The sequence below is a fragment of the Triturus cristatus genome, chromosome 6 (assembly GCF_964204655.1).
Source record: "Triturus cristatus chromosome 6, aTriCri1.1, whole genome shotgun sequence".
Taxonomy (NCBI): Eukaryota; Metazoa; Chordata; class Amphibia; order Caudata; family Salamandridae; genus Triturus; species Triturus cristatus.
In genome coordinates, this window is record NC_140589.1 from 830,604,237 (window position 1) to 830,676,325 (window position 72,089).

Consider the following 72,089-nt stretch of genomic DNA (forward strand, 5'->3'; position numbering starts at 1 on the left):
TGATCCCACGACAACTAAGACAAGGGGTCATAAACCTAGGACATGAAGGACACCGGGGCATAGTAGCAACGAAAAGAGCACTCCGCGAAAGAGTCTGGTTTCCAACACTGGACCAAATGGTGGAAACAACACTGAAGGACTGCCCACAATGTCAACTGGTGAGCCGTCCAGATATCCCTGCACCGCTACAAATGTCTCCACTACCGAAGGGCGTCTGGCAACACGTTGCCATTGATTTCTTTTGGCCATTCAAGTCAGGCCAATATGTGTTGGTTATCATGGACGAATATTCCATATTCCCCATTGCACAACTATGCACATCCACGAAAGCCTCAAGCGCCATATCAATACTAGAGGAAGTCTTTGCTGCGTGGGGCATTCCTCAAGTGGTGAAATCCGACAACGGGCCCCCATTCAACAGCCACGACTTTGCCGACTTTGCCCAACACCTCAACTTTAAATACCGGAAGATCACACTACTATGGCCTCAGGCGAACGGAATGATTGGACGTTTCATATCCACGATCAAGAAAGCAATACAACAGGCGGAACTCACTCAAAAGAGCATCCAGACAGCACTGAACGAGGTACTAAGAGCCTATCGAAACACACCCCACTCCACCACGGGCAAGTGTCCGGCCACCCTCATGCTAGGACGGCCCGCGCGCACTTGACTACCAATGATAGGTGTCCCTGTGAGTGAACAATACCCCGACTCTGACCATGAGGAGATTGCAGCCACAGACAGGCTGAAGAAAGAGAAAATGAAGGACTACGCGGATGAACGGCGACATGCCTCTTCCTCTGAGATGCGAGAAGGAGATTGGGTGTTAGCGCGACAAGAGCAACACCGAAAGACTGACTGCAGATATCACGAAACTCCACTGAAAGTGCTGCAACAGAAAGGAACTATGATCACTGCGGAAGACGAGTTACCAGGGATGTGACATACTTCAAGAAGTGCAGCCCGAATGTCAAGGAACTACTGACTGAACTGCGAGTTGAGAAAAGAGAACCAGAGACACCGCCCGCTGCAGTCAGGCACTGATGGAAATCACTGGCGAACATGAGCGAGGCAGTACTGATCATCAATCACGCCCCAAGCGGACCATTAAGAAACCATCTCGCCTGATTGAAGAACTGTAAAGTTGAAACTGTCTTTTCTTTTGTTGTTTCTATTTTGTTTGTTTACAGGGGGGGAGATGTAATGATGCACCCCACATGAGGGGCACTAGGACCTGCCCGAGGGAGGACGAGGGCGGGCGGAAAGGGAGGAGCCGGGGGCCAGGAACGGCAGTTAGCCGATACCCGAGATATAGCGAGGTCACAAATAAAGAACCTTCACAAGAACCACGAGTGTCCGTGTTCCTTTTGTCCACGCAGGACACTACAGCACCAAGAGTTGTTCTGGGAAGTCAATGACGTTTCGACCTGTAGTAGGTGCAAGTAATCTTCAGGACCAGGTTACAATTTTATCTGTGCTATACATGAGGGAGTAAGAAAGGAAAGGGTAAGGAAAGTATCGGATGAGCGGCAAGGTCAAATTAGTATAAGGAGAAGGTAGGTACCTGACCAGAACGGAGTTCCGAGGTAGGGAACATTGATGTATCCAAGAATAGGTGTGGCAATGCCAAGGGCGAGCAGGACGAAGGGGCACCGCCAGCCAGGCATTACAATCCGCTATTAGAGGTGGTTGTGAAGGCTAATAGCCAGTCCACAGGCACGGAACGAACAGCACCCATAAATCACTGTCAGTCAGTGCTTTTACTCATAAAAAGGAATGTACTTTATTAAATACACACAACTCATACTAAGCAATAATTTGCAGACACACTTTTTTTCACAGCTGTGCTGGATGTTTGCAGAACAGTACAATAGAAATGTAATGTTGGAAAAATTAGGGGAAATAAAAATATTTCTCCTTTTTAATGCTTGCTTGGATGAATCATTATTCTTAGCACAAAGTCCTGTCTAGCATTTTTAGTAGATAAGGCTTTGCTTCAAAGCCGGTGGATAGTTGCATGGGTACACTGATATACCACCTATGGGGCCCCCCTTGAGGCATAGCCAAGCAAAGCAGCACTACTGACGTTGTGTTACTTTAGGATTACTTTCCAGCACAAATGTTTTTTTGTACTGGAAAGTAACCCCCAAATTAATAGTTTGCACCAGTTTAGTCTCTTTTGTGACAAATTCCCAGCGCAAGTTGTTAGTAAACCTTCCCCAGAATTTATGTTGCTTTCAAGTCCCTTACCATAACTTAGAGACACTCAAAAAGGAAGAATACAAATCAGGTCAAAACAAGTACTGTTTTGCTCAAATTATTGAATTCATACCATATCAAAATGAGTTTGGAGGAATATGTGTTCCCAGTGGGCACTTATGTCTGGTGCATTCTCCTTCTATCAATTTGCATTTAATTCAGTTCTACAGTGATTCGAGGAGGTAATGGCATGGAATACTTATGGGAGGGGCTGTTAAATCAAGTCCTCAAAAATAAATATAATAAATGAATGATCTCCAGGGAACCTCTGACATTTCTACAAAACTTGAAGTAGTCTCACAAGCACCAGCAAAGAAATGTGCAGGCACATTAGCAGCAATCAAATGTTTTTAAGCTTCGTGATCAATTGCTGTGAACCGTTTGGAGATCACACCTGAACATCTTAATATTACTAAGAACAGAAACATTGCTACGTTTCTGATGCTCTACAAACATGGAAGATAGAGGTTCTACTTGCATTCAAAGTTTCCTTTCATGAACAAGTGCATTTTAGTTTGAGCCTTTATCATCAATACAGAGCGGTAATAGATGTCCTACACTTAGCCCTTGGTTGTTTGTAGTGTCATTTACATGTTGATAAGGCCACATTAGAATAACTGGTTGTTTTAACTGACAGCAATAATGCACTACCCATTGCCTTTGTGCTGGCATACCCCCATATCCATCTAAAAAGAATAGGATGACTCCATTGCAACACAAGTAAACAACACAACAATGAACTTTGGAAAAATCAAGGCCTTAAAACCGTTAAAAGGGACTAAGTGAATAGTAGATATACATTTTTGAAAGAAACGTAAAAAAAATGCCAACAGAAACATTAAAGGTATAAAAATCAGGGCCAGCCTATGTGTAATGCCCCAAAATAGCCACTGTTCTTCCTCATAGCGGCTGGTAGGTTTGGAGAAGAGTCAGTTACCTTTGCAGCTGTAACCCCCAAATGTTTTTAATATTCTGGAGGATTTTCTGGGTGGCCACCAGTCATAGCTTCAAGGGCGAGACAATCCTGCCCTACCTTCTGCGTACAACCAAGAGCCCCAGTTCTTGTTCATGCTGGACGATGTATTCCTGGTCTCTTTTATGGTATAGGTGTCTATCCAGCCAGGGCTTTCACTGGGTTGAGTGAAGCCCACTTTCAACCAGTCAGCATGTCCACACAGGATGCAACCATTGTTCAGCCTTTGTGTCCCTGAGTCAGTCGACAGGAGGCCAGCCAGGAGTTTCAGTCCTCTGGTGTGAGTGGAGATTAGGAGTCATTTTGGCTTCTTCTCCAGAGGGTCAGTCAGGACCTTTCTTCCATCATCTTTTTTCTTCATGGTCCAGAAATATTCTGAAGAGTTTTTGGTGAAGTGCCATTTTTATCCACTGAACAACTCAGTGAATGGGTATTTCTCGGTCTGGTCCTCTTAGGATTCTAACTAAAAGGCATCCCTCTTTTCCAGAACTTCTTGTTTCACTTAACTGTAAACCTTGGTCAGACTACCCTATGAGGAGCTCTGAGTCCACTCTCAGATGCGTGGATGAAAATGAGAAACCATGACATCTTCCTGATCTTTAAATAGCTTTTCCTCCTGCTGTGGGCAGACATGTATTTGTGAGAGACTTCTGTGGATGAAAAGCTTCTGTCACTTCAGCCTTCTTATGGCTGGCATTTTTGTGTGAACAGGAAGTTTGGTGCTCTGGCCCTTTGCTCTCTCTTCATGCCCCCTCCCAAATAGCCTATCCCATTGAAGTGATCAGTGTTTACGCTATGTCGGTACTTCTAGTTTCAGAAGTTGGAGTATTGTTTCCTGGAATCACACCACCCTTCTGATTAATTGGAATGTCAGATGGCGCCAGTGGACAAAAGGCAAAGCAGCAGAACTGGTTTCATTCGGCTTGGCTATTAGGCCGAACTAAATATACTTTTTATGTTAATAGTTTTTCCACTACAAATATTAAACATATACTTTCACCAATGTACTAGATTTTTGATCTTAGTAAAGCTAGCTTTTAAGCAAGTTTTTATAATAGGTTTTTATTTCACAGTTAGACTAGCTTGTAACCTCTGCATGCTAAATCAACATGACGGTGCAGTAACACTGTGCAAGAACTAAGCAATTGCTAGTTAAAACCAATGGAAAGGAGAACAACTGTGAGGACAGGATTTACTTGGTCATAAAACCTCACCCAATTCCCAATTCCACTGGGATTAACACATGAATTTACCATCTGCTCTGAGCAGGTGGTAAATGATTGCCAGGGTCTCCACATTGGGTTTGCGTGGAGGGAGACATTTGGGAAGTAGGTGAAGGAAGGTGAAACTAAGTCCTGGCAGGTAGGAGCATTGTGTAGTTGACAAAAATGATAACTTTCTCCCAAAAATTGTAGAGACTGACCATCCAATGTCGAGACAGGTGGTAACAATCCGGGCAAAGTGCCCTGCGATAAAAAGCAACACTAGTTGTTAGTTTAAGCATTCTACGACAACCCAACACACTCCTATCAAATCTCATAGAGCGGAGTTTATTTATTTATTTATGTATGTTCAAATAAAAACTATTGCGCTCATGTATTTATTAAATAAAAACGATTACATCTAAGTTGATGTTTTTCTCTATATTCGCAATAGAAATGTCATTGACGATCCTTCTGTAAAACAGATTTCAGCACCATAATGAAGTTGATCAACAAAAAAAATGTTGTCTACTTCTGAGGACCCCCAAAGTGATATAAATCACTTCTGGCAGAAAATGAAAATGTCTGCGCTCTGAGTGTGTGGGTGGGGTGAAATGTATGGTGTGGGTTGGTGGCGGGGTGTAACAGGTGACATCGCTAATCATTTCTAAATCCATTTTACTTGGGGGTGTTTGAAACAGACATGAGATAATGCAGGGTTAAAGTGATTGAAAGCAGGCGCCTGTGTTACGTGGGCGACTATGCTGCTTAAAAAAACACAAGCGGTTTGAGCTGGAGCAGCGCATGTCCGGCTTGCAGTAAGAGAAACTCAATAAAGTAAATAGTGCTTACAGACTAAATACGGAGGCATTTGGGGCACGCAAGAAATATCAGTAGGCTGCCAAAGACAGAACACAAAAAAATATTTCGCTGATGTAATGGAAATTTCTGCTGGAGGTTAAGGTATATGCAGCGCACCCTTTTTATTAAATCAAACGTAATTGACAAGAATGATAACTTTCCCCCCCAAAAAGTAGGGACTGACCATCGAATGTCGAGACAGGTGGTAACAATCTGAGCAAAGTGCCCTGCGAAAAAAAGCATCACTAGTTGTTAGTTTAAGCATGCTACGACAACCCAACACACTCCTATCATATCTCATAGAGCGGAGTTTATTTATTTATGTATGTTCAAATAAAAATATTACGCTCATTTATTTATTAAATAAAACCAATTACATCTCTGTTGATGTTTCCTATATTCACAATAGAAATGACATTGATGATCCTTCTGTAAAACAGATTTCAGCACCACAATGAAGCTGATCAACATCAAAAATGTTGTCTACTTCTGAGGACCCCCATGGTGATATAAATCACTTCTGGCAGAAAATGAAAATGTCTGCGTTCTGAGTGTGTGGGTGGGGTGAAATATGTGGTGTGGGTTCTGGCGGGGGTGTCACAGGTGAATTTAAATTTTGTCATACCACGGGCATTAAAATTAAAATCCTAAAACGCGAATGGGGCAGAAGTCTTCATGCAACGAAAGCGGGGGCACCTTTGCTCAGAGACGGGCTGTGCCGTGTGAAGGGGCACCCACCGGCTCCCAGAACAGCTCTCATTTCAGAGAGGTTTTTGTTTGCACACCTCAGATTCCTGCCTAAAGCTTTGTGTCAAGCTTTGCTCTGCCATTTGGGAAGCTGTGCCCGAAGATGATGCTCTGTCCTCTCCGCACACCCTTCCTACCCTTGAAATGATGTAGTGTCCACAAATTACACCTTTTCGCCATGTTGCGTCTTCCCCGGCACTCTGAGGAGCGGAGAGAAGGAACACCTTGCTCTGAGCCTCCTGCCTTCACATTCCTTTCCTTTCTGTTTTAAAGACGTTTAAACAAATAAATATTTGCAATGACATAGGTCTTGCATTTAAATGCGAGATCAATGGCATTGCAAACAAACGGCCGCCATGGGTCCCTGTTTTGAAAGATGCGAGCAGGCATGCCGCGCTGAATGTAAGCGAAGCACGTCATCATACCTAATGTAGGAGAAGCTCAATAAAGAAAAAAGCACACGTACCATGTAACAACCAAGTAAAGGGGCCAGTAACCATGGAAGGATACAATGACGACATGGCCGTACTAAGGAGGAATCGAACGCCACCATTTACAAAGGACAAAAGCACAAGCCAATGAATAATATGGGCGAGGCTTCTCCTCCATATTCTACCTACAACAGATCGTCAGATGCGCCCTGGCTCTGGCTCAGCATAATAATGACCCCCACATCATGGGAGAAGACTCCCATTGTGTGCAGGCTATTAGCTTCACTTCTTAAAAACAAACTCCTGCTTTTGGAGTTTATTTTAAAAAAAAAGGAAAACTGTAAAAGTTTGTTGGCCGGCTATCTTGATTGATAGAGACATCTGCCAAACTTGTTTAACATTGACAGGAACCACCGTAACGTCAGTTCCTACCAATGTTAAGAGATGTCTGTGGGTCACTGACATCTATAGATTTGGGGGATGGAATGACCGGAAGGGCGATTGAGTGATTTCATTACTCCGTTGCTCTGACAGACATACAACAGCCCTCCAAACTTTAAATTAAGCTCTTTGTATGGCTCCAGCTCTTGGTTGTGGCTCCAGCTCTTGGTAATGACTCAGTATAAAAGCCATGCCCAGTCTGCACCTTTATGCTTATATTTGAGACCAACTGATCCCAGGCCTTCGCCCATGTTCCTATAGTGCTTCATTTTGCTCTCCAGTGTCATGATGGTAGGACACATCAGCTCTGGCGTTTTAGTTCCAGTGCTTTTTTCATAGTCCTCTCACCTTCTGGAAGATCAGGGTCCAAGACATTTTACCTATTTTTACAGTGCTGTGAACTTGGCCTTGTGATGCTACACTCAAGACACACCACATTACCAGGTGTCTAAGCACTATAGACACTTCTTTTGCAGTGGTGGAGGAGCATCACCCCACTGCTTTGAAGCAGTGCAACGTAAAGGAAACATAAAATGATAATAACTTTGAGTTATTATAATTTTATGTTTCTGTGCTGCCTTGCTGGCGGGCGGGTGGTCAGGGCTGCTCTGCTCCTGGAGCAGGGGAGGAGTGGTTTGCCCAATCCTAAGTGCACATGACTTGAGTCAAGACGTGCTATCCTGACGCCGTGGCATACGTGGGGGACTCCCTGACACTCACCTGCTATTTCTCGCTGGCGATTTGGGTGTTGCTGGCTCCTGGCTCCTCTCCCTCCCGCCGCCGCTCTGCTGGTCCGACGCGGTCGGCGTGAGGAGGAAACTACATTCCCCAGACTCCCCTGCTTTGGAGGCGGACACAGGCGACGCTACCCACGCGCCCGGAGGCGCTTCAAAATCGAGCACATCTCCCGCGTTGTGGGACAGCGCGCGGGCAGCGCCGGGCTAAGGGCGGGCCCTCTGTGGCCTCAGAGGCCTGAGGAGCCTGGCCTGGGCCAGAGACCTTGGCTGTGCACAGTTCGTCCATCTGAGGCTGCCAGCGAGCTCATGTACGTACAACTACTGGGGTAAATAGTGTCGATCACCTGGGGTCAGTACATGTGCCATCACCTTGTACACATCCTTTATTTGTCTCTGTTGCCAGTAACAACTTTGTTCTGATGGCCAAAGGTAAAAGTGACAATATTCTGCACGGGATGGGCACAATGGACAACTACCTGATTAAGAAGGTGAACCAGATCAGCAATGTCAGAAGGGCTTCTTTGGGCAAGGAGACCCCTATAATGTTACTTGAAGAGGCGCCTCTCTCACTGGTGGATACACATGCGCCTAGTAATCCTATCACTAGTGTAAAGAAAGTTGTATTGGCTTCAGCCCAGGTGCATGACGAGAGGCATGTAGGTCAGCCAGTTAATTCTAGGGCTGAACTAGAGCATGCCTCGTCACCCGTAAGATTGGTAAGGAAATATAAAAAAGCACAACGGAGGCATAGGGGGAAGCACGACCAAAAAAGAGTAACAACATCTAATCATAAAAGGGGCTCCTTAACGCAGCTATCATTGGGAATAAGCTCCGCTTTGGGGGAATCTGGGACTGTGCCATCATCAATGACTAATCTAACAAACTTCTTAACAGAACCTACTGGCTTATCTAATATTGGAGTTAAGAAGGACACAGGGGAAGTCCCGGCTAGCCCTCGCACTGATGATTCCCCCTTAAGTACGCCTGATAACACTTGTGAGTCCTTGTTGAGTTTCTGTATTAGCAGTGACGATGAAGGGTCATCATATCTCCCTAGATTTTCCCCCATATCTCCCTCAAACTTAAAAGATGAGTTATCACCTGAGTTTGAACGTAAGAAAAGTGGGGGAGGCTTATCATTAAAGTGGCAAACTGAAATTCCGCAGAGGAAGACAACCTCCATTTTGAGGGATGCGATGGATCAACCGACCCCCCTCACGATGCCCTTACAGGCTACTCACTGCTCTATTAGTGAGGGTGGTCTTTTGGAGAAAATTGAGTACCTGGTAAAATCTTTAATGCAGCCCCTTCTGGAAAATATCATGATGATTAACACGCACCTGGATTAAATTGAGAAAAAGGTAGCAGATAATACACTTTCACTGTCTGGTTTGGCGATAGGATTAAATAACATAAACCCCAGTAAATTACCTGCAAAAGTGATGATAGCTTTAATACCTGCTCCACCATGTCCCTCCATCACCCTACCACCTAACCAGATTAGACAAATGCCATCCTGTCCTTCCCCAATTGAAGAAAAAGCCTGCCCATAGGACGCAACCACAAAGTAAAGCAGGTGATCATATGGTAGATAATCTGACCTCAGAAGTAAAATCAGTACCACTACAAAATAAGGCCAATAAGGCCAATAAGGATAGTGAGTCTAGGAACATTACTAATAAAAACTGGCAATCTCACAGTATAGTAGATTTACCGCCAGAAGCTGCCCCCTATGCGATCGTTATGGCGGGCGTCCCTGAGCTCCCCTCTGAGAATAGGGAAGATTATCAAGCCCTAAGGAATAAAGTCATTCACTGGCTGTGTAATAACAGACCTTTGCCTGCCTACATAAATGGGGAAAACCTGCATGTCAGGCGCTGCAATTGGGTGGGGTCTCGTCCTAAAGACAAAAAAGGGGATGTGATTATCGTAAATTTTAAAGATCAAAGAGCAGTTAGACATATTGGGGACTGGTATGATCTAAGCAGTAGTGACTCCATCTCTACACACTACCTTAATTATTTCTACCCATACTCTCCAGCCCAACATCGTATGAATCAGGAGGAAAGAAGGCACACTGATAATAGGTCTGCTTTCAACCATCATGGTTACAGCCGGATCCCTTTTGCGCAACCATATAGCTCATTTAATCCCCATCCTAGGCAGCCCTATCCTTCCACCCGAGGCCTGAATTATGGAAATAATTATCTGTGGGATAACAGAGGCATTGCTCTGCCTGTTCATAACATATCAACCCACAATCGGTTTGATGTTTTCTCAGGCCTTGAATGTGTGGATTGACACAAGAAGGACATCTGCAATAGTCAACTACCAGGCTTAGGGGGGCACATTGACAAAATTAACGAGAAAATTAATGAACAGAGGCCAAGGGATTGTATTGAGGACAATACGCAAGTACAATCCGCTTATAGTGTGACTCATGCTGATATCAGGAAGGCCAGCTGTAAGGTTTCAAACATACTGGATTTAAATGATGGGGGATATAACGGAGGACCCTGCTACAAACAATCTGAGAAGGCAAGGGATAAAGGATTTTTATGTGACCTTGGAACTAATGAAATAAGGAAAACCTGTACATTCCTATTTTGGAATGTGGCAGGATTAAGGGCGAGAATTAATAACCCATCCTGGGGAACTGTTATAGATGGACATGACATTTTGGCTCTCCAAGAAACCTGGTCTTTAGATCCAGTGCATATTAACGGTTACAGAAGTTTCTTTACCCCGGCCGTGGGGAGCAATCATGGAAGAGCAAAGGGTGGTTTACTTACTTTTGTCTCAAACCAGCTTAAATGTGATAAGATTTGGTTTACGCCAAAATCTAGTTTTTATCAACTAATAACCCTAAGAAATAAGAAGGGATTTAATGTTGTTGTCATAAACTTTTATAATAATATTCCGAGGAAAGAATTCCCTAGCATCCTAATAACGCTGAGGGAGGATATACAACATGAAATAGATAAAACCGACAGGGAATTCATGATTTTATGGGGGGGGGATTTTAAGTGCAAACTCTGTATAAAAGGTAAACAGGGTATGTGTGGTCTAACGATAGAGCGGGAGATAAACTTAACTCATTTCGATCATTCTCTGATCGGGGACCTATTAAACGATATATTGTTTATGTATGATTTGGGATTTGTAAATGAAATCGCCCAAAAACCTACCACCTTTGTGCCCACATTTATCGGCAGAGGAGCACTGTCTACCATTGATTTTATCATTGCTTCAAATAGTTGCAGCCATAAGATTATCAAGTCAAACATCATGGAGCTGCCAGTAAGTGACCATCTGCCCCAAATAATGGAGGCTGAAAACCCTTTTTTTGATTGGCATGAGGTCATGCCCTCTATGTGTACAGTTCCTGATGTGGCCCTTGGTAGACAAAACGGGTACAACTTAAAGTGGGGTAAGGTTCTCCCGGAAAAGTTTTTAGGTAAGTTGTTGAATGCTTGCCCAAACAGCTTTGATATCTGTTTGGATGAAAAGTCTAACAGCGAGCTGATAATTGAGCATTTCAATATAATAGCTTCCACAATTAAGAAAAATCTGTGGGTGGAGGTTAAGAATACGGCAAAGGGTAAGAAAAGCTTGTTTGATAACGCCTGCACCAGGTCTTTAACCGACCTGAAAAGCGCCATTCATAGGATACCCCGAAATCCTATTGAAATAAGAAGCTGCAGGAAAAAATATAATGAAGCCCTAAAAAATAGAAAAAATGCCATAAAAAAGGAGGCCCTGGAAGTGTTATGTGAAGCATCACAGCTGAAGGATGCGTCTGCATTCTGGAGTGCCGTTAATACCCCGTTCCTCTACGATAATTCCAAAGCGCGAATAGAGATCTCTATCGCTGAGGAGGACTGGGTGGTGCATTTCTCAAATCTTTATAGGTCTCAAGATGAATGCCATACCATAGATCCTGCTATATGGGACAATACAGGTGTCGGGGTTGAAAAACTGGTAATAACTCTGGAGGAAGTCAATATGGGCTTGAAAGCAATGAAGGGTGGCAAGGCCGCAGGGCCTGATGGGATCCCTGTTGACTTGTATAAAGCAAATATTGAAATCTGGGGTCCCATGCTGGTACAACTTTTTAATGCAGCACTGGCAAGGGGCTTAAACCCGTCTTGGTTCACCTCGGTCATTTTACCTATATATAAGAAGGGAGATAGACAATGTTGTGCTTGTTATAGACCAATCTCCCTTCTGGACTCATCTGTAAAAATCCTTGGGAGAATCATCTTGGCAAGATTACAAAGCTGGGCCGAGGAGAATGAAATAATGAGCGACCTACAATATGGATTTCAAAAGGGCATTGGCACTGTCGAACAATGCCTACATCTAATGATCTTACAATCTAAGTATTCGAGGATAAAGGGTGAACGCTTGTATCTCACGTTCGTCGACCTTTCATCGGCGTTCGACTGTGTATCACATGTCAAATTATGGGCAATTTTGAGAGAGATAGGTGTGGAAGATTCTATTGTTTGCTTTCTGAAAGATTTATACTCAGGGGCCACAGCTTCGGTACGCTATGGTAGTGGGGGCCAATGCACTAGAAGGTTTGAGGTGGGCCGGGGTGTGCGCTAAGGGTGCGTTTTGGCCCCTTTCCTATTTCTGGTATACATTAATGGACTTGAGCGTTGCCTACTTCAGGAATGCAGGGATATGCCTAAAGTTGGGAGGAGGTCTATCCCTGCACTCCTGTATGCGGACGACGCAGATCTAATGGCCTGTACCTCTGTGGCACTACAAAATTTGATACAATCTTTTGAGATCTTTATGTCTAGCTTAGATTTAAAAGTCAATTGTAGTAAAACCTTTTCAATGAACTGTGGTAATAGACCTGGAAAGCAGACAAAAAGAATGTTTTTGAATAATGTTCCTTTGGAAATTACTTCTACTTTCCCCTATCTTGGTGTCTTGTTCCATGAAACTGGGGCGTGGACTTGTGCGGTAAAGGCCAGAACTCTTTTGTTCCAAAAAACTATAATGGTCTTAAATAATTTTATTAAAAAATTGGGTAAGAAACCGATAAAAGAAATCTTGACAATTTATAAAGCTACGTGTACATCGGTTGCCATGTATGGCTCGGGTCTTTGGGGGTACTCCAATATTGACTCAATCCAAAAAGCCGAGAATAGGTTTTGAGGTATGTCCTGACAGTACCTCAAAGTGTTGCGACTTACATCTGCCACATGGACTAACCTATATATCTGACATAATCAGATTACAACCTATCTTTCTGTGGCATAGGGTATGGACAACTAATGAGTGTGCTATGAATCGGGCCATTTTTCAGGATGTTTTAAAATTGGAAAATGTGGGTAGATTAGACTGGCTAAACTATGTTAAATCTTTTTTTGTTAAAATTGGCTGCCAACAATATTTTGAAGACCCACTCTCAATGGGCAACATATCCAGGAACCTTTTGTCTAGACTACGTATGGAATATCTCATGGAAAAAAGAAGGCAAGAGGAAATGAAGAAAAAGACAGTAACCTCGCATCTTCCTTTGTTAACTAGTAACAAAGTACAGCCATATTTAACCCTGCTGATGTCAAATTATGATCAATTTCTTTTGACCCGTTTTAGATTAAATATTGTTTTTAGACTTCTGTCCTTCCCAGTAATGAATTCATGGTTGCCTAATTTGCCCTTGTGTCCGTGTGATGATTCTTCGGCCCAATCTGACATCCATATTTTATTCTTTTTCAAATGTTATACTTTACCACGTAGGAAATACATTATTCCACTCCTTAAAGAACTGAAAATAAATAAATGTCGCCCAGCTTTTTTAGAATTTCAGAGAATGGACACTGTTCTAACTGTTACTGTAGTTTTAAGCTTTTTTAAAAATGTTTTTAAATTTCGGAAAACAATGGGTCTTGATGAAATATAATTAGACCCTTTTCTCTCTTATATTCTCCCTGTGTAAATTGTTATTGTAATTTGATGTTGTTGCTTTCATGGTTTTTGTCTTTTAAACCGAATAAAGTATTTTTGAATCTTTGAATCTTTGAGTCAAGACGTGGAGAGCAGGGGCAGAGACGCGGAACCCAGTGGCAAGTTAAGTGTTTTTTAGTTTTTTACAATTTGAGCACAAACACACACTGGCCATCCCCTTCCGCAGTGCCATTGAGTACTTAAAAAAACCTTTAAAGTTGCTGACCAAATTTGGGTTACAAAGAAAAATACTTTGTGCTCGATTTAGAGCCTGGCAGACAGGTTACTCTGTCATAAACATGACAAATATGCCATCCTCCATATCACAAGTTCATTATACTCTATGGCAGTTGTAATAAGGCAGATGCGATATCCGTCATGTTGGCAATGGATTACCTTGTCCGCCAAACTATAAATTAGGCCCTTAATTTTTATTATCAATGTAACTAAACCCTCATCTCCCTGGTCATGGAAGATGGAGCATTTGGTGAAATAATCTTTAACCCCTTTTCTGTGAGACTGACCACTAATTACATAGAATGGAGTAAACTTCAACTATTAGTGATTTTGTGAACTAAGCAGTAAACATCACAGTTCTGCAGAGTTTCCTCTATTTTATCTGGACCATTCTCAGATCTCTACCTACTAGTTTCTTCAAATTGCTCAGTTTGTTAGGGAACCATTGGAATTCACCAGACCAGAAACTGGTTATGCCTCCTGCAGGTTGGACCATGATGGCTAGAAAACATGATGGTGGTTCCTGTAAATGTGAAGAGTTGTCCACGGGGCTGGGGGACAACTCTAAACTTGTCGGACGAAGGTCACTCAATATGGTTTTTGTATTCTGCCACCATTCTGAATTTATAAACTCTATCCGCCAAACTCTGAATCAGACCCTTTAGGTGCTCATTTATATGTATAGCAACAACTCTTTATTAAGCTTTTAATATGATACAATATGGGAGGCCATATTGAAACTCCCAAACAACAAGTCTGCAGAAAATGGTCTAGAGCACCCATTATGTTCCAAATATAATCTTTTCATGTCATTAATTGATCGTTTTCATTATTTTCAAAGCCTTACCTGTATCAAGTGTTCTTGCTCAAATGCCTCCTGAACCTAAAAATAGTGAACCGCAGAGCATTGTATGTAGCAACAGATACATATGTAGCAAATACATTCCTATAAATAAATGCGAGATCCGAAACATGATGTCACAATGGGTGTGGTGGGAAGTAGGAAAAGAAAGAGATACCATCTAGTATTTCAGTTTAAAGAGTTGGATTTTGAGACCTTTTCTGAATGTCAGCAATGATGAAACAGGTCTGTGGTACAAGACAAGGATATTACAATGTTTTGTTCATATGCAGAGAAAGCCTGTTGATGTGTGCATTTTTGTGAGTCTTTTGGACATCCCGTCTGGCATGCAGGTGTGCCTCCAGCAGTGTATGTGCCAGTTGGCGCATTTATTTTAGTGGCAAGAGAGTCATACTTAGTGACGTTGAGTGCCTTATAGATCACCTAACACAATATTTTCAGACGTTCCAACAAGATCAGCAGCAGTAGCCACTGTGTGTAGAAACAGTGGAAGCTCCAGAACAACATCTTCAAGAGCAGGTGAATAGTATTGTATAGAGTTTTTGTCACAATCATCTTGTATATTTCTCTACAGACCTAGGTCTTTTAGAAGGAATCTGGGTCAAACACAATGTGGTTCAAAACCCTATCAATTAGGTTATTCTATGCTCCCCATATTATCAAAGCATGTGCCATGATAATGGTATGCATGATTAGCTACCTGTTTTAAGCTTTGGATTGGGTGCACTTCAAAGGAAGAATAAAGTTGGAACCTATAGAGGGTGCATTTTTTTCATTTTTTCATTTGCACTACTTAGTCGCACCACTTACCTGCAACAGTTTCTTTTGGATTTAAAGTGTGGACACTTTATATTTATTTTTATTTTGGAGCGTGATGGCTACCAATGATGAGAAGAGTGGGCAAAGCTGATGAGTACCAGTCAGCAGGCTCAATTGGTGTTGCGCACGTGAGGTGCCATCTCGTCTCTCTTCACATTTTTTCTTTATATATTTTCTTTATGTTTCTTGCATTAACCAAATGATTAGAGAAACTTTTGGTGTACTTTACACAAGCTTTTACACCACGAGGCTCATTGGGGGGACTGCTTTAAGTAAAGTTTGTTCAAATTGAAATTGAAGGTGGCGAACCTTTTGGTGACTACCCCAAGCTTTGATATTATGGGGAGCATAGAATAACCTAATTGATAGGGTTTTGAACCACATTGTGTTTGACCAAGATTCCTTCTAAAAGACCTAGGTCTGTAGAGAAATATATTGATTGAGAGGAGGGCGACCTAGGTTTTGTACCCTCTACAGCTCCTGATTGTTGTACACAATCATCTTGTACCCAAACAATAAAGCAAAGCCGTCCAGTACAATGTGAAACACTTTTAATAATTAGATAAAAAAATGTGGCAGTACAATGTGGAAGTTGTACTATTGGAAAATTGTATTTTCAGTTTCATGTTAATTTTAATGGTATTTCATTGTATTTTCAATTTCAATTTAAAAATATAATTGAAAATTGTACAATGTGAAAACTGTACAATGTGGCAGTACACCCTGCCATTCCAACATGTGGATTGCAAAGTTCTATACTTGGAGACACTGCCTTTCGAGTTATGCTGCGGAAGAGTGATTATATTAGTCTTAACCAACACACAGCTTCTTCGTCCCCAGTGGCATGAGAAGAATTTACTGTTAATGTTAGAGGTCACTGCATACATTCATTGGAGTCCGCCTGAAAAACGGTGCTTAAGAAGTTGCAAGCAATTGAAAACTCACTGCTCTAGCTAGAAAACAAAGTTATAATTGACAAAAGCCCATATAAACGCTCTCAAAACGGCCCAAGTTGAACAGGCTGCTCTACTCAAAAATCTTCGACATATCAATTGCGCTACTCACCTGGCCAGAACCACACCGAAGGAGATAACATGAGCACCTTGCTGGCATGTCTTGTTGCAAAAAGAACAATTGTGGACAGAATGTTGAACAATGTCAAACTTTCTCCCTGAACAGAGATCTGGGCCTAAATACATTTATTTTTTTGCTCCCTATGCCATTCCAGTTTAAACCAAGCCATATGCAAATCAGTCTTGACCCAGCTCCCCATGAGAACAGTCCAGCCAAAACTGCCAGGCCCTTCCTGAACCGGAAACTAGCATACTGGGACCGGTTTTGGGGTATTACCCCTCATCAGCCAGGCTAGCTTGACTCCTGTGGCATGGAGAGGACGGGACCCACGTCTGGGCATACCCGTCTTACTCTTCGTGACAAATGCAAGATGAACAATTGATGGGCAGAATGTTGAACAATGTCAAACATTCACCAGAGTGCAGAGATCTGGGCCTAAATCCACTGTTATTTCAAAACGTTTCAACACTTCCTCCATCTCCTTTTTAGGTCTCGCCTGACCCAGCGCATGCGCTGGTCTGGCGAGACTTATTGAGAGGGCTCCAAAAAGTGCTACCAGGCCAGCCTAGAGCTACAGTGCATGTGCGCGGGCGCGCGCGCCGCGCTTTACATCGATGCATCTTTGTTCTTGCTCGTGTTAGCCTGGGCAAGCCCCTCGTCTTTCTCCATGCTTCACGAATTATGTGAAACCTTCGCCTCTGTGGTAAAGCAGTGTACCAAAGTGAGCAGCGTTATAGTCCGTCACTCCCGGACCTGGACATACAAGTTGAGGTGACGGCCCTTAATGAGGCAGAATATTGCTTTAATTTAACGAGCTCCTTTTCATTACCAGGGCATAAGTTGTAAGCCTGTCATGCGTTTGCTAGGGATGGGCTTATCTTTATTTATTCGCTGTCATCGGTGGCTGTCTTGTCTTGGGCAGTGTGCAAACGCCCCCAAAAAATTAACATGATGAAATAATAGCAAAGCACGTCAGTGTTTCATGAATAACGTTGCATAAAAAAACTTATGCTGTAATGTTCAGTGAAATATATGCTTAGTGTAAAATGACACACTCACACACACACACTCATTCACCCACTCTACATTTTGCACCTATATCCCAGCACAAGCCAAACTGCTATTGTGCGCATTTTCACAGAGAAGTGTTCTGGGCTATCCTTTATGAGCTGTTAAAGGTTTATTTTAAGAGTATGGTGTATATTAGATTTTTGTTTAGTACTACCCTTCAGTTTCCAAAATCCATGTATTGTGTGTTTCTGTCTTTAAACAGCTGTTAGAGCATCTATCATTTCAGCAATTCAACTGGATTCCGAATGGTGGTTACAGTGCTTTAATTGGGATAAGTTGTGTATTTGTGTAGGGGTAGCCTGTCTCTATAAGGGACGTAGACAAAGAAGCATAAAAAGGAATTCTTTCTAAAAGGCGAGGCCTGTGTAATTAAAGGCATGGCTTCAACATGTAAACTATAATCCGGTGCTTAACACTGCTACTAGTATTAGTGTCTGTCTCCGAGTTTTGTATTACTGTGTCCAGAAACGTCACACAACAACTAACGGATATATCTATCTAAACCAGACCTATTGGCGTTGCCCATACTTGTTATGTGTATCTGGTAAATGAATAGCGATAATTTTGTTGTGTATAATTAGAAATTTAAAAAATTCAATTCTGAAAATGACTCTTTAGGAAGATACGTCAGAATGCACCATCCTAAATTAAACCTTTTTCCCCTGCTCTGCAAGACGTGTTTGGAACTGTGGTCTTTGATAAAAAACGCAGCCTTGTCCTGCTGCTGGGTGCAGAGATGTACATTGGGTTGGTTGTGCTTGTTTTGGTGCTGGATCTGGATTTATATGATACGTGTTTTTTACAGTGTTTCATTGGCAGTAGTGAAACGTCTTTTGCATTGGACTTCAATCTAAAGTGACACAACTCATTATGCAATGAAGTAAGCTGGGCAGATCAATTGTATGTGTTTGTATGATATTTGACAACAAGCATTCACAAAGCCACAGGTGAGACCTATTGTATTTGCCAGTGGTTGAACAGCATCCCCAATGCTGTGCAGGATGGTTAAAGAATTTAAAAAAAAGCGCATTGGCATAGCAAATAGGTCTCGCCTTTGGGACCTTATAAGTGTTTATCTATGCAACAGTTGATGTTGCTGCACCAAGGATATTGTGATGGATAACTAAACACTTATAAGGTCCCAAAGGCGAGACCTATTGGCTATGCCAATGCTTGTTGTGTTTTCTTGGCATGGCTTCTTAGGCAAGAACATGCACACTCCCCCATCTCTTCTGTCCAGGTAACAACAGATGTTTGTTTGTTTACTCAATCTGAAATTCATGCTGCATTCTCCATATATCATCAAACACTGTACAGTGCTACATGTCGCAGCTCTGTCAATGACATAAACACTTTTATAGATTATCTATTTTTGCCTTCTCCTGAGCAGCCACAAGAACTGGAATTTCCCATTACCCCATCTGAGATAGATGAGGTAGTATTTTGGGGGGTGATTTGTAAACACTCTGTGAGTGTTGGATTGCTATTAGAGTTCTATTTGGCTTACTCTATTTATTCATCCCGAAGTTGGTGGCGCTAATCCAGAATACTGCTGTGTAGAACAGATTTCCTCCCTCTGTCTGAGAAACTTTAATTGTCTCTATACCCAAGCCAGGCAGCGATCCAGTTGATCTTTCCTCTTACAGACCATTAGTGATACTTAACACTGATTTCAAAGATGTATTTAAAAGCAATATAGAATTGTGGGCCCCACTGCCAAATAACATTTTCACCAATTTATGCTATTTCCAGGTAAGTGAATCTTGGTCACCATCAAATATAGTTTCTATTTATGAAAAAGAAAACAGATTGGCACCTAGATACTACAGACCAATCTAATTTATTGACTCCACAATCAAAATTATTAGGAAGAGTTGATTTAATTGATTTTGAGATTGGTCTAAAGAAAACAACATGATTTTAAGCCGCTTGTACCTAGCTTTCATGGATTTGTCTTGTGTATTTGACAGGGATGCAAAATGATGGTCCTTCCTGTTAGAACAAGGCCTTGGTCCTGGTGGAGAGAAATCTGAATCTTTCAACTTAGAGCAAGGAGTTCGCCAGGGCTGAGTTTTTGCTCCACTTTATTTTATATGTAAATATATAAATAAACTAAATGCACATTTGGTTAACTGCTGTCCAGACTTGCTCACGGTCAGGTCTAGACCTACATCCATGTTAACATAGGTGGACAAAGCAATTTTACTGGCCCACTCTCTCAGGGCTGTAGGAACCTTGGTGGCAGATTTAAGCGAGTTTGAGGGCGATTTTGGTTCTTGATCCAAATTTTCGAGTCTCACATTATGTCCTGTGGTCCAAACAGTTCAAATGTGCACACATTCCCCATTGGCATCGATAGGTTAGCGAAAGTAGCAATCTTTCCTTACCTAGGGGAGCCCATTTAATACAAAATCGTCTGAGGGAAAATGCAAACCTTCAAACCATTGCAGGTATTGAGCCCCATTTTCCGATTGTACCAAAGGGAAAGGGATTTGCTAGATAGATTCAGCTCTGATACCATCCAAGACCTGTTACGTTTTTCCTTAGGTCAATAGGGCTGTTCTACTATTCGCACTCGGAGCAGTCACTTTCATACTTGTCATTTTTCATAAACGTTCTGAAGCATATACCCTCCTGTATGATTTTACCACTTGCAGATCTGCATTGTGTTTTCCGCAAATGCTAAAAGATGAAGCTGTTTGTTTTACAGTTGGATCATTTTAAAAATCCATCATACTCTGTTGTAACTCAATGCGTTGTAACGAGTTTTTATATTTTATTCTATTGCACTTTTTCATGATTATCTTCTAATATTCGAAATAAAGTTTTCGATTGAGTGATTCATAATTGTCCATACGTGTATGCATTAAAAATGTGGACATTAGTTGTCAGGATTAAAGAACACGAAACACAAACTGATCAAGTATGCAAATGGAACCAAATGGATTTAGTTGAGATATGCCTTTCAATTCTATTGAACTTTACATTTTTCATTATTCTTCAAGTTTTCATTTAATGTTCATGGTCTGTCAACAGCCTGATAAAGCTTATTTGTTTCACCCAAGGCCACAGCTGAATCACTGCGCAATTGAAATGTTCATGTTGTACTTTGTTTACGTTTCTCAAGGCTGTTAGGAGGGTTTGCTTATCATAATACAGAGTAAAAAAAAACATCCGCTGGAATTTGTGCTTTTTGGTATTTATCTGATTTTATTTTAACCCAAGAGAATCTGTCATGGTGTCCTTGAATGGAATGGTCTGTTAGTCGTTGCCAAATTAATTATGTATTTTAATGGGGCAGGTTTTACAGCTTGTTTTCTGTGAAATGACACAGAAAACTGAGTAAGGGATCATATAGTCGCATTCTAGAGCCTTTTAGAACCATTTCCTTTACCTTGCCCTCGAGAGTTGTGAAAATTACCATGAGGAGCTTAGTACATCCTCACAAGGTCCATCGCCTTGGAACAAACATGCCGCATGCTTTTGTGCTCCCAATGTAGGGGCATATTATCAAGAGCATAATCTTTTTTACAACTCACAATTTACAAGGACTCGCAATCACGCGTTAGCGCGCGTTTTCTTGAGTCAGGTGCCTTTTTAACCCTACTTTGCATGTCAGCGATATACATTGCTAATTACATGCAAAGTAGGCATTCCCAACCTAATCAGCATGGATTCCGTCAAAAGCACATCGCCCTTTAATCGAGGCGGGTCAGGCGATCACAAAAGCCACGCTAACCACATTTTGTGCCGGATTTTAACCCCTGAAGAAAACCTGACTTAGCCATCCTGCCAATGGAAGGTGGATTGTCAGGCTGAGTCCACCAGGGCGTATCAACAAGGATTTCGCCATTGGTGAGTTTATATCTCTAGATTTCCAGCAATATTCAAGCATTTTGCCGCTAACGCTGGAATTTAAATCGCCAATGCGCAAAGCTTTGTTAATACAGCTCTATCATGGCAATAAAATCCAGCAATAGCCGGCGATAGCAAAAAACACGGTAAGCGCTTTTAGCGATAATTATTGCTACGTGTTGATAATATGCCCTTTAGTTGTTTCTATCACCGTGCAAAATTTGTTAAAAAATGTTTTACTAACATTTTATGGTTGTTTTTGACCGGTGGGCAACCAATCCGTGACGCAGATTTAATGATGGCAAGATTCAGCTGGTATGATTGAAATGATCGGTGAAACAATGCTGAAGTATCTTTAGTAGTAAAGTAAACTGATAGCAACATATACTACACTTGATCTTACCAAAAGGCCAAGATGTGATCTTTAGCACTACAGTATTTGTAAGGATGTGGAGATGTAGGTAGGAAGCTAAATTAGGAAGTGATATGAGTGTTGAGCTGGTGGAAATTGTGTTTCTTTGCACCTCTTCCAGATCATGGAAGGAAAATGAATTACGTATGGCTGTCTGTGCTATGTGGTAGCAAAGGTGGCCAGTGAGCTAGCAGAATTCCTGCTTAAAATTGTCAATTTTGGTAGTGTAGCACAGTCAAGTGGCAACTCCTCTAACAGATTTCCTGAAATTGCCGCAGCATTTCCTTCAGTATGGTCATGCATCGTTAATCTATTTTGAATGCGGGGGATGTACTGTGTGCCAATATTCTGTAGCTCATGTGCTTGCTGTAGGCATGGACATCGATTTACAAAAATGCCAAGGGTAGTAGAAGTGACATCACTCACTCTTTGACATTAATTAAATCACAGGAAGTCACATCATATGGTCTGTGATCCCAACTCTTTCCAGAAAGTGATGTCACATGAAATGAATCCTGATGACATTGTAGAAGTTTCGCAATAACTTAGTAATTAATAACACAACACAGACAAATGCCTGTTTTAGATGGCACCTATATAAGGGTTCTGACATGATCTATGAAAGTGGTGGAGACAAATACTTAGCGGTACAAAAGGGGGTGGTGATGGACGGAGCATCAGAACCAATCAAACACTCACACCCAGTCAACAAATCTGGGTTTGATCCATCACCGTTCTTTAGCCCACTCTGCCACCCCAGTTCAGACATGGCCATATGCAAATCAGTCTGACCATGTGCCTCATGGGAACAGTCCAGCCCGAACTGCCAAGCAATGCCTTCCCTGGACCGGAAACAAGCTTCCTGGGACCGGTTTCTGGCATTTCAGCCGTCTTCAGCCAGGCTTGCTTGAATCCAGTGGCAAAGTGAGCAAGGGACTCACGTCTGAGCATACCCTGCCAACTTATGGCAAACAAAGCGGTACAAAAGGGGGTGGTGATGGACGGAGCATCAGAACCAATCAAACACTCACACCCAGTCAACAAATCTGGGTTTGATCCATCACCGTTCTTTAGCCCACTCTGCCACCCCAGTTCAGACATGGCCATATGCAAATCAGTCTGACCCTGTGCCTCATGGGAACAGTCCAGCCCGAACTGCCAAGCAATGCCTTTCTTGGACCGGAAACAAGCTTCCTAGGACCGGTTTCTGGCATTTCAGCCGTCTTCAGCCAGGCTTGCTTGAATCCAGTGGCAAAGTGAGCAAGGGACTCACGTCTGAGCATACCCTGTCAACTTATGGCGAACAAAGCGGTACAAAAGGGGGTGGTGATGGACGCAGCATCAGAACCAATCAAACACTCACACCCAGTCAACAAATCTGGGTTTGATCCATCACCGTTCTGTAGCCCACTCTGCCACCCCAGTTCAGACATGGCCATATGCAAATCAGTCTGACCCTGTGCCTCATGGGAACAGTCCAGCCCGAACTGCCAAGCAATGCCTTCCCTGGACCTGAAACAAGCTTCCTAGGACCGGTTTCTGGCATTTCAGCCGTCTTCAGCCAGGCTTGCTTGAATCCAGTGGCAAAGTGAGCAAGGGACTCACTTCTGAGCATACCCTGCCAACTTATGGCGAACAAAGCGGTACAAAAGGGGGTGGTGATGGACGGAGAATCAGAACCAATCAAACACTCACACCCAGTCAACACATCTGGGTTTGATCCATCACTGTTCTTTAGCCCACTCTGCCACCCCAGTTCAGACATGGCCATATGCAAATCAGTCTGACCCTGTGCCTCATGGGAACAGTCCAGCCCGAACTGCCAAGCCATGCCTTTCTTGGACCGGAAACAAGCTTCCTAGGACCGGTTTCTGGCATTTCAGCCGCCTTCAGCCAGGCTTGCTTGAATCCAGTGGCAAAGTGAGCAAGGGACTCACGTCTGAGCATACCCTGCCAACTTATGGCGAACAAAGCGGTACAAAAGGGGGTGGTGATGGACGGAGCATCAGAACCAATCAAACACTCACACCCAGTCAACAAATCTGGGTTTGATCCATCACCGTTCTGTAGCCCACTCTGCCACCCCAGTTCAGACATGGCCATATGCAAATCAGTCTGACCCTGTGCCTCATGGGAACAGTCCAGCCCGAACTGCCAAGCAATGCCTTCCCTGGACCTGAAACAAGCTTCCTAGGACCGGTTTCTGGCATTTCAGCCGTCTTCAGCCAGGCTTGCTTGAATCCAGTGGCAAAGTGAGCAAGGGACTCACGTCTGAGCATACCCTGTCAAATACTTGCCATGATATGTAGCAAATGAGTGAAGCAAGTGAGCCAAATCTCTTCTGGAACGGCTCAAAAGTCTTCTTCCCACAGAACATTTAGGGAAAATAATAGGGTCATACGGTGCATTTAAAGAACAAATTTCGCATAGATTTGTCAAAAAGCCACAGCCTCTTAAAGGGCTCTCATTAAAATATTCAAGTCCTTTCCTGGTGTGCTGAACCAATGAAACCTGAAGCCCCTTAGGATTTGCCATTAAAAAAAAAATTATGCTGGGTTCCCCAATATGTCAAAAGCTATCTCATTTTTTTAAAATTATTTTTATTAATACTTGGTGCAATCAGCAATCAATACAATACATAAATATTACTTTTAGAAACACATTATACACAAATTGATTATAACAATAAAAATCGTTCGATATGTCAATATGTAAACATTAATCAGGCTAACGCTACTAGGAGGCTTCAAAATATATACACAGAGTTACTACACAGGTATCAAAGTCAGGGAGCAAATAGTTAAACAAAAAAAAACTAACATGTTAGCAAAGGGCCAATTTATAAACGGGAATCCCTCCAACCCTTGAGGGGGGCCCAGATGTTCTGCCCCATCTCCCTCATTCTCCTACCTCTCTGGGTATAGAGGGAGGTTTCGATGTTATGAATCCCCAAGAGTCTAGAAAGCCACATCTGAAAGGAGGGGACCGTAGTATCCTTCCAGCCTGCAGCCAACAGTATCCGGAGAACTGCCACACAAATAAAATCAAAAGCTTCCTCCTCCTTATTCAAACTCAGGTTACAATTGGTTCCTATTATCATTAGGGTAGGGGATAGGTTGATCCTAACACCTAGCAGCCCCTCACAAATTTTTTCGATCTGAGCACAAATCTCGCTTAACTTATTACAGTGGTAAAACATATGTACCAAATTAGCAGGCCCCTCTTGACACCTTGGGCATTTATCGTCGTCCCTCTTACCCCAATCAAATAGCTTAGCTGGTGAAAAGTATAAGTTAAACAACGTTTTGTAGTGTTGAGCTCTCAGATTCGTAGAACGGAACAATTTCCCAGCCAGTTGTAGCGCCTTATCCACATCCAAATGCCCTAATTTCAACATCCAAGAGGCCTCGACCTTATCTAAGTCATCTTGCATTGTTTAAATTAGTGCTTTATAAATCATATTGATTTTAATACCCCCTCCCAACACATACTCAAGCACATTGATTTTACCTCCTGGGGTAATCCGTGGCCTAATACTCGATAACGTTTGATAGATTTGTAAGAACCTAAAGCCTTGATTGGCTGGGATTTCAAATTTCCGATGAATATCATCAAAACTCATCAAATTATTCCCTTCAAATAGATCCCCTAATCTTCTAATTCCTTGATACTCCCACGATCTCCACAACATATCGTTTCTAAGGTGTGGAAAGATACTGGAGTTCCAGAGGGGAGTATAATAATTAAGTTTTGAGATTACCAACGATTTCTGAATAACTTTACAGACCCTCCAGACACTTTCCAATACTTTATACCGCTTTTTATTATAATAGCGTCTGTCAGTCTTGCGCAGTAAGAACCCCACGGCTTCCCTACCTAAAAGCAATTCGAAGATGGATGGGGGATTTACATTCCCAAACGGACAGACAGACAAATTTGTGGCACAATCTAATAGTATTGCCATCTGGCTAAAAAGACAAGCCACAAGACAAAATCTAATATTGGGGACAGCCAGCCCTCCCTTATCCTGCGGCAGAGACAGATATTTCAGAGAGCGTCTAGTTTTCCCATACTGCCAGATAAAATTCATAAAAACTGCCTCAATAGAATTTAACAGGCCCTCCCCCACCATAAGCGGGATAGAGCGAAAAAGATACAGTAATTTGGGGAGCATGGTCATCTTGAGCACATTGGCTCTCCCTATTATAGACAGATGTATAGAGTCTATTCCTTTTAACTCTGCCGCCATTGAGTTAACAAGTGGGAGAAAATTCTCTTTAATAATTGTATCCATTACGGGACTAATCTTAACCCCAAGATAAACTGCTGAATACGTGTATCTTCCATCCTGCTTTATAATATTATTTGAACAGACTATCTGGGTCTTGCTTTCATTAAGAAGATACCCTGAACAACGACCAAAGTCCGTAGTTATCCCTGTAAGGGCAGTCATAGCCGTCTCTGGTTCTATAGTTGTTATTGCCAAATCATCAGCATAAGCCAGCAGCTTGGTTTCAAACCCATTACAAACCACTGGCTTAATACCCTCACACCCTAATATCCTTCGTACCAGTGGATCGATATAAAGGGCAAATAGGATTGGCGAGCAGGGGCACCCTTGTCGAGTCCCCGTGAAATATATATTTCATCTGAGCTGCCTCCCATTACTTGAATTCTGGCTATAGGATCAACATACATAGCTTTTATAGCACTCATTATATTAGGGCCAAAGCCCCTCCATTCCAATATCCCCCACAAATATTTCCACGTGACGCGATCAGGCCTTTTCCACGTCCAGAAGGATCATGGCGATCCGTCCCCCCGTGACAGCCTGCACATCAAACAACGTGATGGCCCGCCTGATATGATCCGTTGTCCCTCGACCCGGGATAAACCCATGCTGCCACGGGGAGACCAGACCGCCAATGACCCTTCCCAGCCTTTTAGCCAAAACCTTAGCATAAATGTTCGTGTCCGTATTTATGAGGGATATTGGACGATACGAATCCGGATCTTCCTTAGGCTTGCCCTTTTTGTGGAAGACAATAATATTAATTTCTTTCCAGGAGTCTGGAATTTGCCCAGAGCAGATTATGCCATTAAATAAATCCAATAACAGGGGAGCTATCACAGCCTGTAAGCAATTGTATAATTCAAGTGGGATACTGTCTGGCCCTGTAGCCTTCCCTCCTGATAACTACTGCAATGCTTCCACCACTTCACTTAGTGCCAGATCGTTATCCAATGCCACTCTATCCTGCTCGGCCAAATTGTGACCGAAATCTTCAAACGCCAAACTAGTAAACTCTGTCCTGGCCTCTTCCTTATAAAGTTTTTGATAGAAATTCTTAAAAACCTTACGGATATCTACTGATTCCACATACTCCTGGTTACCTTCATGAATTTTCGTTATTATATTTCTACTACAGCCCTGCCTGATCCTTAATGCAAGAAGTTTACCCGCCTGCTCTCCCGTCTCGTACATCCTACCTCTGTGTGTCTGGTAGTCATCTGCGTTTTTCTGAGCTATCCACTTATGTACTTCCGCCTTGATAGCCAGTATCTTCTGCTGACTACCATCGGCCTCATTTCCACATGTAATATCCCTCAGATGTTGCTCTTCTGCCTCTGCCAGCTGACCCATCAATTTCTCTTGCTCCTCTCGAATCTCTTTCCTCAGCCTAGCAGAGAAGCTGATCGTCTCCCCTCTCAACGCCGCCTTAAAAGAGTCCCACACAATATTTCGGGATGCGCTATACCTATTTATATAAAAAAAAAATTGAGCCCAATTCTTTAAATGTTTTACGAATTTGGGATCCACTAGCAAGCTCCTCTCAAAAGTCCATCTGGAACGAGAGGTATCTGCCAAGGTTTCTGCCAGGCAGCGTCTAGCATCACCCAAACTGGATTTAGCCAGTATTGCCACCCCTCTAACAGTAGACGTCTGTGTGGAGCATACCAACAGATCAAACCCTTTAATAGTTAACAAATGCTTTTTAGCCAAGGGTAAATGAGTCTCCTGTAAACAAATCATGTCTAACTGATTTGACATAACAAAATGCCCCAGTCTTTGTCTTTTACTCCAATCATTCAAGCCCCCTATATTAATTGAACAGATCTTAAGCTTCCCCATTATTCTCTAGTAAGATAGCACCTGACCATTGTCTCAGCCGGCCCGAAACCAACGATTTACAAACAATACAATAAACCAAAAAAAAACAGCGTAGCACCAGGTAATTTCCTCCCCCCCTTTTTATCCCTCCCTTCCAAGTGAAGCACAACCCAACACCCCCCTTCCCCTCCAGCTCCCCCCGTGTGAACCCCCCACCCCACCCTCCCCCAGCTGAATTCACCCCTCCACCCCATAGGGACGCTCAGATCATAGTCTGTGCATATGATGCGCGCAGTACTAGTGGACAGTGGCTCCTTTCAAACATTACATTGACTAGGTTATAATAGACCCTTATAACTGCCGTAAAAAGAAAAATTCTCAAACCACTCCAATTCTGCAATACCAACTCTTTTCTCCCCATCTCATATCCCATAACCTCCCCAACGCATTTCTTTATATACACCAGTGAGCAAAGTCCATCCCTTCTTCCACCCCCCCACAGTGAGAAACAACAAAGGCAGCTTTATTTGTCCAGGGAGTCCAGGTACTCTTTTTCTTTTATCTCTGATAAAAAGTATCGCATAATGCCCTGATTAATCACTTTTAGTTGTGCTTGATTAACAAGATAGACCTGGATTTTTTTGTCCTGGAAAGGTTTTATAAGCTGCCTCAGCCTCCAGCGCCTTTCTACCGTTACATGGCAGAAATCGGGCCGTAAAAAAAATGAGACCCCTCCACTCAATCTTTGAGCATCAGGTCTTGCTTTGTCAGAGATAGTTTGCCGCAGGAGAAAGTTCCCGAAAAAAACTGATATAGCCCGTGGTCTGTCACCCTCCTTTGCTGGAGCTCGACGTTTAAGAGGAATGCGATGCGCTCTTTGGATTTCTGCCGCCCAATTCCACTCCGATAGTTCGGGAAAAGCCACCTTAAAAAGGTCAATTATATAACTCCTAGTGTCCGACCCTTCTAAGCCCTCCTGAACCCCCAGCACTCTGAGATTGTTTCTCCTTTGTCTTTTCAAACTCTTCAAGTTTCCATTGTATGTCTTTAATTTGAGTACCTTGGGCCTCCACCAGGGTTATAGCTAGCAATTGTCGCATCAGCTTCCGTAGCCATGATTCTCTCTTCCAGGTTCGCCACTCTTTCTCCCATATTTGAGAAGGCCTTAGAGAGCTTCCTAACAACCCCCTGCATTTTCCTCATCCCCGCCTGAGCTTTCCGGCTATCTTGATGCATTTCCTCTCTGTGTGCCAGGATAGCTTGATGTATTATATCCAGCGTGGGGGGGTACCGTCCGCTACCACAGGTACTTTACTTGCAGGAGAGCCTGAAAGCGGAGTGGCTGACGAGTAGTCCCATGTCAAATCTTTCCTCCCTCTATTCTGCGAGTCATTTTGCCCCAAGTTTTTTTTGGCTGTTAAGGGGTGGTCCTCCTCGCTATCCTCCGGTTCTGACTCTAAGCTACTAGCCCCCTGCAACCTGCTCATAATGTCATCTAACCAGTTTGCTCCCTCCGAGACAGAAAAGAAACAATCGATGGGCACTTTCTCCACTTCACCCTTTTTTTATCTGATAGCAGCTCTGCTGCTACAATCAGTTTATTACTTTCTGGCACGGCGACCAAGGGCTGCCTTCTATTCTGATTCTCCTCTTCCTCTTCCTGAGCCCGGGCTGTCATTCACCTTACCGCCAAAACTACCCTTATCGCCAGTACCAGAATCCTCTGTTACCACTACTGTATCCGTTTGCTCGGGGGGGTGTAATGAAGCAATGTCTATTAGAGCGGGAGTGCTTTCATCCGATAATACTACACTGTCCTTTTCATTACCCTTATCTCCAACGTTGTGGATCAGATTGCTGTCCTCTGAGCTCACTCCATCTGGGACAACCTGAATCTCCATCCGGGTAATTGCCGGACTCACCTCCTTGTCGTGGGACCGGCCCCCAGCTTTCCCGGTACTACTCTCGCTGCTTACAGCCACTGCAGCTGCCTCCACACCAATGGACAATTCCTTCGTTCGCTGTAGCAGCTCCACTACTGAGGGACCAGCCGGGCGGTTCTTGGCAGATACTCCGCCTCTTTCTCTCCTGAGTGCCGGCGGGTCCGGCGAGAGCAGCAGGTGTGGGCATCAGGGGGAACTTCCCGAAGCTGCCGGGTCCAACGCAGTCTCACCGCGACCCTTACGAGCGGCTGCTGCCGCTGCTGCCTTAGACGCCGCTGCACTCGTCACCACTTTCGGGCCCATCCCCAGACCTCCTCTCGCACGCCGATAATGCAGCAGCGGCAGGTAATCTTCGATGTACCGCCTAATTATTTGCGGCGCCGCTCCGGCTCGATATGTCCACAAGGATTTACGGGAATACAGCAACAGAGATAGGGGGGGTCCTGAGAGACTTAATGGAGCAGTTTCTTCACCTTTATTCGGGTCTCATACTCAATAAAACCACCACTGTCAGCTAGCACCGCTATCGACCTCCTAAGTGTCCGCCATCTTGCCCCTGCCGTCAAAGGTTATCTCCATTGTGCTACAGCCAGCATTTTGTCATGGTGCCCCTCATATGCCATGGCTGCCTCTAATGTAAAAAATAACATGCAATATGCTTATGCCAAAATGCTGTCCAAATGTTTTGTCTTCTCCCTCCTGTTTTCTAAACACGTTTTTATTGGTGTTTAGGCCTTTGTTCACGTTACCACTGCTAACTAGTACGAAAGTGCTTATGTTCGCTCCTTTAAACACGGTAATATTGGCTAACACCTAATTGGCACATTTAATTTACTTGAAAATCTCTAGTAAACTGGTACTACCTGTACCCAAGATCTGTAAATTAAATGCTACTATTGGGCATGCAGCACTCATTGTGCCACCCACTTAATTAGCCCTTTTTAAACATGCCTCAGGCCTGCCATTGCAGCTTGTGTGTGCAGTTTTCAACAGCCATTACGTCATGGCAAAAGGAAAATGTTACCATGTCCAAATCTTCCTTTTTAATACATATAAATAATTTCTAGGCTAGACCCCAAACAACTTAGAAGGCAGGGTCCAGTTTACTTAAAATGTTGGACATGTACTTTTGACCTTTATATGTGCTGGTAGTGAAAAAACTCCTAAATTCGTTTTTGACTACTTCAAGGCCTACTTCTCTCATAGGATAACATTGAGTTACCTTACTATATTTAATAAGTGATAAGTTTCAAATGACAGCAAGTGCAGCAGGTAGGAAAGTCAAGTTTGGTCTCTAAAGAATTGCAATTTAAAACCCTCCTTCATGGTAAAGTGGGATTTTAGGTCATAATTCTGAAAATGCAACTCTTAGAACGTTGCTATTTCTTCTCCTAACCATTTTGTGCCTGAAGCCTGTATCCTAGGCCACATGGCTATGCAGTTGGCCAATGTGTATTACTCCCATAAGGTGATACAAGGGGGAGATAGGTGTTGGCAGGATGGGTCATCTCTGACTTGATAGGGCAGCAGAGCTGTCACATACCACACTTACATATCACAAAGACTCTACCTCAGCACACTAACTTTTATATGCTACAGAGACAATACAAATTAGTCAGTGGCACTTTATGCAAAAGGTGGAGGGGAAGATTCTTCACACTATTTGCATTTTAAATATCATGGTGTCAATCAGATTGGAATTAGGATTAGTGAGCACTTTCATAAAAGGATTGGCAGATACATGAAGGTGTTCCATTGCCTTTTGCATATTAGAGAAAAGTCATTGAGAAGTATTATGGCTTCGGAATGCCTTGCCTCAACTACTGAGACAGGATCATTTTTTAACTGATATTTTAGCTGCACTTCAGCATTTTTCTTTGGCTAGATCAGATAATCAGAACATGAGTTATGATCATCTTAAAAAATATCTAAAATATGGTGTGAACATTTTTCAATGGAAAATTATATAGAGATATATAGAACAAAACATTGTTTCCAGTATATAACTCAATCTTGTCAAGCAGCCATTCCTCAAGTGTATTTGAACTGGAATTCGGAACATAGAGTGTCAAGTTGCATAATGCTATGTAGACTGAACTATCTACTATTACAAACTGTGATGGATGCAAGGCAGAATGTACTATGAGAGGAGAGATTATGCACCTTATTTAAAAATGATGTACAGAGCATGCTGTATTTGCTTGTCCAGCCTTTAAAAAATTATCAACAGAGATTTTTAAAAACACTTTAAAAAAAATAAGTTATTACACTGGCAATACCTGCTACGGATATGATAAAATGACCAGATAATGAATTAATGCCTTTTAAGATTGTAACTTTGTTTAGCTCCTTTTTACAGTTGTATTAATAGATGTAATTTTGATTATTTTATTTTAAATTTCATTGCGCCCGATTACGAGCTTGGTGGTGGGGAATATATTTTCATGTGTGTTGATGCAGGTGTGTTTATTTTGACTGCTGTGTACACATACGAGTACTTACCCACTGCTGGAATCTGGATCATATGTGCCCAGTCCGATCAATGGGTAAATACTGCAAAATAAAGTTATGTGGATTTCGGCACCAAAAGGGTTGTTTTCTTTGGAGTGAAGATGCTGCTGTGAAGGGACCACCTGAAAGAAGGGTTCCATGTGGGAGATTGAAGGTTGAGTATACACTCCAATTCCATTGATTCCGCCAACTAGAAGCATGCGTTCTTCCCGCCATGGACGGCTCATCGGAAAGTCGACTCTTAATTTGTACTGCGGTGAACTTCTCTGTACTTCCCTCTAGCAGCTGCTTTTCCCCTACCGGCATCTAGGCAGTCTGCAAATGGCTGGGGGTGGCAGTGATGCTCCAGTAGGGGTGGGCGGAATTTGCGAAATCCACTTTCGCAAATTATCGTGAAAATGTTAAAAATTATCGCAAACACGCGGAAATATCGCGAAGATGCAGAAGTTTTTTTCCCGCATGTTCGCGAGATTTTCTGCATGGTTGCGGCTCGCCAACTTACCCATGTGGTTGCTCGCGGGCGCGGCCATCTTGTTTTCAGTTGTTTCGAGGTGCATGATCGCGAGAAGAAAGACGTGATCGCGCGACGCATGACGTCACTGCAGGCGCAAACTGTCGCGAGACAGCGCAAATGGCTAAAAACAATACAACATCTCATGGAGAACGCGACCGGATCAAGAAAACTTGTCGGCGAACGCAGGGATTCAGGTAAGGCGATCGCGTGCGCGAGAATGTATTATTTTACAACGCGAGCAAGAACGAAATTATGGCTAAGCTGCGGAATGCGGAAATTTTGACATTTTCGCACTTTCCGCGGAACGCGAAAATGTCAAATTATCGCAATTTCCGCGAACGGCACGAAATTTTCGCCCAGGCCTATGCTCCAGCAGACTTTTGTTCAGCAAACAGCCAACATTGTAATATGGCAGGCGGACCGCCAACTCTGCAGTGGAGATTCCAACGTGTTGGAAGTCTCAAGGCTGCCAAACTCATAATCAGGCCCTAAATCTGTAATAAAAACTTGAGCTTGGTTTCACACCAGTCTTTTTTCCCCCCCAAACAAGCTGGGCCAAGGCAGGGAGGCAAGAAATGCCAGGCAACTCTGTAGGGGGAGGACTCTATAACCTTTACCCACTTTAAAGTGGGCAACGGGTAGTAATATTGTACCCTCAGACCCAACTCTTCAGATCACTTCTGGCCTAAGAAAAACACCTGCTCTGCTGCTATGCTGTCCTGCTGTTCTGCTGCCTTACTACTCTGCTGCAAGAAGGACTGCACAGCTGCTCTGCTTCTCTGTTGCCCTCCTTCTCTGCTACAAGAAAGGCTGCCCTACTTCCCTGCTGCCTGAGTAGGAAGGACTGGACTTGCATCTTCAACCCAGGACCACCAGAGTTACTTCAAGGGCTAGTTGGCTGGCCTCCTGATCAGAACCCCAGGGACACAAAAGGCTCTAGCCCTATTGAACCCTGCACCTGGGCTCTGCCTGCTGTGAGTCCTGAGTCCCCAAGTGGTGGCTACCCAGGCCTGGACTCTTAGAAGTGGGACTAAAGGTGCTCTGCCAGCCCATCTGTGGTTCCCATCAGAACCGAGGCAGCACAATGCAATCCGACCCAAGACCTCACATCACAGCCCTTGCAGTTCCTGATTGGAACCAATTCAACTCAATGCGGTCCTCGGTTCACATCCTACATGGCTCCTCATTGAAACTGATGCAGCACGATGCAAACCAACGCAGGACCTCGCATCACACCTTAGAACTGCCAGTGCATGACGCAATGCCCCACATCAAGGACATAAGGTACAATTCTCCGTGGGCCTAACCTTGTCCCTGTATACAGTCTATGCACAATCATGGTCGGCCTGAACTTGTGGCAGATAACCACAGTTGGCGCTTTGTACTTTTATGCACCATTTTCACCTAAATGTTTAAAATTGCATATCTTCCGTTGTACTAATTGGATTTTTGTCATTATGAGGGTCAAATAATTTATTAAAATGTACTGTTTTTCTAAGTTGGTGAGGGATTTTTCTGGCGTTGTGTTTTTACTTTATTACTGTTTGTATGCTGCATACATACTTTACACATTTCCTCCAAATTAAGCCTGGCGGCTTTTGTGCCAAGCTACCAAAGGGTTAAGCATATGTTAATTTAGTGACTTTTGTGGTTCACCCTGATGGGTATTGCGGCTGTTGTCTAAGAAGGGCTCGCACCCTCCTCAACCAACAACCCGATTTCTCACACAATCTATATGCCATGGGTGACATTTATGTCAAAACTTATGTCTAGTTTGTGAGGCCCAGTATTTTGTCATGATTGCCTCCCTTCCATGTGCCTCAAGTGTCCTCTCTAATTACATGGATTATCTCCAATGTGTTTGCACCAGCATTTTTTCACTAGTCGCCCATTTTCCAGGAATCACCTTTAGTATGGCAATATTAGTATAATCCTGGCCTGCAGCACCTACCTCAATCTCCAGCGGTTGTATAGTGTTAAGTATAATTATACAGTACAGGCTAGCCCAAGGGCCATGATCATGTCAGTGGACCTCGGGAAAGCCTTTGATACGGTCCAGTAAGACTTTCTTGAAAAGATCATGCTTGGAATGAGGCTAGGATTGGACTGGACTAAATGGGTTGGTCTTCTGTACTCAAGACCGACCACCAGTCAAGACGGGCAGCATGATCTTAGGCCCATACGATGTATTGAGGGGCAGAAGGCAGGGGTGCCCTCTGATCCCTCTTCTGTTTGCCATAACCATTGAACCACTGGTGGAACTGTTCTGAGTAGAGGGGAGGGGCAGGGGCATTACTGTGGAGGGTTAAGAAAACATTATATCGCTCTACGCGGATGACCTACTACTATTCATGACAGATAGAGTTTCCGACACCGCCTACATGCTACAGCTCCTTGATGAGTTTGCTAAATGTTCGGCCCTTAGAGTGCATCTATCCAATTCTTGCCAGTTCCCACTGGTTCGAGATCTTCCCCCACCACCGAACCTGCTGCATGCCATCATCTGGGCCCCAATAATGTTTAAATATCTAGGCATCCAAATCTATCATAAAATATATATAGAGGGTAACTATGGGGTAGTGATGCATGTCCTCAGGTTTTGTGTCTCCTTTTGGCGATCACTCCAATTGCCTCCCATGGCCTGCACTGTGATCTCTAAGATGGTGATGCTTCCGGGTTTACAGTACTACTTCCTGCAAGAAGCGCTGCTCCTGTGTTGTTGCTGTCTGGCCACTTCGCCACGCCTCGCGGCCCCCGCTTCGCGGGGGGCGCTCGTAGGCTTAGACTCTCTCTGGGGAACATCCTTTTTGCCTCCCTTCACGTGCTTTGAGCACCAACGCGCCCCTTGCAAAGCTGTCATCTGGTCAACAGGGGTAGAGGCGGGACTGCGAGGACCAGCATTCCTAGCGGCGTGGATCGGCCGCAGCTGGTCCTCTTCCCGCCCCTTCCTCTTGTTTGTTTTTCCTTCATAGCTTGTGTAGACAACGCGCACGCGGGACGCGCGCGGGGCAACGGCCGGGGCGAAGACCGGGCTAAGAGCGGGCCGTTTGAGGCCGTTTGAGGCCGTTCGAGGACGGCAGAGGACGGCCCAGGCCCACCCCCCTTATTGCTCCTAACCTGCTTGTTATTGTATCATCGTGCTGAGACAGGTAAGCTTAAACTGAAGCTCCCTAGTTAGTAAGTCGAATGACGACCCTGATCTCATCGTAAGCACCATGAGTACTAGGATGACACGTAGCAAAGCCTCCAAAGGTGGTTCACAAATCTGTGGCCCTATGGACGACTTCATCACCCGCACAAATATAGCCATCGATGAAGAAATATCTAAACTTCAAACCAGGGTATCCCTAGAATTGGTAGCTGCACGTAGGCTGTCCGAGGTAATTGCCCTCTCGAAAAAATCATCCCTAGGACATATAGCCTCTGCTGTTACTCCAGCACGCCCTGCCCGCCCAAATAGTATTACCGCCCAGGTTGATTTACACCAGCCTCCGATTGCTTCCACCCTCACTCCGCCCTTAGAACAATCACGCATTACAGAAGAGCTAAGTTTCGCTGCACCTTCTCACGCCCAGACCCCCACCCTTAATCCCCTTTCCCAAGCATTCCCAACTACTTCCCGTGTTAGTGGTGCACAACCCAAAAGAAAACGCCAATTACGCTCAGCCTACTCTCGTAAAAAGGCAAAGGTCGCAGTCTCCCACCAGCTCACAATGACCAACACTCAGGCATGTAATGCTTCACCTGAGGGTTCCTTGAGCACACAGTCAGCATGCCAAAGTATGGGAGAGGGTCCAGCCAACACCACCCCAGTAGACGAGGGGGCGCAGGTACAAGACCAGGGAAGGAATGATAAGGAATTTATAGATCAAGTCTGGGAAACATTAAAAAAACTTCTCTCACCACTCAACTTAAGATTGTCTAGGATAGAAAACAATCTACTCGAGATGGAGAAGAGCATTATTGCTCTGGCCACTCTCGGCCTAAGAAGTCTCGAAAACCAGGGCGTGTCCTTATCTGACCCACTTTCGCCAGCCTCTGTTTTGCAAGCTGAGCAGCACCCCCCACCAGTACCTGTTGCTGTAAGGCCTGTTCCTAAGTCGGGGACTGTGGCTGTGGATCAAGTTTCCATAACCGCTAAACCTCAGGCTACCAAACCGCAGATTCCCACACGGAACTTTAAGCCTGGAAAAGTAAATCCAAACCTGGTAGCATCCGCCAGACCCCAGCCTGCCGAAACCCAGGGTCCTCGTCCAAAAGAAAATTTTAGAGGAGGCTATATTGACCTTCCACCAGAGGCCAATGACTATGTGGTCGTGTTGACAGGCGTCCCTGTGATTGGCACTGACCAACACGAAAACCACTGGTCATTGAAAAATAAAACTATGCACTGGCTTAACGTCAATAGACCGATTCCCAATGGCAAAAGAAGCCGAGTAATGATGGTCCGTAGAATACCCTGGGTGGGCCCAACCAAGAAATCTAAGCAAGGGGACTGTGTAGTTGTAACTTTTGAAGACCCACATACGGCGCACCATATCTGTTCCTGGCCAACTAGTGAAGATTCTTTAGTCATACCAAGGCCGCTATCCTATTTTTACCCCCCACGCCAATTGCGTACCCAAGCGGATAACTGGTCCTTGGTGCAGCACCACCCATGGAACACCCATCCCATGAGGCAAAAGAATACTCTCTTACACTGGAATGGCCTTTCAACCTACAATAGATTTGGAGGCCTGGAGGAGGTCGATTGACTTTCTATGTTCCCAGCATGCCCACAACTAGAAAAAGCATTGTCTCCACATGTTATAGACATAATTGGAAATCCAACCAACGGCCCTCCAACTAGCCAAGCCGGGCTTCTGACTCTCTTGCCCCGGGCCATGGAACCGATCAAAATGGCCATTTTAGATTGCAAAAGAGTGGAAACGAGGCCAGACAGCCCCTGTTCGATCCCCCCTCCTCCCCTACAATCTAATCCAATGGAGATCGACCTGCCTGATAGAGTTGCCTCCCCAGGCGATTCTTCACTGAGGGTCTTAAGCTGGAATGTGGCTGGCCTTGCACGTAACTTTGATAACCCGGAATGGAACACCTTCCTGGCACCCTATGACATTTGCTTGCTACAGGAAACATGGTGCCAGGAACCTAGACATAGAGTGGGGTTTTCGACCTTCTATGTTCCGGCTGTATGTCACCAAGGTTCTAAAGGACGCCCATCCGGTGGTCTTCTCATCTGGATCAACATAGCACTAGACCTCAGTGTTTCTCAAAGGACCACCGAAACACCTGACCTTCAATGGCTAACAGTGCACTACAAAGGGGGAAGGAAACTAGAACTATTTAATCTCTACTTAAGGGGCAATAGGAACGGAGGATCTCTAAACTCTTTAGGCTTAAGTAACTACCTGTCTGCCTGTGACGCCGACTCTCTCGTCCTGCTGGCAGGCGATTTTAATTGCTGTTTTGAGCCTTTAGCCAAAGAAGATATTCTGGATACCAACGAGGAGGATAACAGGAGGGGCATCCCTATTTTGAACCTCGAACCGATCCCTAAATGGACACAAAAGGCGATCGATATAAATGCTCTTTGCATGGAGCATAACTTGAGAGCAACGAATGGGCGTTCTAAATCAGATCCCATGGGTGCCCATACATACAATAGGACGGGCCACTCATCCAGAATTGACTTTGTTATGCTCAACTATAACCTCTGGCCATATCATCAAGACATGGAGGATATAGAGACCAGTGACAGCGACCACAACCCTCTCGCTTTAATCATTTCTGTTCCCTGGCAAACTGGGTCTCAAGAAGCTACTAATCAGTTATGGAAAGCTTCACAGGAGATTCTTCCCTCAAACTGTGGCAGACGTCTTAAATGGGCAAGAGTCTCAGCGGATGAGGCTAGGATGTCACAAGCTGAAACCATCTTACTAGAGGCTGAATCTAGGCTTGATAGCACGAATAGCGATAGCAAGATGTTTTTATCGTTATTTACGGAGACTGTAACGGCACTAAGTGGGCTGTTCATCATTCCCAAACTCAGCTCCAGAACTGCTTCAAAGGGGGCCCTGAGAACAAGTGAAAAGTGGTTCACAGCCAAGTGTCGACTTGCTAAGGGTGATCTTGTTGCTGCAGTAAAAGGAAAAGACCAAGCTACCATCAGGTCTGCAAGGAAACTTTATAGGAAAACTGTGACTGAGGCCAAGCGGACATATGATTTCAACTTTTGGCGTGATCTAACGGAGGCGAGCACAAGGAAAGATGCTAAGGGGTTCTGGGACTTGCTAAGATCAAGAGACAAGCCCATTGATCAACAAATGATTTGTAATATCCCTGGTGTTGCCTGGTTTGCCCACTTTTCGAAATTGTATTCGGCTCAGACAGGGCCTCCTCAACCAGACCCGCTCCCAAGGCTCAGTTCCACAGATCTCCCACCAAATGAAGTCCTATTTACCACCTTGGAAGTAGAGAAGGCAATCAGGTGTATTGTTTCTAACAAAGCGGCAGGACCTGATGGGATCCAGGGCGACTTGATAAAAAATAATCCCCCATTTTGGAGCAGATTAATTGCTGCTCTTCTTAATGAGGTTATGTTGGGGGGGTCTTTCCCTGACTCTTGGAGGGGCGCTGAAGTAGTCCCCATTTTCAAGAAGGGTAGCAGGGAAGACCCAGCCAATTACCGCCCCATCAGTTTGCTGGATTCGACGCAAAAGGTAGCGGGGAAAGTGGTATTGGGCAGGATTCTGGAGTGGGTGGATGAAAATCAGATATTGTCTGATTTCCAAGCGGGTTTTAGATCAGGGACAGGCACCGTCGAGCAGACATTCCGCTTTTTAATGCTCTATTGGAAGGTAGTGGTGCTAGGAGGGGGCAGCTTATACTTAGTCTTCATAGACTTAAAAACAGCCTTCGACCTGGTTCCAAGAGCATTATTGTGGAAGGTCCTTGACGAGTTAGGTCTACCTCCCTATTTGTTGGCCTTGCTGATAAAATTCCATGAAAACAACTTTGCCCAAATCAGATGGGGTGCCCAGGGAGAAAAAACCCTGTGTATTCCAGTAGACAGGGGCGTCCGCCAGGGGTGTGTGCTTGCCCCCACTCTGTTTTCGCTTTACGTCAATGGAGTGGTGGAGCACCTTCTTCAACATCCTGCAGATGCACCATCCCTGGCTGGAAGGAAAATCCCGACGCTCCTGTTTGCGGACGACACCCTCCTGATTTCGAAATCACCTGTAGGCATACAGTCACTACTTTCCAGCTTCAAGGCCTTCTGTGACACCAAGGGACTGGCCATAAATATTGGCAAGTCCAAATTTCTTGTCCTCAACCCCCCTAAGAAATATGTTAAACCCCCCACTCTAGACTCTGTCACATTAGAACGGGTCAAAGAATTTGACTATCTAGGCATACGTCTTTGTGATAGTATGAGCTGGAAGGCCCATCACCAAAAAGTGTTTCTAACCCATAAGAGGGTTGTTGGTGCGTTACTTAAAGAGCAGCGTGCTTCCTTCATAAAACCTATTGGGGCACTTCTTGATATCTATAGGGGCAGGGTTGTGAGTGCAGCACTGTACGGCGCAGAACTTTGGGGTACCCAGAGAGTGGATACTTTGGCCCACCTAGAAAATAAATTTCACAAAGATCTGATGAGGCTACCCCAGAGCACCCCCACAATCCCCCTCTTGCTGGACGCAGGTACCCGTCCAATCTGCAAGCAAGCTAAATTACGCCCCTTACTACTATGGTCTAGAATTTGGAACGTCCCCGAACTCCACAGCTATGCAGACGCCCTAAAAGATGTACTGTCCTTACCTGGCTGGCATAAGATCGCCTGGCTCAGAGAGGTCAAGAGGGCATTATACAAGCTCGGTCTGGGAGCTGCGTGGGAAAATAAAACAGCACCTCCTAAACAAGAACTGAAGAAGGCTTACTGGTCTTGGGTGGATAACGAGAGACTTGGTAAATCAAATCACCCAAGATCTGTTGCCAACTTCTTGATGGTTAAAGATATCCCCTCCAGAGAACCATATTTGGACTTGATTCACAGTCCACATGATAGGGCATTATATTTTAAATTCAGGGTTGGGGTCTTACCTTTATGTCAGTTTACCTCTACCTGGAAACCACCACTGCAAACTGTACCCTATTGCCCATTCTGCGAGCTAAAAATCGAATCTGTCGCACACTTTTTATTTGAGTGTCGAGTCTATATGGCCCCTAGACGGAGGTGGTTGAAGCCTCTCTGTAGGAGCCTGGGAACTCGCTCACATCTGGAAGCTATAAGAATACTGCTCTCAGATACAAGACCCTTTTTTTCCATTTGTTTGGCTAAATTCCTAGGCTGGGCTTGGCGCATAAGATCTGCTAAACAACTGACGATACAGTAAAGTGTCCCTTTTTCATTTTTCATAAATTTTAAGATTATCCCGTGTAAATATGAAATGTTTTTAATGGTAATATGAATTGTAAATTGCTTTGTTTCGACCATTGTTTTTATGCTGTCATGTTTTGCTTTTATGATATGTTTCTATATCGAAATAAAGCTTTACTACTACTACTACTACTACTACAGTACTACTTCATCAACCTCTCTTTGGAGATACCAGCTCACTGGTTCCGACAATTGGACTCCCTTCTCTGGGCCATGGCCAGTGACAGAGGCTACCACAGGGTCTCCCTTCAGACCCTCCACAGACCACCACTGGAGGGGGTACTGGGAATCACTGACTTTGAATTATAGTTTGTGGCAGCACAGCTGCACTAACTCACAAAATGGCTAGATGTAGCGAATCAGTCGGAGCTTGGCCAGAAACGAATAGAGCTGAATCAGGGGACTTTGTTTACAAATGTTGCTCTGGCTATCATTGAAAATTTCACGACCTGGGCTCTTACTGTCTGTTGCTCTGCGATGCTGCTGGCGATGTTAAACAAACTATCAGGATCCCACTTTATGCACCTGCACTCAAATTGGTGGAACTACCTCAAGGGGGTCCCCTGACCTTTTTCACAGCATCACAGCTCTCTGGATTGACAGAAGCAAGGCTTGTGATGGTGGGAGATTGTTTCCTTAATCCCTTAATCCCCATGTGTGAGCTGGTAAAACAAACCAGCCTCTCAACCCTGACCTGTACTTTCAGAGATCTTAGGTTGGGAATACTGATGAACCCTTGACCCACGCAGTGTTCCAGCTCTTGATGATGATGGGGTCAGGAAGACACCTTGTAATGTGGCTTTACAATCCATTAAACATGATGGTTCGTAATCCTCTAGGTGTGCTTAAGGCAAAATGGAAAACAGTGCTGGGACATGCATTCACAGATCAGACATGGTGTATACTGTTGGCATACCCACAGAAGGTGTCCTAAAACACACACCTGAAATACATACAGTCTAACTACACACATATGACATACCAAATACCACATACGCTCAAGGTGATCAATGGAGGGGTGCCTGGAAGATGACCCCACTGTGCACATTTAGATGCTGACCTCTATCACATGAAATGGGGGTTTTCCCACTTGCCGGCCTTTTGGGGGACTATTTTAGATAAAATAAATGACACAATTAGAAGCATCCTTGCATGCACCATAGTTGTGCCTGCTGGGAAGCTATCCCAGACCCAAACCCACGTAGGTCAGCAGTAGATGTGTAGACTTAGCCCTAATATTGGAAAAGAGATGAATAGCGATGGTGTGAAAATTCAGGGAGGGTCCCAGAGTCAAGGTCTGGGTAAAGGACGTAAGCACATGGGCCTGGGCAGAACAAAAAGCCCTGCAGAGAGAAGAGGTCCCTGGGTGCATAAGCAACCAATAGCAGATCTGTGGGAGGAGGTTCTAGAGGAATGGGAGAGCCCTTCGGGGTTGGTGGCCAGTCTGCTGGGTATACAAGAAGGGGCTGATGAAGACACCCTAGCTGCCTAACAAAAGCCATTGGCTGCCTTTGTGACTGCCCAGTTCGTTCTGCCCCACTAACCCTCTTTCATGGATCTTCCGGGGTGCAATTGGCACCTAGCCTGTCCCTACCAGGTACACATCAGGTTTTTCTACTCATCCATCGAGATATAGTTACCCCCCACCACTGATCCCCCAGGATTTCTCCCACAGACAGATCGTTAGGCTCATATTACCTTCCCCTAGAGACAGGAGTCTGCAAGTTTCTAATTGGTTGTAATGCTTTCACTCATATACATGAGTTGAACACAGCCTTTATGGGCTGGCAGGCCAATGCCACAGGTATTTAGGATGATCAGGGTTTATGAGTTACCCACTTTTGATTGCTTATCTATACCAGAACAGTGGCGCCTGCTGAATGCTAATACCAAACTTCTTAGCTTGTTGGAGGAGAGAATAAGGTGTCACTGTCTACTTGCAGTGTGTGGAGAAACGTTGCACATCTAAATCACTAGAATGATACTGACTACTAAGTGACTGTGCTGTGCTGTAATATGTAATAATAGTTACGGGGTTGCTGCATTAACACTCATGGAAGTGTTGATGATAGCCTGTAGCATACAAGCTGTTTGACATGGACGCATCTGGGCACACAGAGTTACACTGAAAAGAATATTGTATGGAAACGTGACATGTAACTGGTTATACAGTTGGATAATTGTCTCATATAAAATGGCAATAAAAACAAGCTAAAAAAATAGTATGCCAATGCAAGTATTTTACCATAAGTGCTCATTGTGCCATAAATTATCCCCAGTATGCCAGTTCCAGTGTTTTGTGACAGTTGACTGTATTGCTATGAATTGTCTGCAGCATGCCAGCACCAGTATTTTGATAGGAGTGCCTCTATAAGCCGAGATTGACCTTCAGTATTCAACAGCCAATGGCAGACTCGCAAGCATAAGACCATATTCTTACTCTTACTTACATTCACTCACTTACATTTATTCTCAGTCACGTTCCAGCAACAGTGGTGAATGGTCAGATAAAAATCCACCCAGGTATTTAATAGTTGGAACTGCAGTAGTGGCCAGTCCAGAGACAAAAGTTTGATCCAGTATTTTGTACGTTTTATGTGTTAACGAGCAGCAATAGTACTGCTTGGCAGCTGGGTTCAGTGCTTTTTAAATGTCTGCATAACAAGTGTTTGTCATAGCTTCCTTCAGAACCAGAGTCATGGCTGATTTAGTGTGCTGTTATGAAGGAGACCTTTAAAGATTTCAATCAATCACACAAATAAAGTGACCTGCCCATATAATTGCCGCATCTACAGTCATATCTAATGGGTCCGGTATTTTACAGAAAATAATTTGTCTTTGTTATTAGGGGCCTAAACATTAAGTATAAATACGTCCATTAAGCATACCATTAAGGTGGATATATCTACCTTCCATATATGCTTCCGAATAATAAAGGTGGAAAGGAAGCCCAGCAGCCATCTATATTGACATTTTTCTGGCATAGGCAGAAAAGGTGCATAAGTATAACTGACACCTCCACTTTTTCTTGACTTTGAGTATCTCTAAATCTGTGACATTTGTCTCTTGTTAGGAGGTGATGTCTACACTGTGCTTATTAAGAAAGGATAACAACCTGTATTGTTTAGTATACACGTTGAGGCCCCATACATTGCATGTAATTATGCAACCTTGATTGACCATTTCTTAGGCCAACAAGTGTCTGTGAGGATGCTGGTGCTGTATGAATGTTATGTCAAGGATTCCACTGATAATAAATTGCAAAGTGTGTGGTGAGGGGACCACTGTGAACCAATTGTGATACAGGTTCCAATAATATGAACCCCAAACCAATACTCAACCAATTACACAACTTACATGGAAATAAACAATTGCCCCCCTCACCTATCTAAAAACAAACTCTGTAGAACTACCTGTTTACTATATGCTGGAGCTCAATTACCCCTATGTTCCTCTAAGCCTGTGTCTGAAGGTACCAGTAAAGAGGAAATCACTCTGTCTTTCATTGCAAACAAACAAATCACAACCAACGATAAGTCTGCTACCCTATACAGGACATTATTCCACTTAGCTGGTCCCAGTTTAGTCCTAAGGCAGTTAGGAAATCTGTAACGAGTCACGCTCATTCATTCTGATGGGGGCTCTTGGCTCCATTCCTGGCCACCTTCCAATGCCTCAGTGAATATAGGACTTGGTGAGGTCATGCATCTGGCAGAACCCAGCATGACTCTCAGGTGCCTTTCAGTTCAGGTGTTGAAGTTTAACCTCAGAGCAGACGCCCTCCTGGAGCCGCCACACCCAAGGATCACTTCAGAGGAAAAAATGGGACTTTTCGTAGCAGGCTACTCACAGTTTAGTTGTGAAGAGCAATATTTATTTCAAGATTCGAATGTGTGTTTAGTCTAGAAATATTTGGATACCAGCTTCTTAAGGACTAACATCACTGATAGCCCTGGCTTTACATAGAATGAGATCTCTGTCTCTGTAATTTAGTGTCCTAGTGAAAATATCATAGGAGGTGCACCTGGTGGAAGGCTGGAGCCAGAACTCTGTGCGCTCTATTTTAAATCTCTGTGAGAGTCCCTCATATAGGAGAATGTTCATGATCCAGTCCTCCAGGGACTTTTCAGGCTGTCAACCTTCTATCCATTCTGAAAATCCCACAAATCATAGGTTGCATCTTCAGCATCTTTCCTCTACATTTTCTACTCTGTTATCAAGGTGATGTGCTAGCTAGGCCTGTTTTAGATTTCAGCAGACATGTTACTCATTCACAACAGTGGCAGATATCCTGGATGGAATATCTTTCACCGTTGTGGCAGAGTAACCTATCCACTGAAATTGAAATCAGACCCTTACTAGCATCTACAGTCACACCACATTCTACAGTAGGCTCATCATGAGACACATCCTTCTCAAATATTATTTATTGTTTCAAATCCTTAAATTCTAACACACTTAAATCATCATTTTTCTTCTTAAGCAAGGATCGTACATTTTTAGTCTTCGCAGAAAACGTCTGAATGAATTTGCAATAAATCTCATGTACTTCCAAAAATGACACCACCTGGTCTCTATTAGGGGGTGTTTTAACTACAGCTTCTACGTGACCAGGATGAGGCTCCAATACTTTCTGGTTAATACATGGCCTAAATATTCATTTTTGGCAAAGAATATGAGTATACCCATCTCTCCTTATTGAAATTCTTGCCGTCCCCAGACACAAACCGACACCCACACACACTCTTACTTTGCAATTTTCTTGCACGTGACAAACAATGGAGAAAGCCATAGAGATGGCTCAACTGATTCAATTGGCCCATCTTCACACGTTTTCTTATGTTAATTTCTAAGGACTTCCCTAACACTATGGGGCCTATTAGGACAACATTGTGGCAGGCGGTGCTCACAGCACCGCCCGCCACAATGCTGTGGATGCACCTTGTGCATTCGCATGCACAACGTGGCAGGCACCGCGCGGTGCCTGCCACGTTGTACCTGCAAATGCAGGGGTTATCATAGGTACCCCCATGTGCACCTCCCAACACCCTGGGGGCCCGCAATGGGCCCCCCAGTCAGGAACCGAATGCCTTTCCATGGCGGCAATGCCACCATGGAAAGGCACTTTCCCGTCTGCATTGTAATATGGCTGGCGGTGTCTTGCAGACACCACCACCATATACAGCCCCTTTTCTGCCCGGTCGACTCGTCCATCGGCGGAAAACCAGTGGATGGTCTTTCCGTCCGCCGGGTCCACCCGCCATCGTAATATGGCGGGGGAAATGGGATGCGGGCGGTGGGAAATGTTGGTCGGATCGCCACTGCCATGCGGGCGGTGACGATCTGCCCGACATACTAATAGACTCCTAAATATCTGGTACCTCAACTTATGTTTAATAGGAGTGGAACATTCTTTCACTCTTATTTTGTGCATTAACACTTTTATTTGTCTTAACTTGCCTGAAAATACACCTCTAAAAGAATGAGCCCTCTGTCTCTGCTCACATTCCATCACCTTACAAACCAGTCATATTTGCGCTTTTGTTACTGCTATCAAAGCCATTCCGAAAAAACCCCCTGGTGATTGCTAAAACTCAACTCACATTCAAAATACCCTAGGAGACCGATTATCTTCTCTTTATACGATACAGGGCACCTGTCAGATGCTTCCATCATGGTAGTTACTGTTCCGTCATTCCTTCAGTGATCAAAGGCTTGATGGCCCCTTGAACCCCCCAGCAGGTTAAGAGTTTTACAATCAACAATAATGTCCTTATAAGCGCCAACACATTTATCTGATTGTTCTTTGATAACCTACTCATTGTTAGAATCACTTGTACCCTCAACATATTCTTCTCTGTCAGTGGAAATATGAGCTGCAATGTAAACCTTTGATATACCTTGGAAAAAATTTCAAATATACCACAATTCTGACATTTGGCAAGCTCCACAGGACAAACAGGACTACTTGGAATACATGAGGAATACATGTATCTAAAACAAATGTTATTATACTTAAAAAAATGTTCCTATCCTCTTTACCTCAAATTTTTTGACTTCACCATATGGCTTGTGATTATCTTTATCCGGTTCACTGACATAATATTGACCACAAAAATATAGATGTAAAAATATAGAGGGAAAAATATAGAGTACAAACATATCAACTCCCTATACTTAAAAAGGGTAAGTTCAAAATATCGTTTACGATAATATAGTTGTATTAAATATCGATTTTGAAATATATATAATTCAAAATATTAAAATAAACATACATGAAATACTAACTTTAAATTATAAAACAAAATATACCAAAAACATATAATATTAAAAAAGGGAATCAATTTAAAAAAAAACAACACACATATTTTACAATTTAATTAAAAATAAGTTACAAACAAAAGATATTGCGAATTATAATATGAATATTATAAAAATCAAACACATAATTATATAAATTACAACATAAAATAAATTATTACTCATTAAAATAAATTAATAATTTGATGGTGTGCAGGGAATAGAGGATAAGAAAAGAACTAGAGAAGAGAGAGAAGAAAGTGTTGAGACTCGTTCTAATAGTAACATCTCTGTCTCCTCACTGAGCAGTACCGCATCCAATACCACCATGTCTGAGGCCCCTTTAGGGGAAGGTGGCTCCTCCTTCCAAAAAGAATTGGCCAAGTTGCGAATAAGCAATCGATTGCAACAGAAAAGAGATCAGTCAAAACCAGGGGGCGAGCGAGGAGGTCAAAGGGGAGGTACAGGAGGGGGAACCACGAACAAGACAAATACAGGGACGAAGCTCAAGAAGGCCCAAGGAATTTAATATGTGATGTTGATGACCCTAATGATTTGCAAAAGTACAGTAAGGATTCGAAAATTGTTAATCTGTCGAATAAAATTCTTGATGACGACAAAGTCAAATTATTAAGTAAAGGTTTGAATTTCTGCCCAACATAAAGTGGGGACTTAACGAATGTACACATTGATCCATACAAATTTACAAGAGTGCTCAAGTTAAAAGATTACTTTTCGAATAGGCCCGTGGAATCGGGGGGAGCCGCTGTAATCAGGCAGACTGGGACACATACTATCCGGGATATTCGTGTTATACAATGTCTTTTGCCACTAAGTGAGGAGGAGGTGTTTGATATCTCATCCTTACTAAATGACTTTGACATCCCCCAGAATCAGAGTGTTGACAGTGGACTTTGTCCCAAGTCCAAGTTTATACCTGCCAATTCGTATCATCGTAACATTGATGCTTTTTTAATCAAGTTTCAGAAGAGCTGTACAATCTGGAAGCACCTAACAAATTTGTACCAAGGATCGGCCAGAACATCACGGCCTCTGAAAGACAAGCTTTAAATAGATTGAGTAAAGATCCCAATATCGTGATCAGTGAACCCGACAAAGGCGGAAACGTCGTTATAATGAACCATCATGATTACATGCAAGAAATCAATAGACAGCTTAGCAATGTTCATTGTTATAGGGAAATTAATGCCAACCCTATCCCTAGCCTTACCAATATGATTAACATGAGACTCAATGAATGGAAGGACACATGTCTGTTAACTGAAGAAGAATATGGGTACCTGCGGGTGGATTGCCCAACTTTCCCCTGTATATACATTTTACTGAAGATTCATAAAGGAGGGAAATTCCCCCCAGGTAGACCTATCATTTCAGGGGTGGGAATATGTGGACCTAAGATTGCAGAAGTATGTCCTTAACTTACCATCCTATGTTAGGGACAGTAAGGATATTTTGATCGAGTTCAAGGATTTTGAGTGGTCAGGGGAACTTATGTTTGTCACCTTTGACGTTGAAAGCCTTTACACATGTATCGAGAAAATATGTGATCCTGGTGGTGCAGTCCTTCCTGGATAGGGAGGATGCAGAACTGTATGAGTATAATGAGATGGTGGTGGAAATTATTGATATCATCCTAACTAATAACTACTTTCTTTTTGATAATCGCTGGTTCCAGCAGATGCAGGGGACTGCGATGGGCTCCAGGTTTTCTCCCTCTTATGCCTGCCTCTTCATGGGGTGGTATGAGAGGGAGCATGCCTGGGGCAAAGGTGCTTCCCCCTGGACCAATTACATTGTGTTCTGGGAGAGGTACATAGACGATGTCATCTGTTGTGGTCTGGATCAGAGGAACAACTGCAACAATATTTTTCCATCCTTAACAGGAATGCCTTTAATGTTAAGCTTACCATGTCTTGTACCAGAGAAAGCATACACTTCCTAGATATTCAATTCTGCATTAAGCATGGTAGCATAAAAAGCACACTGTTTCGAAAGGAGACAGCATGTAATGGGATCCTGCACGCCTCTAGAGCCCATCCGAGTTCTGTCATCAATAATATCCCCTTTGGGGAGATGACACGGATTAGGCGCAATTGCAGCAAGGAAGAGACATTCAATTCCCAGATTGCTGCAACCAAAAATAGATTCTTCAGAAGGGGTTATGATTGGAGGACCCTGAATAAAGCCGAATACAGAGCTAACCAGACAAACAGAGATGATATACTCAGGGACAAACCATCAAAGAAGAGAACCTGTGAAACTAATAACAAGGCTAGGTCGTCACTCAGTATACTACACATAGAAGTAAGATTTTTAATATCTTCAGACAGAATTGGCACCTCTTGACAGAAATCCCTTGGCTTATTGATGACAGGTCATCTATCACACACAGGAGGGGGATGTCACTGAGAAATTCTCTATGTCCGAGCTATGTTGTTACCCCCAAAAACACAGAAACATGGTTACCACCGAAGCCAAAGGGTTTCTATACCTGTGGGATGTGTAGTGTTTGCCCATGGGGTAGGAACAAAATTAAGACAATTGCATATAACTCATCAAAACAGTGCACAATTGGGCATTTTGTTAACTGCAACACCACCTATGTGGTCTATGTAATCGGCTGCAAGTGTGGTACTGTCTATGTTGGTAGCACGATACGGTGCCTTAATTCAAGGATACAAGAACATCATAGGGCACTCAAAAATAGGGATGACAGATACCCAATAATGGATCACTACTACAGGGAACATCCAGATTATCTCACCTTTTGGTTTCATGCAATTGATCATGTCCCGATGAACAGATGAGGCGGTAATAGGCAGCTACTGTTGAGGCAGACTGAGTCCAAATGGATTTGTCGCCTTAGAACTACCCTGTTGGGACATAATACTGATGGGGAGATGCATTACTTTCCACAATAATGTGTTCGTTTGATGACTCAGTTATGCTATATTACTGTATGGTATGCCTAGACCTCGTTTGAGTATGGGGAGATGCATTACTTTCTACAATAATGTGTTTGTTTGATGACTCAGCTATGCTATATTACTGTATGGTATGCCCAGACCTCTTTTGAGTGCCATTTGGGAGAGATATACCAGCTTCTCAGTAAAACAATTTTTTGTTATAATTGTCGATCCCGACAATTTTTGTTTAACACACAGTCATGGTGGTTTATTGTTTTATTGTTTTGTTTTCCTTTTGGCTATTCACTGATTTCTAGCTTTGTCTCTGACTTGTCTATCTACTAAAAAAATTCTTCTGTATAAGATATTCTTTGGAGAACAATTTCTGTACAATTTTGAATACTCCTTGTTAAATTTTGGAAAAGTTTGTATCTCAATATGCAGCACAATAGTGGAATCAATGGATATGCTTGGCCCATACATTTACACATCCTTTCCCTTAACCTGTTGTACTTATCTTGTTTTACTTGCTATTATCGGCACATACATTCAAATATGCGTGTTAATTTGTTTGAACCTATACTTGCTACTTTGACAGCACTCTTCCCCATATATGAGGATCAGTGCTTCTCGTTTTTCAATATGGCGGCTAGTTTTTGTGGTAATTTTCAAATCGATAAGTCAGGCCCCCACACACATATGTTGGTCATATGTGAGTAGATAAGATAAGATTTTAATAAACTGAGCCACGTTTGTTTATCTGGCAAATATATGCTCATGTATGATGACATTTTATTAAGAGGTCATCATTTGGTAATATTCGCTTTGGGATTACGAGACTTTGATGTTATTATGTGGCTCTACATAATGGCCAGCATCTATAAAGCATACCTGTTTAGACTTTGAGATTTAGATACAAAAACTTGGCATCAATTGCGATTTTAGTTTTTGAAGATCATGGTCATATCTGCAAATTACGTGCGATAACAGTACATGTTTTTAAACATTTTGGACACTAAGGGGCCGATTCCAATCCTGGAAAAAGGCTGTACGAATCGTTGTACGGAGCGTTTTCTCCGTACGACTCGTACCCGGTAAACTTTCCGTACAACCTAGGAAGTACGATTCGTACAGAAAGCCTATTTCCGTACGTTTTGTACAAAAGACCGTACGGGTCAAAAAAAACAACGATGCTGATCCGGAACAGCTTGTACGTGACGTCCGGACGTATTCAAGCAGCGGTTTCCGGCCCAGCAAGTACGATTCGTCCCTACGTCACTCCGTACGGCTCTTTTTTTACGGGAGCCAAACACAGCCGGAAAAGCAGAGTCCTACGTGAACCGCTACGCAACGGAGCCCCGGTACGCGACGTACACGCCATGAACCCCATCGTACGTGTCATCCCGGTCCTCCTAGCCTACAACCTGGTGCACAGGACCTGATGCACAAGCCGCAGAAGGTGAGAACAACATCCAGGGGCCAGGGTGGGGGTGAGGGGCAGGAAACATACCCCATACCCAAATCCAAACCTATAATATGGAGCCCATACATTACCACCAGGGTCTGGTCACTTGGGGGGCGTGGCCAGCAACCCCTGCATACCGCAACAACGGAAGCGGATGTGTACGGTGCGTTGCACACGTACCCCTATGGCACCAGTACAATAGTGATACGGACCGTACACACGCAATGAATGTGTGGGTATAGTGCGTTACACACGTACCCCTACGGCACCAGTACAATAGTGATACGGACCGTACACACGCAATGAATGCGTGGGTACGGTGCATTTCACACGTACCCCTGTGGCACCAGTAGAACAGTGATATGGACCGTACACATGCAATGAAGGCGTGGGTACGGTGCGTTTCACACGTACCCCTACGGCACCAGTACAATAGTGATACGGACCGTACACACGCAATGAATGCGTGGGTATGGTGCGTTACACACGTACCCCTACAGCACCAGTAGAACACTGATACGGGCCATACACACACAATGAAAGCGTGTGTACGGTGCGTTTCACACGTACCCCTACAGCACCAGAACAATAGTGATAAGATGCGTACACACACAATGAATGTGGGGGTACGGTGCGTTTCACCCGTACCCCTACGGCACCAGTACATCTGGGATACGAGGCGTACACACGCCACGAATGTGGGGTTACGGTCTGGCCCTGCATGTTACCTTCATATTGGTGTGTGTGTAGGTCCAGGCCAGCAGTGTACTGCTCCAAGGGGGTGGGTGGGTAGGTGCAGAGGATTCCCAGCAGTGGCCAGCCATATGGGGGTGGCTGCAGATCAATACCAGCAGTGTCCAGACATGTAGGGGTGGCTGTAGAGGACTCCCAGCAGTGGTCAGCCTTATAGGGGTTGCTGTAGATGAATACCTGCAGTGTCCAGCCATATGGGGGTGGCTGCAGATGAATACCAGCAGTGGCCACACATATAGGGGTGGGTGCAGAGGACTCCCAGCAGTGGACAGAGACATGGGGTGGGTGCATATGACAACCAGCAGTGGCCTGCAATCTGAGGGGTGGGTTCAGAGGACTCCCAGAAGTGGACAGAGACATGGGGGTGGGTGCACAGGACTCCCAGCAGTGGACAGAGATATGAGGGGTGGGTGCAGAGGACTCCCAGCAGTGGACAGAGACATGGGGGTGGGTGCATGTGACAACCAGCAGTGGCCTGCAATCTGAGGGGTGGGTGCAGAGGACTCCCAGCAGTGGACAGAGACATGGGGGTGGGTGCATATGACAACCAGCAGTGGCCTGCAATCTGAGGGGTGGGTGCAGAGGACTCCCAGCAGTGGACAGAGACATGGGGGTGGGTGCATATGACAACCAGCAGTGGCCTGCAATCTGAGGGGTGGGTGCAGAGGACTCCCAGCAGTGGACAGAGATATGGGGGTGGGTGCAGAGGACTCCCAGCAGTGGACAGAGACATTGGGATGGGTGCATATGACAACCAGCAGTGGCCTGCAATCTGAGGGGTGGGTGTAGAGGACTCCCAGCAGTGGACAGAGATATGGGGGTGGGTGCAGAGGACTCCCAGCAGTGGACAGAGACATGGGGGTGAGTGCAGAGGTCTCCCAGCAGTGGCCTGCAATATGAGGGGTGGGTGCAGATGACTCCCAGCAGTGGACAGAGACATGGGGGTGGGTGCATATGACAACCAGCAGTGGCCTGCAATCTGATGGGTGGATGCAGAGGACTCCCAGCAGTGGACAGAGACATGGGGGTGGGTGCAGAGGACTCCCAGCAGTGGACAGAGACATGGGGGTGGGTGCAGAGGACTCCCAGCAGTGGACAGATACATGGGGGTGGGTGCATATGACAACCTCTGTCTCTGTGACATGGAGCAGGTGTAGTGATGTTGTCTCACTTTGTCATCCTCACAGGTAACTGCCTACGAGAAGGGGGGGATCTGGAAGCGGATTGTCAGGGCCGTGAGAGTGGCGGGGGTCGCAGTCGGCGCCTAGCCCAAGTCAGAAAACGGTGGCAGGACATCCGGTGCTGGACCCGGCGGATCACCCGGGTCCAGCTGGAGCTCTCACCTCCACGCCCCCATGGCGGGTGCCGACGCCTGACCACCCACATGATGCGTGTCCTGGCGGTGGAGTTTCCTGACCTGGATAGGCAGTTACAGGAGGGACAGCAGCAAGGAGGGGGTAGGTACCTGTCTGTTTGTTGTGTTGTGTGTCCCCATCTTTTGGAAGTGCTCTGTAGCCTGGATACACTGCCAGGGTTTATATGTGCAGTGCATATTCTGTTCCCCAATGTCAACCAGTGCTCTTATTCGTCCCTTCCCCTGCTTGACATGTGTCCCCTGGTCTGTGTGTAATCACAATTGCACATGGTCATCTAGCCTGCCAGTTGATCCAAGTGCACATTGCTTTCAGCATCATGTGGGAGGGTGGTCTGTGACATGTGTTGTTACCTTGCCTGTGCCCTGTCCTGTTCACTCTGTTGGGGGTCCATATTTGTTGGCACTGATGATGAGTCTCAACATGGGAGTGTGAGGTTTCAAATGAACACCCTTGCGGCATGCATGACCAATGTTGTGGCCTCAGACATGATGTGCATGAGTGGGAGATATGCATAGTGCCAGGACGGTTGCTCATGTTACAGTCAGATCATTCCAGGAACAAGGAGCAGTGTGCCCACTACAGTCCCCTGAGACACCCTTGCCTCGTAATCATGTGTGTCATCCAACACTGTGTCCATTCTCAGTGTGTTCAGTATATGTTTGCCTATGTGGCATTGTTCCCTGGCCTCATTTGTATTTATCCAAAGTGTGCTACATGTGTCCACTGGACAGGGAGACCCCATTTGGCTTGTGCATACTCACACTGGGCAGTGCCTGTGTGTCTATTCACAACTATCTGTTGATGGTTCTTTGTCACGAATATGTGTTGGCAGCCTTACAAGGTGATGTGGGGTACATTTGGGAAGTCTTGCTGCACATTTTAGTAAAGCCTGATTACGATGTTTTACTTCTTGTTCTGTCTCAATCACAATGTCTCAGGTATGGGGGATTTGTGCGGGCGAGGCCTACATGGCCAGACCTTATGTCTCCTTGCCAAGTCTGACCTGTGTGTGATAATTAGCTGGACAGAGACTCAACGTGCAGTGTCCCAGTGTTGTTGTGCAGGGTTTAATGTTTGTGCTTTGCAGCATGTATCAATTGTTTAGATACATGATTCCTGCTCATTCATGTTTTGCACCACTGTGTGGTCAAGATGCTACATAGTTTGGTCTTTGTGTGCTGACATCTGTGTGGACATTCAGGCTTGCCATGGGGGTGTCTCCTCAGTGCAGGTATGCCTTTTTACAACACAATAGCAGGCCCATTAGCTCATGCATTGTCCTGGGTTTGGACATGTGTGCCACTCCACATGACAGGCAGTGGGTCAGATGTGTTGGCAACTGTGTCATCAGGTAACGGATGGCCATGTGACAACTGACATAATTCAAGTTGTTAGTCACAAGGTATTGTACCTTGGCACTCACAACACTTGTCAACAGGTCTTCATGTTTTCTATGCTTTAGTTTGATGTTTTGTTGTTGAGAACAATAATGTGCCTGCATGACAGATGTCTCCCAAGGAAGTGAACACCAAACCACCTTTACACTTTCAGGGAACACACTGGCACAATTTTAAATAAGGCACTGTTCTAATAAGACTGTTTTTCTGATTATACATATACATGTTACTCCAGTGTTGTTGAAATTGGGTAGGTCCTTGGTTGTGGTGATACCAACTTACAAGTGTGAAGTCATCAAGCCCTCCATGGGCCCATGTATATGTACTTTCTGCAACTACATTTCTTTCTAACAGTGGCTTCTTTCAAGAAGGCTACCAGCTTCTTCAATGACTTGGTAACTGTCGTTTGTTTTTTGTGCACCTCCTTGGGAGCCATCTGTTATGAAGGCACATGTGTGTTCTGTTCACAAAATTGCACATTCCCACATTCTGACCATGTCGATTGTGTCAAGTATTGTGATTCCCAAGGGACACACTTTTTTTCGTTATGTGTTCCAAAGTACTTACAGGTCTCTGAGTGTGGGGACACCTTTGGTATTGAGGTGTGTTACTTTGCCTTGGGGGCACCACTACTGTTTCTTTCAGGGTAAACAAGAGGTGGCATGACTTCATTGTATTGCTGTGCTCACCTGTTCCCAGACACTAGCTCCTCAGTGTTTTCTCATTCAAGTTTTGGACTGGTGTGTCCTATTGTTCCTTGTGTCCAAGTGGCATGGTGGGTCTACCAACTGGGGAGTACAGGGCTTACATATGTGCGGAGTAGCTGTTACTCATGATGCATTGCATGATATGCACTGTGACCTATTGTTTTTGTACTCATGTGTCAGATGTATACAGGTGACTGATGTTTTTCTGTATCTTCACCTTGCACACAGCATCATCATTGGAAACCGAGGGAGACACCGGCACGGACCTGGAGGAGGGACCCAGCACCAGTGCCACCAGTGCTGGCGAGTCTGCGGGAGCCAGTGGCAGGGAGGGTGAGGGGAGTCAGTCAGAGGACCTGTCTGGTGGCGAATCCAACTACGATGCAGACGGGTCCGAGGCTGACCTCATCGAGGGGGCGGAGGTTGCTACAACACCTGGCAGCAGCCCAACATTTGTCCCCGCCCCCTCCATTCCCATCACCTCCCTCCCAGTTGCTCCGGTCCCTTCTGTCCGTGCAGGGCACCACCATGTCTCCCTTGGGACAGGCACCACACCCCCTGCCCCTGTCTCCCCTGCTGCCCTCAGTGCAGAGTCTGTGGATATACTGCGGCAGTTGCAGGTTGGGCAGGCATCGGTGCTGACTGTCCTCCATGGCCACACCACACTGCTAACACAGATGTCAGCATCGATGTCTAAACAACGCAGGTTTCTGCGGTCCATGGACTCTTCACTGACGGCAACAGTGAGTCTCCTGCAGCGCTTCGTCCCCACCTACCCCAGCCCCATCCACACTTCCCTCTCCCATACCTGTCCCATGCGCACCCAGACACAGGCAGCACACCACCAAGTAAGGGCAAGTGCACACATCCTGTCACGCACACTCAGAGGGATGTAGGCACACCCACTGGGTCTGGGGCAAAAAGGCATGCACGCAGCCACAGTCTGAGCCCGCAGGCCTCACAACCCAGTCCCTCCAAAAGCAGTCCCCTTGGCTCTCCTGCCAAACTGACACCAGAAGAGCTGGCCATCACCCACACTGTGACACCACCCCGCAAGCGAGGAAGTCCCCGGCCAGGGTAGTCATGTCCTCCCCCCTGTCCACCCCCTCCCCCATGGGCGCTGCACCCCATCCCTCGCCCACCCCCCCCTCGGCCACCCCACCTCCGTTGGCCCTGGGGTTTCTTCCGGTGCAGGGCTTACCCTGGACCCCCTGGCAGCACTGTGCAGCGACGTGCTAACATTCACCTTTGCCGCTGCCCCACCCCCTGCGTTGGAGACGTCCACCCCTGCATCCACCACACCTGCCCTTCCCCCTCCTGTCCCTGCGGTGCCTGGTCCTTCCCCGCATGATGCCCCCCCCCTCCGGTCGACGAACCTGAGGGTTCCAATGTGCAGGCAAACTAGGGGAGACCCGTGCCCATGTGTCCCCCCAAGGACTTCTATTGTGGACTGGCCATTGGCCTTTGTATATAGTGTCATTTCATGTTTTTTATTTTATGCTGAATAAAGCATTTATTTTTACTTTGCACACTATTGCATTTCAGGTATTGATGTTGGTGCTGATGCTCCTGGAGTTGATGTAATGGTAATGCGTTATGGTTCTGAGAAATGTTCTACTCTGATGGTCATGAGGTGGACCATGGTTTCTGCGTGCCATCACAAGGTCTCTGCAAATGATCATTGTTAGTGTGTGTTATTTTGGTTTTGAGACATTGTCCCAAGGAGTGTTCCTTCCTCTGTGGCACCTAACATCTTCCCTGCAAAGAGTTGCACAATTGTTGTGCTGACCTGTGTCTACACTTCCTTTGTTGGTGACGGATCCCTTCAACTATGGCCATGCCTGCTCAGCAATGTCTCCGGCTGCATCGTCTGTGCCATCCTTGCTAGTCACTGTACTTGTGTATTGAGTATGTCGAAATGCCTTCATGGAGAAATTCTCCCTTTTCAGCACATGCATGTGTGTACTCCTGGCCTAGCACACATATGGTACTTTTTCTGCAGGGTATTTGGGCACATGACTCACAATTGTGGGCATTGTATCTGTGGGAACTCCACCCTAGTCCTTCCATGAGAGACAACATCTTGGTGGCTGGCCCAGCACCTGAACATTCCTATCAGTCCTGGGATGTGCATGACAGTGTGTGTTCCCTTTGGCTCTCTTAGTTTAGTAGGCAGTGACATGACTATACAGTATTGTGGCATGATCTCTCTGTGTGTATTGTGCTGCATCCGCCAGGGGTGGGTATGCATGTGTTATTTGTCCTCACACCCATATGTGGTGTGTCATGCAGTGGGGGAGTGACATCCATCCTCCTGGGAGTTGGACACTGCTGTCAGTGATGTGTTGTTATGGCAATATCATCATTGTCCACAGTTAGGGATGCGTACATACACCCATGGATTTGTGGTCATCTGATAATGATGTACACCCCCCATGTCTCTGTCCACTGCTGGGAGTCCTCTGCACCCACCCCTCACATGTCTAGGGATGCGTACATACACCCATGTATTTGTGGTCATCTGATAATGATGTACACCCCCATGTCTGTTCACTGCAGGGAGTTATATGCACACACCCCTCACATGTCTGTCCACTGCTGGGAGTGATATGCACCCACCCCTCATATTGCAGGCCACTGCTGGGAGTCCTCTGCACCCACCCCTCACATGTCTGTCCACTGCTGGGAGTCCTCTGCACCCACCCCTCACATGTCTGTCCACTGTTGGGAGTGATATGCACCCACCCCTCATGTTGCAGGTCACTGCTGGGAGTCCTCTGCACCCACCCCTCACATGTCTGTCCACTGCTGGGAGTCCTCTGCACCCACCCCTCACATGTCTGTCCACTGCTGAGAGTGATATGCACCCACCCCCATGTCTTTGTCCACTGCTGGGAGTCCTCTGCACCCACCCCTCACATGTCTGTCCACTGCTGGGAGTGGTATGCACCCACCCCTCATATTGCAGGCCACTGCTGGGGGTCCTTTGCACCCACCCCTCACATGTTTGTCCACTGCTGGGAGTGATATGCACTCACCCCTCATATGTCTGTCCACTTCTGGGATTCCTCTGCACCCACCCCTCACATGTCTGTCCACTGCTGGGAGTGATATGCACCCACCCCTCACATGTCTGTCAACTGCTGGGAATCCTATACAGCCAGCCAGCCACCCCCTTGGTGCAGTACACTGCTGTCCTGGGCCTACACACACACCAATATAGTGGTAATATGCTGCACCAGGCCGTAGGCCAACATTCGTGGCATGTGTACGCCTTGTATCCAAAATGTACTGGTGCCGTAGCGGTACGTGTGATACGGACCGTACCCCCGCATTCATGGGGTGTGTACGGTCCGTACCACCCGTACCCCTACGGCACAAATACAATGGTGATACGGCCCGTACCCACGCTATGTATGCGTGGGTGCGGTCCGTATCACTATAGTAGTGGTGCTGTAGGGGTAGGCATGGTACGGCCCGTACACACGCCCTGTGAGCGTGTGCATGGTCCGTTCCACGCGTACCCCTACGGCACCACTCCAATGGTGCTACGGACCGTACACACACTCTGAGGGCGTGTGTACGGTCAGTACCACGCATACCCCTACGGCACCACTACAATGGAGATAGGGACCATACACACGCTCTGAAGGCGTGTGTATGGTCCGTACAATGCGTACCCCTACGGCACCAGTACAATGGTGATACAGACCGTACACACGCTCTGGGGGCGTGTGTACGGTCCGTACCACGCGTACCCCCACGGCACCACTAATATAGTGCTACGGACCGTACCCACGCTATGTATGTGTGTGTACGGTGCGTATCACTATTGTAGTGTTGCCATAGGGGTAGGCGTACACATCCACTTCCGTTGGTGCGTGACGCAGGAATTGGTGGACACGCCCCCTGGAGTGACCGGACCCTTGAGGTAATGTATGTCCTCATTATTGTAGGTTTTAATTTGGGTATGGGGTATGTTTCCTGCCCCTCACCCCCCCTTGGCCCCTGGGTGTTGTTCTCACCTTCTGCAGCGTGTGCGTTGGGTTCGGTGCACCAGGTCGTAGGCTAAGAGGGCCGGGATGACACGTAGGATGGGGTCCATGGCTGTCCGTCGCGTACCGGGGCTCCGTTTTCGTGTCGGACTCAGTTTTCCGGCAATTTTTGGCTGCCGTAAAAAATAGCTGTGCGGAGTGACGTAGGGACGAATCGTACTTGCTGGTCCGTAAAATGTTGCCTGACTCCGTATGGACGTCACGTACGCGCTGTCCAGGATCAGACTTGTTGGTATTTTTTAGCCGTACGGTGTTTTGTACGATTCGTACGGAAATGGTATTTCTGTACGAATCGTAGTTGCCGGATTGTACGGTTGGTTTCCCGGGTACGAGTCGTATGGAGAATACGCTCCGTACGACGAATCGTACCCGGGTTTTACAGGATCGGAATCGGCACCCGAGTGTTCCATTTTGTTGTCCCATTAACAGAATAACTTTTACTTATGAAACATAGTTTGCTCTCTTTGCATCTTCTACTGGCCTAACTCTGTGCTTTTTGTGAGCGTTCACGTTATATCATGTTTAGTTCATACATCTGGCGCATATGTCTGAACTGTTGGTTGACTGCTATAAATTCTGGTAAGAAAAAAAGTATTCAATTTTCTGCAAATTATTTTGAAAGATGTTTTTCATTCCTGCAAATGAGTGTGTTATTGGATTGAAATATTTAGCTATTTTGTCTAGAGATTTTAACCGACCTTTCTGTGAGTGAAGGTTCTTTATAATGTAGAATTTACATAATGTCCACAAAAAGCCCTCAGAAAAACTTCAAATAACATTTCTAAACATTATGTTTAAATAACAGGCATGGGTAGTTCATATTGAAGATATTTTTTTTGATTTTGGGAAAGGAGTCTTAGGTTTTTCTCCCATCTAAGAGCCCAATTACGATATCATTAGGAAACTGTCCTGAACGAATCGGTTCCGGAATAGCTTCCGAACAAATTGGGTCTGTGAGTCCAGACGATCAATTACAATGCTTCTCAACATCGTTCGTTCTGACTCGCATTGGCTTCAATGGGAGTCTGTGTTCCGAACGAGAACACAGGTACCCATTGAAAAAAGGGGCGGTTGGGGAAAACCTTGCACCCTGTAACAGGCACCCCATGGTGCCTGCCACATTGTGCATGGTTCGGATGAGGAGTTGCTTGGGTACCCCCACGGGCTATATTCATATGTCTCCATATGAAGGGGGGCCCACAACGGGCCCCCAAAGACAGTTTCTGACAGACGTTCCGTTTTGAGCAAACCGAATTGGAACGGCTGTCCGAATTGGTCATCTTAATCGCCCATCCGGAAACCGTGTCCATAGAGCTGTCCAGAAGCCTTTCTGAACCAATTCTGTCTGCTCAAATGGTTTCCAGGCATCTTAATCGGTCGTAGGGAAATCTGTATGATTCGGTAGGAAACAACGGTTCCAAATCAGATTTTGCAATACTGAATCCTATCTGGAGCCTTTCCTAAAGAGTACATTTTAATCAGCCCCTAAGAGTCTGATTACAAGCTGAGGCTTTATTTATTGCCCCTGATAAATGATGATACAATGGGGTGCAATAAAAAACTCCTTTAACGAGTTCATGGTGGATAACATGTAGATTTTGGTGATAAGCACAACAAAATCAGCATAATATAGTAAATACCATATGTTTTCCCCTGTTAATTTTCAGCAGGTTTGAGCTTATGAAAGGTAATGAAGGTTGAGTTATTAAATGCATCAGATAATTATTTGATGTGCTAAATCCCTTTAAACTCGTAATTCTGAAACGTGCGTAAACAGGGGTTAACACATAAGCAGGAATATTATGAGGAACTCGTAATCAGGCCTAAAGTATTTTATTTGCATTTGAAATTACCTTTTCCCTCACACATACACACAAACACTGTATTCACTGCTTTTACTTCTTGATAAAGGAGGATAAACTCACTGCAGGGCTGAAGATGCCGTGTGAAGCGTGAAGAGTGGAGCGGTGATTTCCTGGTGTCCAAGATGAGGGAGGATGGTGAGGTTGGCTGTGTTAGGCCCAAAAGCGTGCACCAACATGTGTCATGGAAGCAGGGATGGTTTATATACTGCCATGCACTGGGGCTTGGGGATTATGGATAAACTAGAGCAGTGGAAGGAAAGTTGTGTGTGGTCCGGTTTCAAGGAAAGCAGTTGTACATGTGCTTGAGCAGTGGAATGGTGTTGGTGCACTTCAGTGGAGTTCCAAGCTGGAGTTAGTGGGGACCAGAGACATGAGCAAGGAGAAGGGCAGGGAGGTTTCATAGGCAGTGGCAAACAGGTGATGCTAGAAAGGAACTCACTCCGGCCGCAGGGAAAAAACTCAGGTGAGGGAAAAGGACATTTTGCCAGTCTGGGAGAGAGAGTAAGAGTCTTTGAGTTAAGTACTCCCAAGGTGTGATGTGGGAGTGGCACCCTTGAGTGCGGTTGTGGGGATGTCCAATAGTGAAGTGCAGTTAGTGATAAGGGAGGAGAGAAGGGTGAGGAGTCGACTTGGTTAAGGCTAGTGAATTACCCCACTGTTGATGAAAGAGGGAAGGTCAAAAGGTAGAAGGCATGTACAGCAGTTAGGTGAAGAGGTCAGCACTGGGCAGAACGGGGCTGTCAATTTGGCAGGTTGCAGGTTGAGGGAAGGGATGAAGTTAAGTAGGGGAGCTTAGAATGAGGGATATACTGGTTAAAGGGGGTTGTGGGGGGTATAGGCAGATGGATGGATGTAACAATTGGTGTAGAGAGGATAGGGAAAGGGCACAGTGTGTTTTGGAATTACCCCGGGGATTTTGAGAAGGTTCACAGGTCCCCAAACGATCCATTGTGTCAGGTGTGTAAGAGCAGGTATGTTAAAGAAGTCAAAGTGTGGCAGAATAATGAATGGCTCCCTGGTATTTTCCCAAAGACTGGGACAGGTCTGTGTTGGTCATAGTTCAGATGACAGACTCTAGGTGGTGGAGAGAGGCTGGGGCTCATTGCAAGGGCAACGGAGATGTGGCAAAATGGGGATGAGGAGTTGGACTATGTGGTGGAGGTAGAAGAGGAGGAAGTCACAGAAGAGAATATGGAGCAGTTGGAGATAAAGTAGAACCATTGACTGGGGAAGTTGTTGGAGGTAGGAGAGAGGTCATGGTGGAAGACTGAGAAATTGGGGTAGTGCCAGTAAGAGTGTGGTTGGTGTCTCCCAAAGTCTAGCGAGGAGCTGGAGCCTATTGGATTAAGGTTGGTGGAGCAGACACAGTGGCAAACAGAAGTGTATTGCTGCTAGGGGGAACAATGAATTGATCTCAGCAGGTTTGGAGAAGTTGTGGAGCACATGGAAACAGAGGTATTGGAGTGAGACCACAGTGGCATGGCATGTTAGAGTGGGAAGAGACAGTGGTAGTAGAACAGTACGCAACATCGGCTGAACAAGTGCATAGATACGGAGCTGGGAAAAGAGGGGCTGGCAGAAACAGTTAAGCTAAAAGAAAATTTGGATCTGACAGGGAGAAAGGGGACAGCAGAAGCTACGGAAAAGACGATGGAAAGCAGCAAAGGGGAAAGAGGACAAGGCCAGAAGTCCTATTTGAGTTTCATCACTCAGTTAGGGGCACAATTAATAACAGAGCTCAAAAGATATAAACACTAATGAGCAAGTCTGAGGGTCCTATTTTTATACCTGGTGCCTTCCTTGCAGTAGGCGAAGTTTCTCTTCGTGGTGCTTGGAATTCCCTGACAACCCTGCCCTGGCTCCTAAGTGGCTGCAGGAACAATGAAGTGGTGGCAAGACCTGTGTGTGTAGGCAAAGCACAGCCTGTTCAATTGCAAGTGGGGCTATGCCCAGTTCCTAGCCCCCATTCCTTCCAGCAGATGGCCCATTCAGGCACAGCTAATTTCTCTATTGTGTGACTGTCTGTGAGGAATTCCCAAATTCTAACTGCCAACTATATCCAGTCATGTGACCTAGGACAGGCTTCAGACACCAAATGGCAGAGGGAATAAAAATGCCAACTTTCTAAAAGTGGAATTTTCAAAATTGTAATTTAAAATCTGACCTTACCATTAAAGGCAATTTTTAATTACAATTTCATAGATACCAATTATGAAACGCTGATCTGCTCCTAGTCAAAAGTTAGCATTTATTAAATGTAATAAGCCAACCCAATGTTATCTTATGTGAAAGGTATGCCTCACAGTAGTGAAAAACTAATTTAGGATTTCTTTACTACGGGGACATGTAAAACTTAAAAGGGCATGCCCAAACTACCTAGGGCCTACCTTAGGTGTGACTCATATGCAATAAAAGGGGAGATTCAGGCTTGGCGACAAGGGGTTATATTGCCAAATTGAACTGGCAGTTAAAAACTGTATTCAAGCTGCAATGGCCATGTTTTAAACAGCTACGTAAGTGGATGAAACAATGAGTGCTGCCAACCCACTAGTACCGCTCAATTCACAGGCCCTGGGTTTATGGCATACCACTCAACAAGAGGCTTATAAGTGAATTAAATATGTCAATCAGGTGTAAGCCAATTTTACCATGTTTAAGGAAGTGAGCACAAGTATTTTGGCACTTGTCCTAAGGCCAGCAAAGACAAATTTCAGCAAAAATGGAGGAAAACAGGCAAAACATTTGAAGGGAGGCCACCCTCAGGCTAACAGTTCTAACTATCATTATTATGATTGGCACCCAAAAAAGGCAGCAGTGGAACATTTTACATCACCTGTCTTGACTGATGGGGCAGTGAATGATTTTATTACAAACGAGGAGTTTGGTGATGTACACAAACATGAATGGTTGGATTGGTAGGGAAATGCAGACCATTTATTATAGAACACTTTCTCTGTTCATTCTGGGCATCCTAACTCACACTACACCATCCACCACAAGGGAAATGGGGCTGAGCAAGCCACAAAGGTGAAGGAGTCACAACTGCTAACAGAGTAATGCTAATATTTGCTCCTCTGGAAGGAATAGAGACGACACTGAAGCTAGGTAACCACATAGAGCATATATTATTGATAAGAAAAACAGGAAGACCAGTACTGAGGCCCACAATAACTCCAGAAACTGAGTGCGAAACCCTAAGCACGGCTGAAAGTTCACTGAAGCACTGACATGTCACCTTTTATGCTTGTCATAGACGGGTGTTATCAGATGTCAGTGCAAGATGGGCTTCTGCCACAAAAGAAGTTCACAAGTGATATCCAGGCTCAAACCCAATCTGTGTGTTAAAAGCCAACTTGCCCACACAAGATAGGTATCCACCTAGAGTTGTTGTGCAAGAAGTCATGTACATTCTCCTCCAAGCAGGCATGTTGACCTTGAGCTAGACGAACTCTTCTTCGAACTGTCTGTGGTCTTATCTGTATCAGAGCAATCCTTGTGGTCTGAGGTGCAACAAGTGCTGGTCCACCCCTGGGTGGCAGGACAAGACAGTAAAATGACAAAGTGATGTATGCACTAGTCCGATAAGTGAGAGAAAGACAAATATTGCCGGGCACAACCATTTTCTTAATAACACAATAGAATTCTTATTCCAATAAATATCATTTGTAACACAAGGTGCAGAAATTGCCAAGCATAATATAAAGGTTGTTTGCCGCTGCATCAAGATAACGTTCATTTGTTAGGGGTGCAATTTGAGGGAACAATCTATGTGGACAAAAGACTGCTGATGGATGCTCTGCGTTGTGTGGGCTCCTTGAGATGCCTAGCACCTTTTGGGAGAGGGTATTCTCAGTGGTGATTGGTTTGGATAAGGCTACACATTATTTGAATATTTTTTTTTCCTAGGCTACTTGGGTTCAGGAGAAAGCAGAGATGCATTGAGGGTTCTTAAGGATTTTATGTCTAATGTCAGGGTGTCTTTGGCACCAGAAAACAGAAAATTCCAGTATGTGTATAAAATGTATGTTTAATGAGTTACATTTTGTGAAGCTGGAGAGGTAATTGCCAAAGAAGAATTTGAGGTTCGGCTGCCGCTGCTTAATGAGTTGGTATTGGTTGATAAGTTGGAGTTGAGGAAAGCACAACATTTGCCAGGGCACTTGAAATATGCATGGCAGATGGTTCAGGAATAATTGGTTTGGCAATGTCAGGCGCAGAGTACCTGCCTCACATGGTGTGTTTAAGGGCTGCTGTGAAAAGTGACTTGGAAGTGTGGTGGGCATTTTTGAGGTTTGTCAATGGAGTTTCAATTTAGGACATGGAGTTGAATAAGGGTGAAGTGTTCAAATGTATTCTGATGCAGCACAGCAGGATGTTTTACTTGATATAGACAGGGAGGATGGTGTGAGGAGCCGATGGTGGAGGCAATTGGTGAGGGAAGGGCGCAGCATAACCTTTTTGGAATTCTTTTTCAACTTGTGGTGGCTTTGGTGTTAATAGATTCTACGTTAGCAAAGATGAACGCTAAATTTAATGTGGATAACATGGCAGTAGTTGAGATGGTTAACAGGCAGATAGCTAGGGCTGAAATAACACAAGTGCTGGTTTTTGTGTGTTGGAGATTGGTGATGACAAACAAGAAGGTTAACCTTACCTGGGTTACATAGCTGAGACAGTTAGGGTTTCATAGCTCTAGTTGAGACAGTTAGGACACAGACAGCTGGAGGTGAGAGGATACTGAGGTTGCTGATAGTGTTGGGTTTCTTAATATTTTATTTGGCATGTGGTCGGTTTTGAGTACAAAATAGTGGTTGCATTGTCACATTTGCAGTGGCAGAAGTTCCATGGGCTGGTGATGGAGGTTGCGAAGATGAAGAGAAGAATGCCAACATAATTGTGGTAGCTTGGCAAGTGAGAATACTACAACTGATGAAAAAGCATTAGTGTAGACTATGGAGAGGGCATACAGGCAGGCCAAGTTAGGATTTCTGGAGAGTGGACCTTAAAGGAGCAATAATGTAGCGAGAGAATGTGTAGTAGGAAAGAGCAAGGGTGTCTTGTCTTCTATGTTGCAAATGATGGGAAAAGGTGTATAGCTAATGCCTTTTAAAAAGAAGTTAGTGGAGATTACATTCTGCAGAAAGTTTTTCTGGGGCTAAGACCTATGTGTGGCGGGAATGGGGTGTAGGATGCTTCAGGGATAGGCAAGTGAAAAAGGGGGGCAAAGCAGGGCAAGCTGTCCAATAAATATGTGATTGCTACAGGACTTCTTGGGGGCTTTAAGGGAATGTGTGTGTGAGTGAATAACAATTGGTGATGTCCAGTTTGTGTATGTAGCAGATGTTTTTTTCTGGTGACTTAGGGTGTTGCAATTGCTGGGGAGGGCAATGCATGCAGGGATGTTAAGGAGTGCAAAAGAGGGAGCATAGCATAATTATTAGATTGCAGTTTTGAAAGGTTGATCAGAGGGGGAAGGGCACAGAGTTTGTTTAACGAAGATCAGAAATAATCATTTAGGACAGTAGTAACTATAGAGTTGATTGACTTGGAGATTTCTGAGAGGGAGGTACATGGTATTAAGAGGTAGAGTTAAGAGTGAGCATGCAGGCACGTGAAGCTAGGTTGTGCATTAGGATTGTAGAAGGGATGGAGAAGAGGAAGTTGGGGTATTTTCTTAACATGTTTTCTCTTTCTTGCCTATGTCAGTTGCATGAGGGGTCAACAGGAAATCGGATCAATGGTGTGGATTTGCAGTCATTCGTTTATTAACTGGATGGCTCATAAAGCCATATTTTGGGAAGCAGTTGGTGTCCTGTGTGGAAAGGGGAGAGGAGATTGTTGGATGAGAAGGGAGTATGGGCTAAAGTCAGTAATTGCATACATTTGTAGAGTTGGAAACAACTGCAGAGTTGCCAGATTTGCTAGTGGTGCAATTTTGTGGGAATGATTTGTCACAGCTACCAGGGGGCCCTATTATGTAAACGGTAAACTTTCCCTGTTTGCACCTGGTGCACATCAAAATAGGTGTGCCGGGGGCAAAAAGGAAAAGTGCACCCTATTACATAGAATGCGCTTCCCCCAGGGCAGCCGCAAACTCATGCTGTCCTGGGGCAGCGCATTCATGTGCAAAATGGAGCGGCTGCTTTAAGGCTGCTCCTTGTTTTCACAGTGCAGGTGGCAACCCGCTTGCACTTTTAAAGGGGATTAAAGATCCCCTTGCAGGCGGGTGCAATAAGTGACTGCACCCGCCTACAAGGGGATGTCTGCGGGGTCCATGAGAACACCTTTCTCCCCTCCAGAGGGCTGCTTTCAAGAGGCACACTCACAGTGGGCAACATTTTAGGTGGTGCACTGTCAGCGTGCCTCGTGGCAAGCCCCCATGCAAATGAGGAAAATGCCCTCTGACGATAGCGCTGGAGCTTTAATTGCACCCGCGCTATCGGCATCACAGAAGGAGCTGCACAAGTGTCTGCAGTCCGTTCCGCATTACCAAAGTGCCCTGGGCACCCAAAGCAGGCACAAATGTCCATTGCGCCCTATGGTACTTTCATAATAGAACCTCAGGAGTGGCTCTTTCTTAAAAAGATCAAGAATGATTACAAAGAGGTGAAGAGGTAGTGAAGTAGAACTTCAGTTGTTTGCCCAAAGCTGCATCAAGAAGGACAGGCATGGGACAGAGAGGTTAGTACATTAGAAAGGGCCTGGAGGAAGATGCAGAGGAAGAAATTGGAAGGTTTTAATTCTCTGGTGCTTAGGGATTTTAGGAATGAAGATTACAAGATGTTTCACAGGGATGGGTGCACTGCTTGTAAGTAGGAAATGAGTTGGATTTTTGGGATTGTGGTTTTGGTTGGGAGATGGAAGAAAGTATGGGGTTTGGGCAAGTAAACGCTTGTGCTATGGTTTTCTTGGGTGGTGCAGTTCGAGACATGTAGTAGAGATATAGAAGGGTTGCCTACACTCCTGAATGGGTGGGCCCACTCTCGGAGGGGGTTTGGGACAGTATGGAATCATGAGGCTCTGAAAGTTTTAAGAAGACGAAGATCCTAAGCATAGAATAGGGGCAAACAGAGATGATTGGGGGTCTGATAGGTGTAAACAGTTGCATAACAGGGGTCAAGACGGTAGTTCAAGGATGATGTGATGGTAGTTTGTGATGGTGATTGTATTAGCGAGGTGTTCTTTATTTGATTTTGCAACAATATGCAGCGTTAACAATACTAAATGTTCGTCCTGTTCTCATTATAGCAGCCTTTTATACATTGTAAGATAGTCTATTGTTCTTGCACTCAGTTCTTCCACTCAGTGGGAGTGCCTGGGTGGCGATGGGCTTATACCATTATATGATCGGGTGCTTTGGGCAACTGGTGCTGGCTGGTGGGGGTACAAGGAAGCTGATTGACTGCAGTAGGGGTGAGGTTAGAAGGATTTGTTTAGGGTTCACAAGGGAAATCTTCCTCTTCCTTGCCTTCCCCTGTGCACATTGTGGGTATATCTGTGACCAGTGGCATAACAAAGGCCCCCAGAGCCGCTGCAGTGTGGGGGACCCTGAGCTCCAGGGGGCCCCCTCAGTGCTGTGCCCAGACATGGGAGCTCCAGAGTAAGTCCAGAAGGGGGCCCCTCCGTTCAATTTGCAGGGGAGCCCTCAAGTTTCGTTACACCCACCCTACCTCTGCTGGTGGGGACTGACCCAGAATCACTTACAAGAAAGGAGTGAGGGTTGGTTTTTATGTTGGTAGTGGCTGATAGATGGGTGGCTAAACGTCTGGACTGTTAATCAAGCTCGGGGAGTGGATGAGGGCGGCAGTATAGACACCTGATGCTCTGAAAGTTTTAAGAAGCCAATTGTCCTATGTAAAGGATAGTGACAGGCAGAGAAGGGTGCTAAGGGGGCTGTTATATGCTTGGGCAGCTGCATGGTATGGACAAAGGGGTAGGTTTATGTGGGGATGGTTACAGACGATGACTCTGTTAGTGAGGCGGGGCTATAGTAGTTTTGAGGCACTATGGCACATTATAATTATTAGCAGTGTGGCTGTTTCATTAAAGCTGCCTTTCACACAACATAAGAGAGTCTCTTAGGCTTGGACTACCCTACCCAATCATGGGGCAACTCAGCAAGGCGAGGCGATAGAACTATCGCCGCTTTTGCGGCCATTTTCGGCCGAAAGCGGCGATAATTTTATCACCTAATCAGCAAGCTCACGCTGACGCGTGAAAACTTGCGTTAGCGCAGGAATTCCTAACGCCCAGCTTAGCATCTCTAATGAGATGCAAAGTAGGCGTTCCTGACCTGACATGACAGGAGAAATGTCGCTACGTGACATTTCTCCTATCATCAAGCCCCACGCTATGAAGCATAGCGGCAAGAAAAGTAGCGATAAACCGCTTTCGCTACTTTCCTTACGCCTGCTTCAGGACTGACTTAGCCATGATATCCTCTGGAAGGTGGATATCATGGCTAAGTTTGTGGGGCCCTATCAACAAGCTAACCCCACATTGCGTGAGATTATCGCTGGGTTTCCAGCGATAATCTCACGTTAGGCAGTTAGCGCGAGGATTTTTATCGCTTTTGAGATAAGCGTTGCTAATAGCACGCTAGCTCAGCGATAGTAAATCCACGCTAGCCGGCGATAATTATCCTAGCGCTAAGTGCGCCTAGCGATAATTATCGCCGGTTGTTGCTGATCTTCCCCCAAATATTTTGGTAAGCACAACGTTGATTAGCCAAGCCTCTGTCTTTGCCACCACCATCCATGTTTCCTCTACATGAAATTCACTTCTCATTGTCAATATGAGTGATTTTCCAGTCTGTATCTTGCTGTCAACTGCTTCGTCTCATTTTGCAATGCTCAGGGCTTTGTTCAATTTTCACCCCAAAGGTGTCACATAAAATGGCACCACACAGTTTTATTCTTAATAAAAGAAAGAAACAAAATTGAGGTTAGGAAGGTAAAACATTACATAGAGTCAGCAGGGGGTGTCTCTAGACCTGTTACCCATTCAGGACACAAGATATACATATGGATTACCAATTCAATGAGGTTAGAGGTTTAAGGTTAATTTGTAATAGAAAAAATAAAAAAGACTGCCTTTGAGGTTGCTTTGATAGAGCTAAAATAACGTAAGGAAATGACACTTACATGCAAAATGGCCCAATGGCAATTGGCTAACTTGAAATGTTTAATTTCATTTTTTTCATATTATTTTGTTGATTAATTTTTTTATCTATTTGGTCCCTTGCCATTACACTAATTAAGTAATTCCATGCACAAGGATTCAAGACAAGACAGCTGTTAAAGACATTACAGCTGTTCAACTGGGAAAGTCTCTGGTTTAAATTGAGAACAAAATGCCCACCTTTGCCACATTCAGCGTGGGCCAAGTGTCCCGCATGGCTCAGTCGATCTCTGTTGCACATCCATAATTTTATGGCTTCTCACACTTTTAGATAAAAATTTAAGCCAGACACAGGAGTGATTTCAGTATCTGGGGAATAGAGAGACTAGAAAAAAAAGTGACTGAGAGGCAGATAATGAATCAGAGCGGGGCTAAAGCGGAAGAACGTTGCCTCCTCAGCAAGAGGCTGGCGGGTTCAAAGGATCACGCATAGCAGTAGCCAAGGCCGGCTCTAGGGCGGTGCGGTCGGTGCCATCGCACCGGGCGCTGACTTGGGGTGGGGGCGTCATGTTTATTGTTTTAGAAGCAGCTGATGCGGCGTTCTTAGTTCCAGCAATAAAAATGTCAAGATAACTCATCTGATTAATGTTCTTCC